Below are 72089 nucleotides of genomic sequence, written 5' to 3'. Positions count from 1 at the left end.
TGTAATTCAGTTCAAGTGTAACGGTTTTTACATTCCCTCTATAAGTGATACCTTATGAGAAGTGTCCTTTTCTGTGTGACTTATTTCACTTAGAGTCGTCGTACCTAAATCCACTCATCATGCTGCTACTAGCCTTATGACATTGATTTCACGGCTGAGTGATATTCCATTGTACATAAGGACCACAACTTCTTTATCCATTTTTCTCTTTCCTGGGATATTGAAGGTAGAATGAAGTGGAGGTCCTTGTCAACAGAGCAGCCCTAAACTTTGGGGTGCTTGTGTCTTGCTGATTTATAATTTTCCCAATTTATAACCCCATGAGTGGAAGTGCCCTATGCTCTCTAAGCTTTGTTTTTTAGATGTTTCAGGACTCACCGTACGCTTCTCCAGAGTGGCTGTTGGCAATTTACATCCCGCCCATCAGTGTAGCAAGGCTCCCATTTCTCCATGACCTGTCCGGCATTTCTGGTTTTGACACTTTTTTCAGCATGGCCCTTTTGACCGATGGGAAGCGAGACATCTTTGTAGCGCTGATTTGCCTTTCCCGGTTGCTTGGTTGGCCAAAAAGGGCGTATGCGTTTTTTCCTGAATATATTCAGGAAAAAACGCATACGCCCTTTTTGGCCAAGGGCATCATTGTCAACGTTTTGCCGCTTTTCATGTGCTTTAAAGGCGATTCGAATCTACCTCCTGAAATCTGTTTCCTGCAATTCTGCCTTGATTTCAAATCCTCTTCTTTGCCTTCCCTCAATATATTTGTGGATGAGAGTTATCATTTATAACTCTGCAGGTTTGTGAATTGCAGTGCCCTGAACCTCCATTTTACAACTCGCTTTTTAGGGAGCTGGCCGCAAAAGCGCAGGATGGCTTCAGGCCCTGTTCTGGTTCCGGGGGGCAGGCTGAGCCTGTGGTTAATTCTTCTTCCTGATGGGAAAATAGAGTGACCTGTGCCTGTCCCAACACCAAGAGCTAGTCTTTCATTGGTTCCACGTCTTCCCGTTCATCCTCAGTACAAATTGCAACCTGTACGGAACAGGAGGTTAAAGGTGCTGATGCTCCAAGGAGGGAGATTGCTAGTAAAGTGGCTGGAATGGCGAACCCGGGCACAAGCAGATGAGAAATGAGGTGCGTTTTAGAAACCTTTCCCCATCACACGGTGTACCATCTTCTGGGTATCTCATGCATGTTTTCGATGTAGGAAGATGCCCTTGAACCTGGAGATTTGGGACCCATGCGATGGGTACCACGCAGTATTATTTAAAGGGTCTGCGTTTGCTCACCCAACCTCACCAAACCTCTCAGCCGCAACAGTGTCCACCCTTAGGTCTCATCCAGCTGTGGGTCTAGATATGGTCAATCCAGGTTGCATCACAGCCCCTGAACGCATTGTGTAAGAATTTCGATCTCTTTCACTGTCTTTGTTTCATGGGTTTTTCAAAGTAATTTATTTTTATAATGGGCTTTAGCTGCTTTTCACTGCTGTGTTTATGCCGCTTTTTACCCACTTGACACACTAACAGAGAGATATCAATACATAGGTTTTAAGATTATTACTAGTCAGATATATTCTTGTGCGGTGAATAGGGCGTGTTGAGTCCAGTTCTCTGAGCAAGGAGTAGGTCTTGTCTATTACATATTGGGTTTATGGAACGGTATCTGAGCTAATTTGAAACCCTTGTTTTATGTATCACCCCACCTCACCTTTCCCGTTAAGCAGCCATAGTGTGTTTTCTGCATGTGTGACTCTGTTCTGTTTTCTGATTCAGTTCAAGTGTAACGGTTTTTACATTCCCTGTATAAGTGATACCTTATGAGAAGTGTCCTTTTCTGTGTGACTTATTTCACTTAGAATCGTCGTACCTATATCCACTCATCATGCTGCTACTAGCCTTATGACATTGATTTCACGGCTGAGTGATATTCCATTGTACATAAGGACCACAACTTCTTTATCCATTTTTCTCTTTCCTGGGATATTGAAGGTGGAATGAAGTGGAGGTCCTTGTCAACAGAGCAGCCCTAAACTTTGGGGTGCTTGTGTCTTGCTGATTTTTAATTTTCCCAATTTATAACCCCATGAGTGGAAGTGCCCTATGCTCTCTAAGCTGTGTTTTTTAGATGTTTCAGGACTCACCGTACGCTTCTCCAGAGTGGCTGTTGGCAATTTACATCCCGCCCATCAGTGTAGCAAGGCTCCCATTTCTCCATGGCCTGTCCTGCATTTCTGGTTTTGACACTTTTTTCAGCATGGCCCTTTTAACCGATGGGAAGCGAGACATCTTTGTAGCGCTGATTTGCCTTTCCAGGTTGCTTGGTTGGCCAAAAAGGGCGTATGCGTTTTTTCCTGAATATATTCAGGAAAAAACGCATACGCCCTTTTTGGCCAAGGGCATCATTGTCAACGTTTTGCCGCTTTTCATGTGCTTTAAAGGCGATTCGAATCTACCTCCTGAAATCTGTTTCCTGCAATTCTGCCTTGATTTCAAATCCTCTTCTTTGCCTTCCCTCAATATATTTGTGGACGAGAGTTATCATTTATAACTCTGCACGTTTGTGAATTGCAGTGCCCTGAACCTCCATTTTACAACTCGCGTTTTTGGGAGATGGCCGCAAAAGCGCAGGATGGCTTCAGGCCCTGTTCTTGTTCCGGGGGGCAGGCTGAGCCTGTGGTTAATTCTTCTTCCTGATGGGAAAATAGAGTGACCTGTGCCTGTCCCAACACCAAGAGCTAGTCTCTCATTGGTTCCACGTCTTCCCGTTCATCCTCAGGACAAATATAAACCTGTACGGAAAAGGAGGTTAAACGTGATGATGCTCCAAGGAGGGAGATTGCTAGTAAAGTGGCTGGAATGGCGAACCCGAGCACAAGGAGATGAGAAATGAGGTGCGTTTTAGAAACCTTTCCCCATCACACGGTGTACCATCTTCTGGGTTTCTCATGCATGTTTTCGATGTAGGAAGATGCCCTTGAACCTGGAGATTTGGGACCCATGCGATGGGTACCACGCAGTATTACTTTAAAGGGTCTGCGTTTGCTCACCCAACCTCACCAAACCTCTCAGCCCCAAGAGTGTCCACCCTTATGTCTCATCCAGCTGTGGGTCTAGATATGGTCAATCCAGGTTGCATCACAGCCCCTGAAAGAATTGTGTAAGAATTTCGCTCTCTTTCACTGTCTTTGTTTCATGGGTTTTTCAAAGTAATTTATTTTTATAATGGGGTTTAGCTGCTTTTCACTGCTGTGTTTAGGCCGCTTTACACCCACTTGACACACTAACAGAGAGATATCAATACATAGGTTTTAAGATTATTACTAGTCAGATATATTCTTGTGCGGTGAATAGGGCGTGTTGAGTCCAGTTCTCTGAGCAAGGAGTAGGTCTTGTCTATTACATATTGGGTTTATGGAACGGTATCTGAGCTAATTTGAAACCCTTGTTTTATGTATCACCCCACCTCACCTTTCCCGTTAAGCAGCCATAGTGTGTTTTCTGCATGTGTGACTCTGTTCTGTTTTGTAATTCAGTTCAAGTGTAACGGTTTTTACATTCCCTCTATAAGTGATACCTTATGAGAAGTGTCCTTTTCTGTGTGACTTATTTCACTTAGATTCGTCGTACCTAAATCCACTCATCATGCTGCTACTAGCCTTATGACATTGATTTCACGGCTGAGTGATATTCCATTGTACATAAGGACCACAACTTCTTTATCCATTTTTCTCTTTCCTGGGATATTGAAGGTGGAATGAAGTGGAGGTCCTTGTCAACAGAGCAGCCCTAAACTTTGGGGTGCTTGTGTCTTGCTGATTTTTAATTTTCCCAATTTATAACCCCATGAGTGGAAGTGCCCTATGCTCTCTAAGCTGTGTTTTTTAGATGTTTCAGGACTCACCGTACGCTTCTCCAGAGTGGCTGTTGGCAATTTACATCCCGCCCATCAGTGTAGCAAGGCTCCCATTTCTCCATGGCCTGTCCTGCATTTCTGGTTTTGACACTTTTTTCAGCATGGCACTTTTAACCGATTTGAAGCGAGACATCTTTGTAGCGCTGATTTGCCTTTCCAGGTTGCTTGGTTGGCCAAAAAGGGCGTATGCGTTTTTTCCTGAATATATTCAGGAAAAAACGCATACGCCCTTTTTGGCCAAGGGCCTCATTGTCAACGTTTTGCCGCTTTTCATGTGCTTTAAAGGCGATTCGAATCTACCTCCTGAAATCTGTTTCCTGCAATTCTGCCTTGATTTCAAATCCTCTTCTTTGCCTTCCCTCAATATATTTGTGGACGAGAGTTATCATTTATAACTCTGCACGTTTGTGAATTGCAGTGCCCTGAACCTCCATTTTACAACTCGCGTTTTTGGGAGATGGCCGCAAAAGCGCAGGATGGCTTCAGGCCCTGTTCTTGTTCCGGGGGGCAGGCTGAGCCTGTGGTTAATTCTTCTTCCTGATGGGAAAATAGAGTGACCTGTGCCTGTCCCAACACCAAGAGCTAGTCTCTCATTGGTTCCACGTCTTCCCGTTCATCCTCAGGACAAATATAAACCTGTACGGAAAAGGAGGTTAAACGTGATGATGCTCCAAGGAGGGAGATTGCTAGTAAAGTGGCTGGAATGGCGAACCCGAGCACAAGGAGATGAGAAATGAGGTGCGTTTTAGAAACCTTTCCCCATCACACGGTGTACCATCTTCTGGGTTTCTCATGCATGTTTTCGATGTAGGAAGATGCCCTTGAACCTGGAGATTTGGGACCCATGCGATGGGTACCACGCAGTATTACTTTAAAGGGTCTGCGTTTGCTCACCCAACCTCACCAAACCTCTCAGCCCCAAGAGTGTCCACCCTTATGTCTCATCCAGCTGTGGGTCTAGATATGGTCAATGCAGGTTGCATCACAGCCCCTGAACGAATTGTGTAAGAATTTCGCTCTCTTTCACTGTCTTTGTTTCATGGGTTTTTCAAAATAATTTATTTTTATAATGGGGTTTAGCTGCTTTTCACTGCTGTGTTTAGGCCGCTTTACACCCACTTGACACACTAACAGAGAGATATCAATACATAGGTTTTAAGATTATTACTAGTCAGATATATTCTTGTGCGGTGAATAGGGCGTGTTGAGTCCAGTTCTCTGAGCAAGGAGTAGGTCTTGTCTATTACATATTGGTTTTATGGAACGGTATCTGAGCTAATTTGAAACCCTTGTTTTATGTATCACCCCACCTCACCTTTCCCTTTAAGCAGCCATAGTGTGTTTTCTGCATGTGTGACTCTGTTCTGTTTTGTAATTCAGTTCAAGTGTAACGGTTTTTACATTCCCTCTATAAGTGATACCTTATGAGAAGTGTCCTTTTCTGTGTGACTTATTTCACTTAGAATCGTCGTACCTAAATCCACTCATCATGCTGCTACTAGCCTTATGACATTGATTTCATGGCTGAGTGATATTCCATTGTACATATGGACCACAACATCTTTATCCATTTTTCTCTTTCCTGGGATATTGAAGGTGGAATGAAGTGGAGGTCCTTGTCAACAGAGCAGCCCTAAACTTTGGGGTGCTTGTGTCTTGCTGATTTTTAATTTTCCCAATTTATAACCCCATGAGTGGAAGTGCCATATGCTCTCTAAGCTTTGTTTTTTAGATGTTTCAGGACTCACCGTACGCTTCTCCAGAGTGGCTGTTGGCAATTTACATCCCGCCCATCAGTGTAGCAAGGCTCCCATTTCTCCATGGCCTGTCCTGCATTTCTGGTTTTGACACTTTTTTCAGGATGGCCTTTTTAACCGATGGGAAGCGAGACATCTTTGTAGCGCTGATTTGCCTTTCCAGGTTGCTTGGTTGGCCAAAAAGTGCGTATGCGTTTTTTCCTGAATATATTCAGGAAAAAACGCATACGCCCTTTTTGGCCAAGGGCATCATTGTCAACGTTTTGCCGCTTTTCATGTGCTTTAAAGGCGATTCGAATCTACCTCCTGAAATCTGTTTCCTGCAATTCTGCCTTGATTTCAAATCCTCTTCTTTGCCTTCCCTCAATATATTTGTGGACGAGAGTTATCATTTATAAGTCTGCAGGTTTGTGAATTGCAGTGCCCTGAACCTCCATTTTACAACTCGCTTTTTAGGTACCTGGCCGCAATAGCGCAGGATGGCTTCAGGCCCTGTTCTGGTTCCGGGGGGCAGGCTGAGCCTGTGGTTAATTCTTCTTCCTGATGGGAAAATAGAGTGCCCTGTGCCTGTCCCAACACCAAGAGCTAGTCTCTCATTGGTTCCACGTCTTCCCGTTCATCCTCAGGACAAATTGCAACCTGTACGGAACAGGAGGTTAAAGGTGCTGATGCTCCAAGTAGGGAGATTGCTAGTAAAGCGGCTGGAATGGCGAACCCGGGCACAAGGAGATGAGAAATGAGGTGCGTTTTAGAAACCTTTCCCCATCACACGGTGTACCATCTTCTGGGTATCTCATGCATGTTTTCGATGTAGGAAGATGCCCTTGAACCTGGAGATTTGGGACCCATGCGGTGGGTACCACGCAGTATTACTTTAAAGGGTCTGCGTTTGCTCACCCAACCTCACCAAACCTCTCAGCCGCAACAGTGTCCACCCTTATGTCTCATCCAGCTGTGGGTCTAGATATGGTCAATCCAGGTTGCATCACAGCCCCTGAACGCATTGTGTAAGAATTTCTCTCTCTTTCACTGTCTTTGTTTCATGGGTTTTTCAAAGTAATTTATTTTTATAATGGGGTTTAGCTGCTTTTCACTGCTGTGTTTATGCCGCTTTTTACCCACTTGACACACTAACAAAGAGATATCGATACACAGGTTTTAAGATTATTACTAGTCAGATATATTCTTGTGCGGTGAATAGGGCGTGTTGAGTCCAGTTCTCTGAGCAAGGAGTAGGTCTTGTCTATTACATATTGGGTTTATGGAACGGTATCTGAGCTAATTTGAAACCTTTGTTTTATGTATCACCCCACCTCACCTTTCCCGTTAAGCAGCCATAGTGTGTTTTCTGCATGTGTGACTCTGTTCTGTTTTGTAATTCAGTTCAAGTGTAACGGTTTTTACATTCCCTCTATAAGTGATACCTTATGAGAAGTGTCCTTTTCTGTGTGACTTATTTCACTTAGAGTCGTCGTACCTAAATCCACTCATCATGCTGCTACTAGCCTTATGACATTGATTTCATGGCTGAGTGATATTCCATTGTACTTAAGGACCACAACTTCTTTATCCATTTTTCTCTTTCCTGGGATATTGAAGGTGGAATGAAGTGGAGGTCCTTGTCAACAGAGCAGTCCTAAACTTTGGGGTGCTTGTGTCTTGCTGATTTTTCATTTTCCCAATTTATACCCCCATGAGTGGAAGTGCCCTATGCTCTCTAAGCTGTGTTTTTTAGATGTTTCAGGACACACCGTACTCTTCTCCAGAGTGGCTGTTGGCAATTTACATCCCGCCCATCAGTGTACCAAGGCTCCCATTTCTCCATGGCCTGTCCTGCATTTCTGGTTTTGACACTTTTTTCAGCATGGCCCTTTTGACCGATGGGAAGCGAGACATCTTTGTAGCGCTGATTTGCCTTTCCAGGTTGCTTGGTTGGCCAAAAAGGGCGTATGCGTTTTTTCCTGAATATATTCAGGAAAAAACGCATACGCCCTTTTTGGCCAAGGGCATCATTGTCAACGTTTTGCCGCTTTTCATGTGCTTTAAAGGCGATTCGAATCTACCTCCTGAAATCTGTTTCCTGCAATTCTGCCTTGATTTCAAATCCTCTTCTTTGCCTTCCCTCAATATATTTGTGGATGAGAGTTATCATTTATAACTCTGCAGGTTTGTGAATTGCAGTGCCCTGAACCTCCATTTTACAACTCGCTTTTTAGGGAGCTGGCCGCAAAAGCGCAGGATGGCTTCAGGCCCTGTTCTGGTTCCGGGGGGCAGGCTGAGCCTGTGGTTAATTCTTCTTCCTGATGGGAAAATAGAGTGACCTGTGCCTGTCCCAACACCAAGAGCTAGTCTTTCATTGGTTCCACGTCTTCCCGTTCATCCTCAGGACAAATTGCAACCTGTACGGAACAGGAGGTTAAAGGTGCTGATGCTCCAAGGAGGGAGATTGCTAGTAAAGTGGCTGGAATGGCGAACCCGGGCACAAGCAGATGAGAAATGAGGTGCGTTTTAGAAACCTTTCCCCATCACACGGTGTACCATCTTCTGGGTATCTCATGCATGTTTTCGATGTAGGAAGATGCCCTTGAACCTGGAGATTTGGGACCCATGCGATGGGTACCACGCAGTATTACTTTAAAGGGTCTGCGTTTGCTCACCCAACCTCACCAAACCTCTCAGCCGCAACAGTGTCCACCCTTATGTCTCATCCAGCTGTGGGTCTAGATATGGTCAATCCAGGTTGCATCACAGCCCCTGAACGCATTGTGTAAGAATTTCTCTCTCTTTCACTGTCTTTGTTTCATGGGTTTTTCAAAGTAATTTATTTTTATAATGGGGTTTAGCTGCTTTTCACTGCTGTGTTTATGCCGCTTTTTACCCACTTGACACACTAACAGAGAGATATCAATACATAGGTTTTAAGATTATTACTAGTCAGATATATTCTTGTGCGGTGAATAGGGCGTGTTGAGTCCAGTTCTCTGAGCAAGGAGTAGGTCTTGTCTATTACATATTGGGTTTATGGAACGGTATCTGAGCTAATTTGAAACCCTTGTTTTATGTATCACCCCACCTCACCTTTCCCGTTAAGCAGCCATAGTGTGTTTTCTGCATGTGTGACTCTGTTCTGTTTTGTAATTCAGTTCAAGTGTAACGGTTTTTACATTCCCTCTATAAGTGATACCTTATGAGAAGTGTCCCTTTCTGTGTGTCTTATTTCACTTAGAGTCGTCGTACCTAAATCCACTCATCATGCTGCTACTAGCCTTATGACATTGATTTCACGGCTGAGTGATATTCCATTGTACATAAGGACCACAACTTCTTTATCCATTTTTCTCTTTCCTGGGATATTGAAGGTGGAATGAAGTGGAGGTCCTTGTCAACAGAGCAGTCCTAAACTTTGGGGTGCTTGTGTTTTGCTGATTTTTAATTTTCCCAATTTATACCCCCATTAGTGGAAGTGCCCTATGCTCTCTAAGCTTTGTTTTTTAGTTGTTTCAGGACTCACCGTACGCTTCTCCAGAGTGGCTGTTGGCAATTTACATCCCGCCCATCAGTGTAGCAAGGCTCCCATTTCTCCATGGCCTGTCCTGCATTTCTGGTTTTGACACTTTTTTCAGCATGGCCTTTTTAACCGATGGGAAGCGAGACATCTTTGTAGCGCTGATTTGCCTTTCCAGGTTGCTTGGTTGGCCAAAAAGGGCGTATGCGTTTTTTCCTGAATATATTCAGGAAAAAACGCATACGCCCTTTTTGGCCAAGGGCATCATTGTCAACATTTTGCCGCTTTTCATGTGCTTTAAGGGCGATTCGAATCTACCTCCTGAAATCTGTTTCCTGCAATTCTGCCTTGATTTCAAATCCTCTTCTTTGCCTTCCCTCAATATATTTGTGGACGAGAGTTATCATTTATAACTCTGCAGGTTTGTGAATTGCAGTGCCCTGAACCTCCATTTTACAACTCGCGTTTTTGGGAGATGGCCGCAAAAGCGCAGGATGGCTTCAGGCCCTCTTCTGGTTCCGGGGGGCAGGCTGAGCCTGTGGTTAATTCTTCTTCCTGATGGGAAAATAGAGTGACCTGTGCCTGTCCCAACACCAAGAGCTAGTCTCTCATTGGTTCCACGTCTTCCCGTTCATCCTCAGGACAAATTGCAACCTGTACGGAACAGGAGGTTAAAGGTGCTGATGCTCCAAGGAGGGAGATTGCTAGTAAAGTGGCTGGAATGGCGAACCCGGGCACAAGCAGATGAGAAATGAGGTGCGTTTTAGAAACCTTTCCCCATCACACGGTGTACCATCTTCTGGGTTTCTCATGCATGGTTTCGATGTAGGAAGATGCCCTTGAACCTGGAGATTTGGGACCCATGCGATGGGTACCACGCAGTATTACTTTAAAGGGTTTGCGTTTGCTCACCCAACCTCACCAAACCTCTCAGCCCCAAGAGTGTCCACCCTTATGTCTCATCCAGCTGTGGGTCTAGATATGGTCAATCCAGGTTGCATCACAGCCCCTGAACGCATTGTGTAAGAATTTCGCTCTCTTTCACTGTTTTGTTTCATGGGTTTTTCAAAGTAATTTATTTTTATAATGGGGTTTAGCTGCTTTTCACTGCTGTGTTTATGCCGCTTTACACCCACTTGACACACTAACAGAGAGATATCAATACATAGGTTTTAAGATTATTACTAGTCAGATATATTCTTGTGCGGTGAATAGGGCGTGTTGAGTCCAGTTCTCTGAGCAAGGAGTAGGTCTTGTCTATTACATATTGGGTTTATGGAACGGTATCTGAGCTAATTTGAAACCCTTGTTTTATGTATCACCCCACCTCACCTTTCCCATTAAGCAGCCATAGTGTGTTTTCTGCATGTGTGACTCTGTTCTGTTTTGTAATTCAGTTCAAGTGTAACGGTTTTTACATTCCCTCTATAAGTGATACCTTATGAGAAGTGTCCTTTTCTGTGTGACTTATTTCACTTAGAATCGTCGTACCTAAATCCACTCATCATGCTGCTACTAGCCTTATGACATTGATTTCATGGCTGAGTGATATTCCATTGTACATAAGGACCACAACTTCTTTATCCATTTTTCTTTTTCCTGGGATATTGAAGGTGGAATGAAGTGGAGGTCCTTGTCAACAGAGCAGTCCTAAACTTTGGGGTGCTTGTGTCTTGCTGATTTTTAATTTTCCCAATTTATACCCCCATGAGTGGAAGTGCCCTATGCTCTCTAAGCTGTGTTTTTTAGATGTTTCAGGACACACCGTACTCTTCTCCAGAGTGGCTGTTGGCAATTTACATCCCGCCCATCAGTGTACCAAGGCTCCCATTTCTCCATGGCCTGTCCTGCATTTCTGGTTTTGACACTTTTTTCAGCATGGCCCTTTTAACCGATGGGAAGCGAGACTTCTTTGTAGCGCTGATTTGCCTTTCCAGGTTGCTTGGTTGGCCAAAAAGGGCGTATGCGTTTTTTCCTGAATATATTCAGGAAAAAACGCATACGCCCTTTTTGGCCAAGGGCATCATTGTCAACGTTTTGCCGCTTTTCATGTGCTTTAAAGGCGATTCGAATCTACCTCCTGAAATCTGTTTCCTGCAATTCTGCCTTGATTTCAAATCCTCTTCTTTGCCTTCCCTCAATATATTTGTGGACGAGAGTTATCATTTATAACTCTGCAGTTTTGTGAATTGCAGTGCCCTGAACCTCCATTTTACAACTCGCGTTTTTGGGAGATGGCCGCAAAAGTGCAGGATGGCTTCAGGCCCTGTTCTGGTTCCGGGGGGCAGGCTGAGCCTGTGGTTAATTCTTCTTCCTGATGGGAAAATAGAGTGACCTGTGCCTGTCCCAACACCAAGAGCTAGTCTCTCATTGGTTCCACGTCTTCCCGTTCATCCTCAGGACAAATTGCAACCTGTACGGAACAGGAGGTTAAAGGTGATGATGCTCCAAGGAGGGAGATTGCTAGTAAAGTGGCTGGAATGGCGAACCCGAGCACAAGGAGATGAGAAATGAGGTGCGTTTTAGAAACCTTTCCCCATCACACGGTGTACCATCTTCTGGGTTTCTCATGCATGGTTTCGATGTAGGAAGATGCCCTTGAACCTGGAGATTTGGGACCCATGCGATGGGTACCACGCAGTATTACTTTAAAGGGTTTGCGTTTGCTCACCCAACCTCACCAAACCTCTCAGCCCCAAGAGTGTCCACCCTTATGTCTCATCCAGCTGTGGGTCTAGATATGGTCAATCCAGGTTGCATCACAGCCCCTGAACGCATTGTGTAAGAATTTCGCTCTCTTTCACTGTTTTGTTTCATGGGTTTTTCAAAGTAATTTATTTTTATAATGGGCTTTAGCTGCTTTTCACTGCTGTGTTTATGCCGCTTTTTACCCACTTGACACACTAACAGAGAGATATCAATACATAGGTTTTAAGATTATTACTAGTCAGATATATTCTTGTGCGGTGAATAGGGCGTGTTGAGTCCAGTTCTCTGAGCAAGGAGTAGGTCTTGTCTATTACATATTGGGTTTATGGAACGGTATCTGAGCTAATTTGAAACCCTTGTTTTATGTATCACCCCACCTCACCTTTCCCATTAAGCAGCCATAGTGTGTTTTCTGCATGTGTGACTCTGTTCTGTTTTGTAATTCAGTTCAAGTGTAACGGTTTTTACATTCCCTCTATAAGTGATACCTTATGAGAAGTGTCCTTTTCTGTGTGACTTATTTCACTTAGAATCGTCGTACCTAAATCCACTCATCATGCTGCTACTAGCCTTATGACATTGATTTCATGGCTGAGTGATATTCCCTTGTACATAAGGACCACAACTTCTTTATCCATTTTTCTTTTTCCTGGGATATTGAAGGTGGAATGAAGTGGAGGTCCTTGTCAACAGAGCAGTCCTAAACTTTGGGGTGCTTGTGTCTTGCTGATTTTTAATTTTCCCAATTTATACCCCCATGAGTGGAAGTGCCCTATGCTCTCTAAGCTGTGTTTTTTAGATGTTTCAGGACACACCGTACTCTTCTCCAGAGTGGCTGTTGGCAATTTACATCCCGCCCATCAGTGTACCAAGGCTCCCATTTCTCCATGGCCTGTCCTGCATTTCTGGTTTTGACACTTTTTTCAGCATGGCCCTTTTAACCGATGGGAAGCGAGACTTCTTTGTAGCGCTGATTTGCCTTTCCAGGTTGCTTGGTTGGCCAAAAAGGGCGTATGCGTTTTTTCCTGAATATATTCAGGAAAAAACGCATACGCCCTTTTTGGCCAAGGGCATCATTGTCAACGTTTTGCCGCTTTTCATGTGCTTTAAAGGCGATTCGAATCTACCTCCTGAAATCTGTTTCCTGCAATTCTACCTTGATTTCAAATCCTCTTCTTTGCCTTCCCTCAATATATTTGTGGACGAGAGTTATCATTTATAACTCTGCAGTTTTGTGAATTGCAGTGCCCTGAACCTCCATTTTACAACTCGCGTTTTTGGGAGATGGCCGCAAAAGCGCAGGATGGCTTCAGGCCCTGTTCTGGTTCCGGGGGGCAGGCTGAGCCTGTGGTTAATTCTTCTTCCTGATGGGAAAATAGAGTGACCTGTGCCTGTCCCAACACCAAGAGCTAGTCTCTCATTGGTTCCACGTCTTCCCGTTCATCCTCAGGACAAATTGCAACCTGTACGGAACAGGAGGTTAAAGGTGCTGATGCTCCAAGTAGGGAGATTGCTAGTAAAGCGGCTGGAATGGCGAACCCGGGCACAAGGAGATGAGAAATGAGGTGCGTTTTAGAAACCTTTCCCCATCACACGGTGTACCATCTTCTGGGTATCTCATGCATGTTTTCGATGTAGGAAGATGCCCTTGAACCTGGAGATTTGGGACCCATGCGGTGGGTACCACGCAGTATTACTTTAAAGGGTCTGCGTTTGCTCACCCAACCTCACCAAACCTCTCAGCCGCAACAGTGTCCACCCTTATGTCTCATCCAGCTGTGGGTCTAGATATGGTCAATCCAGGTTGCATCACAGCCCCTGAACGCATTGTGTAAGAATTTCTCTCTCTTTCACTGTCTTTGTTTCATGGGTTTTTCAAAGTAATTTATTTTTATAATGGGGTTTAGCTGCTTTTCACTGCTGTGTTTATGCCGCTTTTTACCCACTTGACACACTAACAAAGAGATATCGATACACAGGTTTTAAGATTATTACTAGTCAGATATATTCTTGTGCGGTGAATAGGGCGTGTTGAGTCCAGTTCTCTGAGCAAGGAGTAGGTCTTGTCTATTACATATTGGGTTTATGGAACGGTATCTGAGCTAATTTGAAACCTTTGTTTTATGTATCACCCCACCTCACCTTTCCCGTTAAGCAGCCATAGTGTGTTTTCTGCATGTGTGACTCTGTTCTGTTTTGTAATTCAGTTCAAGTGTAACGGTTTTTACATTCCCTCTATAAGTGATACCTTATGAGAAGTGTCCTTTTCTGTGTGACTTATTTCACTTAGAGTCGTCGTACCTAAATCCACTCATCATGCTGCTACTAGCCTTATGACATTGATTTCACGGCTGAGTGATATTCCATTGTACATAAGGACCACAACTTCTTTATCCATTTTTCTCTTTCCTGGGATATTGAAGGTGGAATGAAGTGGAGGTCCTTGTCAACAGAGCAGTCCTAAACTTTGGGGTGCTTGTGTTTTGCTGATTTTTAATTTTCCCAATTTATACCCCCATTAGTGGAAGTGCCCTATGCTCTCTAAGCTTTGTTTTTTAGTTGTTTCAGGACTCACCGTACGCTTCTCCAGAGTGGCTGTTGGCAATTTACATCCCGCCCATCAGTGTAGCAAGGCTCCCATTTCTCCATGGCCTGTCCTGCATTTCTGGTTTTGACACTTTTTTCAGCATGGCCTTTTTAACCGATGGGAAGCGAGACATCTTTGTAGCGCTGATTTGCCTTTCCAGGTTGCTTGGTTGGCCAAAAAGGGCGTATGCGTTTTTTCCTGAATATATTCAGGAAAAAACGCATACGCCCTTTTTGGCCAAGGGCATCATTGTCAACATTTTGCCGCTTTTCATGTGCTTTAAGGGCGATTCGAATCTACCTCCTGAAATCTGTTTCCTGCAATTCTGCCTTGATTTCAAATCCTCTTCTTTGCCTTCCCTCAATATATTTGTGGACGAGAGTTATCATTTATAACTCTGCAGGTTTGTGAATTGCAGTGCCCTGAACCTCCATTTTACAACTCGCGTTTTTGGGAGATGGCCGCAAAAGCGCAGGATGGCTTCAGGCCCTGTTCTGGTTCCGGGGGGCAGGCTGAGCCTGTGGTTAATTCTTCTTCCTGATGGGAAAATAGAGTGACCTGTGCCTGTCCCAACACCAAGAGCTAGTCTCTCATTGGTTCCACGTCTTCCCGTTCATCCTCAGGACAAATTGCAACCTGTACGGAACAGGAGGTTAAAGGTGCTGATGCTCCAAGGAGGGAGATTGCTAGTAAAGTGGCTGGAATGGCGAACCCGGGCACAAGCAGATGAGAAATGAGGTGCGTTTTAGAAACCTTTCCCCATCACACGGTGTACCATCTTCTGGGTTTCTCATGCATGGTTTCGATGTAGGAAGATGCCCTTGAACCTGGAGATTTGGGACCCATGCGATGGGTACCACGCAGTATTACTTTAAAGGGTTTGCGTTTGCTCACCCAACCTCACCAAACCTCTCAGCCCCAAGAGTGTCCACCCTTATGTCTCATCCAGCTGTGGGTCTAGATATGGTCAATCCAGGTTGCATCACAGCCCCTGAACGCATTGTGTAAGAATTTCGCTCTCTTTCACTGTTTTGTTTCATGGGTTTTTCAAAGTAATTTATTTTTATAATGGGGTTTAGCTGCTTTTCACTGCTGTGTTTATGCCGCTTTACACCCACTTGACACACTAACAGAGAGATATCAATACATAGGTTTTAAGATTATTACTAGTCAGATATATTCTTGTGCGGTGAATAGGGCGTGTTGAGTCCAGTTCTCTGAGCAAGGAGTAGGTCTTGTCTATTACATATTGGGTTTATGGAACGGTATCTGAGCTAATTTGAAACCCTTGTTTTATGTATCACCCCACCTCACCTTTCCCATTAAGCAGCCATAGTGTGTTTTCTGCATGTGTGACTCTGTTCTGTTTTGTAATTCAGTTCAAGTGTAACGGTTTTTACATTCCCTCTATAAGTGATACCTTATGAGAAGTGTCCTTTTCTGTGTGACTTATTTCACTTAGAATCGTCGTACCTAAATCCACTCATCATGCTGCTACTAGCCTTATGACATTGATTTCATGGCTGAGTGATATTCCATTGTACATAAGGACCACAACTTCTTTATCCATTTTTCTTTTTCCTGGGATATTGAAGGTGGAATGAAGTGGAGGTCCTTGTCAACAGAGCAGTCCTAAACTTTGGGGTGCTTGTGTCTTGCTGATTTTTAATTTTCCCAATTTATACCCCCATGAGTGGAAGTGCCCTATGCTCTCTAAGCTGTGTTTTTTAGATGTTTCAGGACACACCGTACTCTTCTCCAGAGTGGCTGTTGGCAATTTACATCCCGCCCATCAGTGTACCAAGGCTCCCATTTCTCCATGGCCTGTCCTGCATTTCTGGTTTTGACACTTTTTTCAGCATGGCCCTTTTAACCGATGGGAAGCGAGACTTCTTTGTAGCGCTGATTTGCCTTTCCAGGTTGCTTGGTTGGCCAAAAAGGGCGTATGCGTTTTTTCCTGAATATATTCAGGAAAAAACGCATACGCCCTTTTTGGCCAAGGGCATCATTGTCAACGTTTTGCCGCTTTTCATGTGCTTTAAAGGCGATTCGAATCTACCTCCTGAAATCTGTTTCCTGCAATTCTGCCTTGATTTCAAATCCTCTTCTTTGCCTTCCCTCAATATATTTGTGGACGAGAGTTATCATTTATAACTCTGCAGTTTTGTGAATTGCAGTGCCCTGAACCTCCATTTTACAACTCGCGTTTTTGGGAGATGGCCGCAAAAGCGCAGGATGGCTTCAGGCCCTCTTCTGGTTCCGGGGGGCAGGCTGAGCCTGTGGTTAATTCTTCTTCCTGATGGGAAAATAGAGTGACCTGTGCCTGTCCCAACACCAAGAGCTAGTCTCTCATTGGTTCCACGTCTTCCCGTTCATCCTCAGGACAAATTGCAACCTGTACGGAACAGGAGGTTAAAGGTGATGATGCTCCAAGGAGGGAGATTGCTAGTAAAGTGGCTGGAATGGCGAACCCGAGCACAAGGAGATGAGAAATGAGGTGCGTTTTAGAAACCTTTCCCCATCACACGGTGTACCATCTTCTGGGTTTCTCATGCATGGTTTCGATGTAGGAAGATGCCCTTGAACCTGGAGATTTGGGACCCATGCGATGGGTACCACGCAGTATTACTTTAAAGGGTTTGCGTTTGCTCACCCAACCTCACCAAACCTCTCAGCCCCAAGAGTGTCCACCCTTATGTCTCATCCAGCTGTGGGTCTAGATATGGTCAATCCAGGTTGCATCACAGCCCCTGAACGCATTGTGTAAGAATTTCGCTCTCTTTCACTGTTTTGTTTCATGGGTTTTTCAAAGTAATTTATTTTTATAATGGGCTTTAGCTGCTTTTCACTGCTGTGTTTATGCCGCTTTTTACCCACTTGACACACTAACAGAGAGATATCAATACATAGGTTTTAAGATTATTACTAGTCAGATATATTCTTGTGCGGTGAATAGGGCGTGTTGAGTCCAGTTCTCTGAGCAAGGAGTAGGTCTTGTCTATTACATATTGGGTTTATGGAACGGTATCTGAGCTAATTTGAAACCCTTGTTTTATGTATCACCCCACCTCACCTTTCCCATTAAGCAGCCATAGTGTGTTTTCTGCATGTGTGACTCTGTTCTGTTTTGTAATTCAGTTCAAGTGTAACGGTTTTTACATTCCCTCTATAAGTGATACCTTATGAGAAGTGTCCTTTTCTGTGTGACTTATTTCACTTAGAATCGTCGTACCTAAATCCACTCATCATGCTGCTACTAGCCTTATGACATTGATTTCATGGCTGAGTGATATTCCCTTGTACATAAGGACCACAACTTCTTTATCCATTTTTCTTTTTCCTGGGATATTGAAGGTGGAATGAAGTGGAGGTCCTTGTCAACAGAGCAGTCCTAAACTTTGGGGTGCTTGTGTCTTGCTGATTTTTAATTTTCCCAATTTATACCCCCATGAGTGGAAGTGCCCTATGCTCTCTAAGCTGTGTTTTTTAGATGTTTCAGGACACACCGTACTCTTCTCCAGAGTGGCTGTTGGCAATTTACATCCCGCCCATCAGTGTACCAAGGCTCCCATTTCTCCATGGCCTGTCCTGCATTTCTGGTTTTGACACTTTTTTCAGCATGGCCCTTTTAACCGATGGGAAGCGAGACTTCTTTGTAGCGCTGATTTGCCTTTCCAGGTTGCTTGGTTGGCCAAAAAGGGCGTATGCGTTTTTTCCTGAATATATTCAGGAAAAAACGCATACGCCCTTTTTGGCCAAGGGCATCATTGTCAACGTTTTGCCGCTTTTCATGTGCTTTAAAGGCGATTCGAATCTACCTCCTGAAATCTGTTTCCTGCAATTCTACCTTGATTTCAAATCCTCTTCTTTGCCTTCCCTCAATATATTTGTGGACGAGAGTTATCATTTATAAGTCTGCAGTTTTGTGAATTGCAGTGCCCTGAACCTCCATTTTACAACTCGCGTTTTTGGGAGATGGCCGCAAAAGCGCAGGATGGCTTCAGGCCCTGTTCTGGTTCCGGGGGGCAGGCTGAGCCTGTGGTTAATTCTTCTTCCTGATGGGAAAATAGAGTGACCTGTGCCTGTCCCAACACCAAGAGCTAGTCTTTCATTGGTTCCACGTCTTCCCGTTCATCCTCAGTACAAACTGCAACCTGTACGGAACAGGAGGTTAAAGGTGCTGATGCTCCAAGGAGGGAGATTGCTAGTAAAGTGGCTGGAATGGCGAACCCGGGCACAAGCAGATGAGAAATGAGGTGCGTTTTAGAAACCTTTCCCCATCACACGGTGTACCATCTTCTGGGTTTCTCATGCATGGTTTCGATGTAGGAAGATGCCCTTGAACCTGGAGATTTGGGACCCATGCGATGGGTACCACGCAGTATTACTTTAAAGGGTTTGCGTTTGCTCACCCAACCTCACCAAACCTCTCAGCCCCAAGAGTGTCCACCCTTATGTCTCATCCAGCTGTGGGTCTAGATATGGTCAATCCAGGTTGCATCACAACCCCTGAACGCATTGTGTAAGAATTTCGCTCTCTTTCACTGTTTTGTTTCATGGGTTTTTCAAAGTAATTTATTTTTATAATGGGGTTTAGCTGCTTTTCACTGCTGTGTTTATGCCGCTTTACACCCACTTGACACACTAACAGAGAGATATCAATACATAGGTTTTAAGATTATTACTAGTCAGATATATTCTTGTGCGGTGAATAGGGTGTGTTGAGTCCAGTTCTCTGAGCAAGGAGTAGGTCTTGTCTATTACATATTGGGTTTATGGAACAGTATCTGAGCTAATTTGAAACCCTTGTTTTATGTATCACCCCACCTCACCTTTCCCATTAAGCAGCCATAGTGTGTTTTCTGCATGTGTGACTCTGTTCTGTTTTGTAATTCAGTTCAAGTGTAACGGTTTTTACATTCCCTCTATAAGTGATACCTTATGAGAAGTGTCCTTTTCTGTGTGACTTATTTCACTTAGAATCGTCGTACCTAAATCCACTCATCATGCTGCTACTAGCCTTATGACATTGATTTCATGGCTGAGTGATATTCCATTGTACATAAGGACCACAACTTCTTTATCCATTTTTCTTTTTCCTGGGATATTGAAGGTGGAATGAAGTGGAGGTCCTTGTCAACAGAGCAGTCCTAAACTTTGGGGTGCTTGTGTCTTGCTGATTTTTAATTTTCCCAATTTATACCCCCATGAGTGGAAGTGCCCTATGCTCTCTAAGCTGTGTTTTTTAGATGTTTCAGGACACACCGTACTCTTCTCCAGAGTGGCTGTTGGCAATTTACATCCCGCCCATCAGTGTACCAAGGCTCCCATTTCTCCATGGCCTGTCCTGCATTTCTGGTTTTGACACTTTTTTCAGCATGGCCCTTTTAACCGATGGGAAGCGAGACTTCTTTGTAGCGCTGATTTGCCTTTCCAGGTTGCTTGGTTGGCCAAAAAGGGCGTATGCGTTTTTTCCTGAATATATTCAGGAAAAAACGCATACGCCCTTTTTGGCCAAGGGCATCATTGTCAACGTTTTGCCGCTTTTCATGTGCTTTAAAGGCGATTCGAATATACCTCCTGAAATCTGTTTCCTGCAATTCTGCCTTGATTTCAAATCCTCTTCTTTGCCTTCCCTCAATATATTTGAGGACGAGAGTTATCATTTATAACTCTGCAGGTTTGTGAATTGCAGTGCCCTGAACCTCCATTTTACAACTCGCGTTTTTGGGAGATGGCCGCAAAAGCGCAGGATGGCTTCAGGCCCTGTTCTGGTTCCGGGGGGCAGGCTGAGCCTGTGGTTAATTCTTCTTCCTGATGGGAAAATAGAGTGACCTGTGCCTGTCCCAACACCAAGAGCTAGTCTCTCATTGGTTCCACGTCTTCCCGTTCATCCTCAGGACAAATTGCAACCTGTACGGAACAGGAGGTTAAAGGTGATGATGCTCCAAGGAGGGAGATTGCTAGTAAAGTGGTGGTAATGGCGAACCCGGGCACAAGCAGATGAGAAATGAGGTGCGTTTTAGAAACCTTTCCCCATCACACGGTGTACCATCTTCTGGGTTTCTCATGCATGGTTTCGATGTAGGAAGATGCCCTTGAACCTGGAGATTTGGGACCCATGCGATGGGTACCACGCAGTATTACTTTAAAGGGTTTGCGTTTGCTCACCCAACCTCACCAAACCTCTCAGCCCCAAGAGTGTCCACCCTTATGTCTCATCCAGCTGTGGGTCTAGATATGGTCAATCCAGGTTGCATCACAGCCCCTGAACGCATTGTGTAAGAATTTCGCTCTCTTTCACTGTTTTGTTTCATGGGTTTTTCAAAGTAATTTATTTTTATAATGGGGTTTAGCTGCTTTTCACTGCTGTGTTTATGCCGCTTTACACCCACTTGACACACTAACAGAGAGATATCAATACATAGGTTTTAAGATTATTACTAGTCAGATATATTCTTGTGCGGTGAATAGGGCGTGTTGAGTCCAGTTCTCTGAGCAAGGAGTAGGTCTTGTCTATTACATATTGGGTTTATGGAACGGTATCTGAGCTAATTTGAAACCCTTGTTTTATGTATCACCCCACCTCACCTTTCCCATTAAGCAGCGATAGTGTGTTTTCTGCATGTGTGACTCTGTTCTGTTTTGTAATTCAGTTCAAGTGTAACGGTTTTTACATTCCCTCTATAAGTGATACCTTATGAGAAGTGTCCTTTTCTGTGTGACTTATTTCACTTAGAATCGTCGTACCTAAATCCACTCATCATGCTGCTACTAGCCTTATGACATTGATTTCATGGCTGAGTGATATTCCATTGTACATAAGGACCACAACTTCTTTATCCATTTTTCTTTTTCCTGGGATATTGAAGGTGGAATGAAGTGGAGGTCCTTGTCAACAGAGCAGTCCTAAACTTTGGGGTGCTTGTGTCTTGCTGATTTTTAATTTTCCCAATTTATACCCCCATGAGTGGAAGTGCCCTATGCTCTCTAAGCTGTGTTTTTTAGATGTTTCAGGACACACCGTACTCTTCTCCAGAGTGGCTGTTGGCAATTTACATCCCGCCCATCAGTGTACCAAGGCTCCCATTTCTCCATGGCCTGTCCTGCATTTCTGGTTTTGACACTTTTTTCAGCATGGCCCTTTTAACCGATGGGAAGCGAGACTTCTTTGTAGCGCTGATTTGCCTTTCCAGGTTGCTTGGTTGGCCAAAAAGGGCGTATGCGTTTTTTCCTGAATATATTCAGGAAAAAACGCATACGCCCTTTTTGGCCAAGGGCATCATTGTCAACGTTTTGCCGCTTTTCATGTGCTTTAAAGGCGATTCGAATCTACCTCCTGAAATCTGTTTCCTGCAATTCTGCCTTGATTTCAAATCCTCTTCTTTGCCTTCCCTCAATATATTTGTGGACGAGAGTTATCATTTATAACTCTGCAGTTTTGTGAATTGCAGTGCCCTGAACCTCCATTTTACAACTCGCGTTTTTGGGAGATGGCCGCAAAAGCGCAGGATGGCTTCAGGCCCTGTTCTGGTTCCGGGGGGCAGGCTGAGCCTGTGGTTAATTCTTCTTCCTGATGGGAAAATAGAGTGACCTGTGCCTGTCCCAACACCAAGAGCTAGTCTCTCATTGGTTCCACGTCTTCCCGTTCATCCTCAGGACAAATTGCAACCTGTACGGAACAGGAGGTTAAAGGTGATGATGCTCCAAGGAGGGAGATTGCTAGTAAAGTGGCTGGAATGGCGAACCCGAGCACAAGGAGATGAGAAATGAGGTGCGTTTTAGAAACCTTTCCCCATCACACGGTGTACCATCTTCTGGGTTTCTCATGCATGGTTTCGATGTAGGAAGATGCCCTTGAACCTGGAGATTTGGGACCCATGCGATGGGTACCACGCAGTATTACTTTAAAGGGTTTGCGTTTGCTCACCCAACCTCACCAAACCTCTCAGCCCCAAGAGTGTCCACCCTTATGTCTCATCCAGCTGTGGGTCTAGATATGGTCAATCCAGGTTGCATCACAGCCCCTGAACGCATTGTGTAAGAATTTCGCTCTCTTTCACTGTTTTGTTTCATGGGTTTTTCAAAGTAATTTATTTTTATAATGGGCTTTAGCTGCTTTTCACTGCTGTGTTTATGCCGCTTTTTACCCACTTGACACACTAACAGAGAGATATCAATACATAGGTTTTAAGATTATTACTAGTCAGATATATTCTTGTGCGGTGAATAGGGCGTGTTGAGTCCAGTTCTCTGAGCAAGGAGTAGGTCTTGTCTATTACATATTGGGTTTATGGAACGGTATCTGAGCTAATTTGAAACCCTTGTTTTATGTATCACCCCACCTCACCTTTCCCATTAAGCAGCCATAGTGTGTTTTCTGCATGTGTGACTCTGTTCTGTTTTGTAATTCAGTTCAAGTGTAACGGTTTTTACATTCCCTCTATAAGTGATACCTTATGAGAAGTGTCCTTTTCTGTGTGACTTATTTCACTTAGAATCGTCGTACCTAAATCCACTCATCATGCTGCTACTAGCCTTATGACATTGATTTCATGGCTGAGTGATATTCCCTTGTACATAAGGACCACAACTTCTTTATCCATTTTTCTTTTTCCTGGGATATTGAAGGTGGAATGAAGTGGAGGTCCTTGTCAACAGAGCAGTCCTAAACTTTGGGGTGCTTGTGTCTTGCTGATTTTTAATTTTCCCAATTTATACCCCCATGAGTGGAAGTGCCCTATGCTCTCTAAGCTGTGTTTTTTAGATGTTTCAGGACACACCGTACTCTTCTCCAGAGTGGCTGTTGGCAATTTACATCCCGCCCATCAGTGTACCAAGGCTCCCATTTCTCCATGGCCTGTCCTGCATTTCTGGTTTTGACACTTTTTTCAGCATGGCCCTTTTAACCGATGGGAAGCGAGACTTCTTTGTAGCGCTGATTTGCCTTTCCAGGTTGCTTGGTTGGCCAAAAAGGGCGTATGCGTTTTTTCCTGAATATATTCAGGAAAAAACGCATACGCCCTTTTTGGCCAAGGGCATCATTGTCAACGTTTTGCCGCTTTTCATGTGCTTTAAAGGCGATTCGAATCTACCTCCTGAAATCTGTTTCCTGCAATTCTGCCTTGATTTCAAATCCTCTTCTTTGCCTTCCCTCAATATATTTGTGGACGAGAGTTATCATTTATAACTCTGCAGTTTTGTGAATTGCAGTGCCCTGAACCTCCATTTTACAACTCGCGTTTTTGGGAGATGGCCGCAAAAGCGCAGGATGGCTTCAGGCCCTGTTCTGGTTCCGGGGGGCAGGCTGAGCCTGTGGTTAATTCTTCTTCCTGATGGGAAAATAGAGTGACCTGTGCCTGTCCCAACACCAAGAGCTAGTCTTTCATTGGTTCCACGTCTTCCCGTTCATCCTCAGTACAAACTGCAACCTGTACGGAACAGGAGGTTAAAGGTGCTGATGCTCCAAGGAGGGAGATTGCTAGTAAAGTGGCTGGAATGGCGAACCCGGGCACAAGCAGATGAGAAATGAGGTGCGTTTTAGAAACCTTTCCCCATCACACGGTGTACCATCTTCTGGGTTTCTCATGCATGGTTTCGATGTAGGAAGATGCCCTTGAACCTGGAGATTTGGGACCCATGCGATGGGTACCACGCAGTATTACTTAAAAGGGTTTGCGTTTGCTCACCCAACCTCACCAAACCTCTCAGCCCCAAGAGTGTCCACCCTTATGTCTCATCCAGCTGTGGGTCTAGATATGGTCAATCCAGGTTGCATCACAACCCCTGAACGCATTGTGTAAGAATTTCGCTCTCTTTCACTGTTTTGTTTCATGGGTTTTTCAAAGTAATTTATTTTTATAATGGGGTTTAGCTGCTTTTCACTGCTGTGTTTATGCCGCTTTTCACCCACTTGACACACTAACAGAGAGATATCAATACATAGGTTTTAAGATTATTACTAGTCAGATATATTCTTGTGCGGTGAATAGGGCGTGTTGAGTCCAGTTCTCTGAGCAAGGAGTAGGTCTTGTCTATTACATATTGGGTTTATGGAACGGTATCTGAGCTAATTTGAAACCCTTGTTTTATGTATCACCCCACCTCACCTTTCCCATTAAGCAGCCATAGTGTGTTTTCTGCATGTGTGACTCTGTTCTGTTTTGTAATTCAGTTCAAGTGTAACGGTTTTTACATTCCCTCTATAAGTGATACCTTATGAGAAGTGTCCTTTTCTGTGTGACTTATTTCACTTAGAATCGTCGTACCTAAATCCACTCATCATGCTGCTACTAGCCTTATGACATTGATTTCATGGCTGAGTGATATTCCATTGTACATAAGGACCACAACTTCTTTATCCATTTTTCTCTTTCCTGGGATATTGAAGGTGGAATGAAGTGGAGGTCCTTGTCAACAGAGCAGTCCTAAACTTTGGGGTGCTTCTGTCATGCTGATTTTTAATTTTCCCAATTTATACCCCCATGAGTGGAAGTGCCCTATGCTCTCTAAGCTGTGTTTTTTAGATGTTTCAGGACACACCGTACTCTTCTCCAGAGTGGCTGTTGGCAATTTACATCCCGCCCATCAGTGTACCAAGGCTCCCATTTCTCCATGGCCTGTCCTGCATTTCTGGTTTTGACACTTTTTTCAGCATGGCCCTTTTAACCGATGGGAAGCGAGACATCTTTGTAGCGCTGATTTGCCTTTCCAGGTTGCTTGGTTGGCCAAAAAGGGCGTATGCGTTTTTTCCTGAATATATTCAGGAAAAAACGCATACGCCCTTTTTGGCCAAGGGCATCATTGTCAACGTTTTGCCGCTTTTCATGTGCTTTAAAGGCGATTCGAATCTACCTCCTGAAATCTGTTTCCTGCAATTCTGCCTTGATTTCAAATCCTCTTCTTTGCCTTCCCTCAATATATTTGTGGACGAGAGTTATCATTTATAACTCTGCAGGTTTGTGAATTGCAGTGCCCTGAACCTCCATTTTACAACTCGCGTTTTTGGGAGCTGGCCGCAAAAGCGCAGGATGGCTTCAGGCCCTGTTCTGGTTCCGGGGGGCAGGCTGAGCCTGTGGTTAATTCTTCTTCCTGATGGGAAAATAGAGTGACCTGTGCCTGTCCCAACACCAAGAGCTAGTCTCTCATTGGTTCCACGTCTTCCCGTTCATCCTCAGGACAAATTGCAACCTGTACGGAACAGGAGGTTAAAGGTGCTGATGCTCCAAGGAGGGAGCTTGCTAGTAAAGTGGCTGGAATGGCGAACCCGGGCACAAGCAGATGAGAAATGAGGTGCGTTTTAGAAACCTTTCCCCATCACACGGTGTACCATCTTCTGGGTATCTCATGCATGTTTTCGATGTAGGAAGATGCCCTTGAACCTGGAGATTTGGGACCCATGCGATGGGTACCACGCAGTATTACTTTAAAGGGTCTGCGTTTGCTCACCCAACCTCACCAAACCTCTCAGCCGCAACAGTGTCCACCCTTATGTCTCATCCAGCTGTGGGTCTAGATATGGTCAATCCAGGTTGCATCACAGCCCCTGAACGCATTGTGTAAGAATTTCTCTCTCTTTCACTGTCTTTGTTTCATGGGTTTTTCAAAGTAATTTATTTTTATAATGGGGTTTAGCTGCTTTTCACTGCTGTGTTTATGCCGCTTTTTACCCACTTGACACACTAACAGAGAGATATCAATACATAGGTTTTAAGATTATTACTAGTCAGATATATTCTTGTGCGGTGAATAGGGCGTCTTGAGTCCAGTTCTCTGAGCAAGGAGTAGGTCTTGTCTATTACATATTGGGTTTATGGAACGGTATCTGAGCTAATTTGAAACCCTTGTTTTATGTATCACCCCACCTCACCTTTCCCGTTAAGCAGCCATAGTGTGTTTTCTGCATGTGTGACTCTGTTCTGTTTTGTAATTCAGTTCAAGTGTAACGGTTTTTACATTCCCTCTATAAGTGATACCTTATGAGAAGTGTCCTTTTCTGTGTGACTTATTTCACTTAGAGTCGTCGTACCTAAATCCACTCATCATGCTGCTACTAGCCTTATGACATTGATTTCACGGCTGAGTGATATTCCATTGTACATAAGGACCACAACTTCTTTATCCATTTTTCTCTTTCCTGGGATATTGAAGGTGGAATGAAGTGGAGGTCCTTGTCAACAGAGCAGTCCTAAACTTTGGGGTGCTTGTGTCTTGCTGATTTTTAATTTTCCCAATTTATACCCCCATGAGTGGAAGTGCCCTATGCTCTCTAAGCTGTGTTTTTTAGATGTTTCAGGACACACCGTACTCTTCTCCAGAGTGGCTGTTCTCAATTTACATCCCGCCCATCAGTGTACCAAGGCTCCCATTTCTCCATGGCCTGTCCTGCATTTCTGGTTTTGACACTTTTTTCAGCATGGCCCTTTTGACCGATGCGAAGCGAGACTTCTTTGTAGCGCTGATTTGCCTTTCCAGGTTGCTTGGTTGGCCAAAAAGGGCGTATGCGTTTTTTCCTGAATATATTCAGGAAAAAACGCATACGCCCTTTTTGGCCAAGGGCATCATTGTCAACGTTTTGCCGCTTTTCATGTGCTTTAAAGGCGATTCGAATCTACCTCCTGAAATCTGTTTCCTGCAATTCTGCCTTGATTTCAAATCCTCTTCTTTGCCTTCCCTCAATATATTTGTGGATGAGAGTTATCATTTATAACTCTGCAGGTTTGTGAATTGCAGTGCCCTGAACCTCCATTTTACAACTCGCTTTTTAGGGAGCTGGCCGCAAAAGCGCAGGATGGCTTCAGGCCCTGTTCTGGTTCCGGGGGGCAGGCTGAGCCTGTGGTTAATTCTTCTTCCTGATGGGAAAATAGAGTGACCTGTGCCTGTTCCAACACCAAGAGCTAGTCTCTCATTGGTTCCACGTCTTCCCGTTCATCCTCAGTACAAATTGCAACCTGTACGGAACAGGAGGTTAAAGGTGCTGATGCTCCAAGGAGGGAGATTGCTAGTAAAGTGGCTGGAATGGCGAACCCGGGCACAAGCAGATGAGAAATGAGGTGCGTTTTAGAAACCTTTCCCCATCACACGGTGTACCATCTTCTGGGTATCTCATGCATGTTTTCGATGTAGGAAGATGACCTTGAACCTGGAGATTTGGGACCCATGCGATGGGTACCACGCAGTATTACTTTAAAGGGTCTGCGTTTGCTCACCCAACCTCACCAAACCTCTCAGCCGCAACAGTGTCCACCCTTATGTCTCATCCAGCTGTGGGTCTAGATATGGTCAATCCAGGTTGCATCACAGCCCCTGAACGCATTGTGTAAGAATTTCTCTCTCTTTCACTGTCTTTGTTTCATGGGTTTTTCAAAGTAATTTATTTTTATAATGGGGTTTAGCTGCTTTTCACTGCTGTGTTTATGCTGCTTTTTACCCACTTGACACACTAACAGAGAGATATCAATACATAGGTTTTAAGATTATTACTAGTCAGATATATTCTTGTGCGGTGAATAGGGCGTGTTGAGTCCAGTTCTCTGAGCAAGGAGTAGGTCTTGTCTATTACATATTGGGTTTATGGAACGGTATCTGAGCTAATTTGAAACCCTTGTTTTATGTATCACCCCACCTCACCTTTCCCGTTAAGCAGCCATAGTGTGTTTTCTGCATGTGTGACTCTGTTCTGTTTTGTAATTCAGTTCAAGTGTAACGGTTTTTACATTCCCTCTATAAGTGATACCTTATGAGAAGTGTCCTTTTCTGTGTGACTTATTTCACTTAGAGTCGTCGTACCTAAATCCACTCATCATGCTGCTACTAGCCTTATGACATTGATTTCACGGCTGAGTGATATTCCATTGTACATAAGGACCACAACTTCTTTATCCATTTTTCTCTTTCCTGGGATATTGAAGGTGGAATGAAGTGGAGGTCCTTGTCAACAGAGCAGCCCTAAACTTTGGGGTGCTTGTGTCTTGCTGATTTTTAATTTTCCCAATTTATAACCCCATGAGTGGAAGTGCCCTATGCTCTCTAAGCTTTGTTTTTTAGATGTTTCAGGACTCACCGTACGCTTCTCCAGAGTGGCTGTTGGCAATTTACATCCCGCCCATCAGTGTAGCAAGGCTCCCATTTCTCCATGGCCTGTCCTGCATTTCTGGTTTTGACACTTTTTTCAGCATGGCCCTTTTGAACGATGTGAAGTGAGACATCTTTGTAGCGCTGATTTGCCTTTCCAGGTTGCTTGGTTGGCCAAAAAGGGCGTATGTGTTTTTTCCTGAATATATTCAGGAAAAAACGCATACGCCCTTTTTGGCCAAGGGCATCATTGTCAACGTTTTGCCGCTTTTCATGTGCTTTAAAGGCGATTCGAATCTACCTCCTGAAATCTGTTTCCTGCAATTCTGCCTTGATTTCAAATCCTCTTCTTTGCCTTCCCTCAATATATTTGTGGACGAGAGTTATCATTTATAACTCTGCAGGTTTGTGAATTGCAGTGCCCTGAACCTCCATTTTACAACTCGCGTTTTTGGGAGATGGCCGCAAAAGCGCAGGATGGCTTCAGGCCCTGTTCTTGTTCCGGGGGGCAGGCTGAGCCTGTGGTTAATTCTTCTTCCTGATGGGAAAATAGAGTGACCTGTGCCTGTCCCAACACCAAGAGCTAGTCTCTCATTGGTTCCACGTCTTCCCGTTCATCCTCAGGACAAATTGCAACCTGTACGGAAAAGGAGGTTAAACGTGATGATGCTCCAAGGAGGGAGATTGCTAGTAAAGTGGCTGGAATGGCGAACCCGAGCACAAGGAGATGAGAAATGAGGTGCGTTTTAGAAACCTTTCCCCATCACACGGTGTACCATCTTCTGGGTTTCTCATGCATGTTTTCGATGTAGGAAGATGCCCTTGAACCTGGAGATTTGGGACCCATGCGATGGGTACCACGCAGTATTACTTTAAAGGGTCTGCGTTTGCTCACCCAACCTCACCAAACCTCTCAGCCCCAAGAGTGTCCACCCTTATGTCTCATCCAGCTGTGGGTCTAGATATGGTCAATCCAGGTTGCATCACAGCCCCTGAAAGAATTGTGTAAGAATTTCGCTCTCTTTCACTGTCTTTGTTTCATGGGTTTTTCAAAGTAATTTATTTTTATAATGGGGTTTAGCTGCTTTTCACTGCTGTGTTTAGGCCGCTTTACACCCACTTGACACACTAACAGAGAGATATCAATACATAGGTTTTAAGATTATTACTAGTCAGATATATTCTTGTGCGGTGAATAGGGCGTGTTGAGTCCAGTTCTCTGAGCAAGGAGTAGGTCTTGTCTATTACATATTGGGTTTATGGAACGGTATCTGAGCTAATTTGAAACCCTTGTTTTATGTATCACCCCACCTCACCTTTCCCGTTAAGCAGCCATAGTGTGTTTTCTGCATGTGTGACTCTGTTCTGTTTTGTAATTCAGTTCAAGTGTAACGGTTTTTACATTCCCTCTATAAGTGATACCTTATGAGAAGTGTCCTTTTCTGTGTGACTTATTTCACTTAGATTCGTCGTACCTAAATCCACTCATCATGCTGCTACTAGCCTTATGACATTGATTTCACGGCTGAGTGATATTCCATTGTACATAAGGACCACAACTTCTTTATCCATTTTTCTCTTTCCTGGGATATTGAAGGTGGAATGAAGTGGAGGTCCTTGTCAACAGAGCAGCCCTAAACTTTGGGGTGCTTGTGTCTTGCTGATTTTTAATTTTCCCAATTTATAACCCCATGAGTGGAAGTGCCCTATGCTCTCTAAGCTGTGTTTTTTAGATGTTTCAGGACTCACCGTACGCTTCTCCAGAGTGGCTGTTGGCAATTTACATCCCGCCCATCAGTGTAGCAAGGCTCCCATTTCTCCATGACCTGTCCGGCATTTCTGGTTTTGACACTTTTTTCAGCATGGCCCTTTTGACCGATGGGAAGCGAGACATCTTTGTAGCGCTGATTTGCCTTTCCCGGTTGCTTGGTTGGCCAAAAAGGGCGTATGCGTTTTTTCCTGAATATATTCAGGAAAAAACGCATACGCCCTTTTTGGCCAAGGGCATCATTGTCAACGTTTTGCCGCTTTTCATGTGCTTTAAAGGCGATTCGAATCTACCTCCTGAAATCTGTTTCCTGCAATTCTGCCTTGATTTCAAATCCTCTTCTTTGCCTTCCCTCAATATATTTGTGGATGAGAGTTATCATTTATAACTCTGCAGGTTTGTGAATTGCAGTGCCCTGAACCTCCATTTTACAACTCGCTTTTTAGGGAGCTGGCCGCAAAAGCGCAGGATGGCTTCAGGCCCTGTTCTGGTTCCGGGGGGCAGGCTGAGCCTGTGGTTAATTCTTCTTCCTGATGGGAAAATAGAGTGACCTGTGCCTGTCCCAACACCAAGAGCTAGTCTTTCATTGGTTCCACGTCTTCCCGTTCATCCTCAGTACAAATTGCAACCTGTACGGAACAGGAGGTTAAAGGTGCTGATGCTCCAAGGAGGGAGATTGCTAGTAAAGTGGCTGGAATGGCGAACCCGGGCACAAGCAGATGAGAAATGAGGTGCGTTTTAGAAACCTTTCCCCATCACACGGTGTACCATCTTCTGGGTATCTCATGCATGTTTTCGATGTAGGAAGATGCCCTTGAACCTGGAGATTTGGGACCCATGCGATGGGTACCACGCAGTATTATTTAAAGGGTCTGCGTTTGCTCACCCAACCTCACCAAACCTCTCAGCCGCAACAGTGTCCACCCTTAGGTCTCATCCAGCTGTGGGTCTAGATATGGTCAATCCAGGTTGCATCACAGCCCCTGAACGCATTGTGTAAGAATTTCGCTCTCTTTCACTGTCTTTGTTTCATGGGTTTTTCAAAGTAATTTATTTTTATAATGGGCTTTAGCTGCTTTTCACTGCTGTGTTTATGCCGCTTTTTACCCACTTGACACACTAACAGAGAGATATCAATACATAGGTTTTAAGATTATTACTAGTCAGATATATTCTTGTGCGGTGAATAGGGCGTGTTGAGTCCAGTTCTCTGAGCAAGGAGTAGGTCTTGTCTATTACATATTGGGTTTATGGAACGGTATCTGAGCTAATTTGAAACCCTTGTTTTATGTATCACCCCACCTCACCTTTCCCGTTAAGCAGCCATAGTGTGTTTTCTGCATGTGTGACTCTGTTCTGTTTTCTGATTCAGTTCAAGTGTAACGGTTTTTACATTCCCTGTATAAGTGATACCTTATGAGAAGTGTCCTTTTCTGTGTGACTTATTTCACTTAGAATCGTCGTACCTATATCCACTCATCATGCTGCTACTAGCCTTATGACATTGATTTCACGGCTGAGTGATATTCCATTGTACATAAGGACCACAACTTCTTTATCCATTTTTCTCTTTCCTGGGATATTGAAGGTGGAATGAAGTGGAGGTCCTTGTCAACAGAGCAGCCCTAAACTTTGGGGTGCTTGTGTCTTGCTGATTTTTAATTTTCCCAATTTATAACCCCATGAGTGGAAGTGCCCTATGCTCTCTAAGCTGTGTTTTTTAGATGTTTCAGGACTCACCGTACGCTTCTCCAGAGTGGCTGTTGGCAATTTACATCCCGCCCATCAGTGTAGCAAGGCTCCCATTTCTCCATGGCCTGTCCTGCATTTCTGGTTTTGACACTTTTTTCAGCATGGCCCTTTTAACCGATGGGAAGCGAGACATCTTTGTAGCGCTGATTTGCCTTTCCAGGTTGCTTGGTTGGCCAAAAAGGGCGTATGCGTTTTTTCCTGAATATATTCAGGAAAAAACGCATACGCCCTTTTTGGCCAAGGGCATCATTGTCAACGTTTTGCCGCTTTTCATGTGCTTTAAAGGCGATTCGAATCTACCTCCTGAAATCTGTTTCCTGCAATTCTGCCTTGATTTCAAATCCTCTTCTTTGCCTTCCCTCAATATATTTGTGGACGAGAGTTATCATTTATAACTCTGCAGGTTTGTGAATTGCAGTGCCCTGAACCTCCATTTTACAACTCGCGTTTTTGGGAGATGGCCGCAAAAGCGCAGGATGGCTTCAGGCCCTGTTCTGGTTCCGGGGGGCAGGCTGAGCCTGTGGTTAATTCTTCTTCCTGATGGGAAAATAGAGTGACCTGTGCCTGTCCCAACACCAAGAGCTAGTCTTTCATTGGTTCCACGTCTTCCCGTTCATCCTCAGTACAAATTGCAACCTGTACGGAACAGGAGATTAAAGGTGCTGATGCTCCAAGGAGGGAGATTGCTAGTAAAGTGGCTGGAATGGCGAACCCGGGCACAAGCAGATGAGAAATGAGGTGCGTTTTAGAAACCTTTCCCCATCACACGGTGTACCATCTTCTGGGTATCTCATGCATGTTTTCGATGTAGGAAGATGACCTTGAACCTGGAGATTTGGGACCCATGCGATGGGTACCACGCAGTATTACTTTAAAGGGTCTGCGTTTGCTCACCCAACCTCACCAAACCTCTCAGCCGCAACAGTGTCCACCCTTATGTCTCATCCAGCTGTGGGTCTAGATATGGTCAATCCAGGTTGCATCACAGCCCCTGAACGCATTGTGTAAGAATTTCTCTCTCTTTCACTGTCTTTGTTTCATGGGTTTTTCAAAGTAATTTATTTTTATAATGGGGTTTAGCTGCTTTTCACTGCTGTGTTTATGCTGCTTTTTACCCACTTGACACACTAACAGAGAGATATCAATACATAGGTTTTAAGATTATTACTAGTCAGATATATTCTTGTGCGGTGAATAGGGCGTGTTGAGTCCAGTTCTCTGAGCAAGGAGTAGGTCTTGTCTATTACATATTGGGTTTATGGAACGGTATCTGAGCTAATTTGAAACCCTTGTTTTATGTATCACCCCACCTCACCTTTCCCGTTAAGCAGCCATAGTGTGTTTTCTGCATGTGTGACTCTGTTCTGTTTTGTAATTCAGTTCAAGTGTAACGGTTTTTACATTCCCTCTATAAGTGATACCTTATGAGAAGTGTCCTTTTCTGTGTGACTTATTTCACTTAGAGTCGTCGTACCTAAATCCACTCATCATGCTGCTACTAGCCTTATGACATTGATTTCACGGCTGAGTGATATTCCATTGTACATAAGGACCACAACTTCTTTATCCATTTTTCTCTTTCCTGGGATATTGAAGGTGGAATGAAGTGGAGGTCCTTGTCAACAGAGCAGCCCTAAACTTTGGGGTGCTTGTGTCTTGCTGATTTTTAATTTTCCCAATTTATAACCCCATGAGTGGAAGTGCCCTATGCTCTCTAAGCTGTGTTTTTTAGATGTTTCAGGACTCACCGTACGCTTCTCCAGAGTGGCTGTTGGCAATTTACATCCCGCCCATCAGTGTAGCAAGGCTCCCATTTCTCCATGGCCTGTCCTGCATTTCTGGTTTTGACACTTTTTTCAGCATGTCCCTTTTAACCGATGGGAAGCGAGACATCTTTGTAGCGCTGATTTGCCTTTCCAGGTTGCTTGGTTGGCCAAAAAGGGCGTATGCGTTTTTTCCTGAATATATTCAGGAAAAAACGCATACGCCCTTTTTGGCCAAGGGCATCATTGTCAACGTTTTGCCGCTTTTCATGTGCTTTAAAGGCGATTCGAATCTACCTCCTGAAATCTGTTTCCTGCAATTCTGCCTTGATTTCAAATCCTCTTCTTTGCCTTCCCTCAATATATTTGTGGACGAGAGTTATCATTTATAACTCTGCAGGTTTGTGAATTGCAGTGCCCTGAACCTCCATTTTACAACTCGCGTTTTTGGGAGATGGCCGCAAAAGCGCAGGATGGCTTCAGGCCCTGTTCTTGTTCCGGGGGGCAGGCTGAGCCTGTGGTTAATTCTTCTTCCTGATGGGAAAATAGAGTGACCTGTGCCTGTCCCAACACCAAGAGCTAGTCTCTCATTGGTTCCACGTCTTCCCGTTCATCCTCAGGACAAATATAAACCTGTACGGAAAAGGAGGTTAAACGTGATGATGCTCCAAGGAGGGAGATTGCTAGTAAAGTGGCTGGAATGGCGAACCCGAGCACAAGGAGATGAGAAATGAGGTGCGTTTTAGAAACCTTTCCCCATCACACGGTGTACCATCTTCTGGGTTTCTCATGCATGTTTTCGATGTAGGAAGATGCCCTTGAACCTGGAGATTTGGGACCCATGCGATGGGTACCACGCAGTATTACTTTAAAGGGTCTGCGTTTGCTCACCCAACCTCACCAAACCTCTCAGCCCCAAGAGTGTCCACCCTTATGTCTCATCCAGCTGTGGGTCTAGATATGGTCAATCCAGGTTGCATCACAGCCCCTGAAAGAATTGTGTAAGAATTTCGCTCTCTTTCACTGTCTTTGTTTCATGGGTTTTTCAAAGTAATTTATTTTTATAATGGGGTTTAGCTGCTTTTCACTGCTGTGTTTAGGCCGCTTTACACCCACTTGACACACTAACAGAGAGATATCAATACATAGGTTTTAAGATTATTACTAGTCAGATATATTCTTGTGCGGTGAATAGGGCGTGTTGAGTCCAGTTCTCTGAGCAAGGAGTAGGTCTTGTCTATTACATATTGGGTTTATGGAACGGTATCTGAGCTAATTTGAAACCCTTGTTTTATGTATCACCCCACCTCACCTTTCCCGTTAAGCAGCCATAGTGTGTTTTCTGCATGTGTGACTCTGTTCTGTTTTGTAATTCAGTTCAAGTGTAACGGTTTTTACATTCCCTCTATAAGTGATACCTTATGAGAAGTGTCCTTTTCTGTGTGACTTATTTCACTTAGATTCGTCGTACCTAAATCCACTCATCATGCTGCTACTAGCCTTATGACATTGATTTCACGGCTGAGTGATATTCCATTGTACATAAGGACCACAACTTCTTTATCCATTTTTCTCTTTCCTGGGATATTGAAGGTGGAATGAAGTGGAGGTCCTTGTCAACAGAGCAGCCCTAAACTTTGGGGTGCTTGTGTCTTGCTGATTTTTAATTTTCCCAATTTATAACCCCATGAGTGGAAGTGCCCTATGCTCTCTAAGCTGTGTTTTTTAGATGTTTCAGGACTCACCGTACGCTTCTCCAGAGTGGCTGTTGGCAATTTACATCCCGCCCATCAGTGTAGCAAGGCTCCCATTTCTCCATGGCCTGTCCTGCATTTCTGGTTTTGACACTTTTTTCAGCATGGCCCTTTTGACCGATGGGAAGCGAGACATCTTTGTAGCGCTGATTTGCCTTTCCAGGTTGCTTGGTTGGCCAAAAAGTGCGTATGCGTTTTTTCCTGAATATATTCAGGAAAAAACGCATACGCCCTTTTTGGCCAAGGGCATCATTGTCAACGTTTTGCCGCTTTTCATGTGCTTTAAAGGCGATTCGAATCTACCTCCTGAAATCTGTTTCCTGCAATTCTGCCTTGATTTCAAATCCTCTTCTTTGCCTTCCCTCAATATATTTGTGGATGAGAGTTATCATTTATAACTCTGCAGGTTTGTGAATTGCAGTGCCCTGAACCTCCATTTTACAACTCGCTTTTTAGGGAGCTGGCCGCAAAAGCGCAGGATGGCTTCAGGCCCTGTTCTGGTTCCGGGAGGCAGGCTGAGCCTGTGGTTAATTCTTCTTCCTGATGGGAAAATAGAGTGACCTGTGCCTGTCCCAACACCAAGAGCTAGTCTTTCATTGGTTCCACGTCTTCCCGTTCATCCTCAGTACAAATTGCAACCTGTACGGAACAGGAGATTAAAGGTGCTGATGCTCCAAGGAGGGAGATTGCTAGTAAAGTGGCTGGAATGGCGAACCCGGGCACAAGCAGATGAGAAATGAGGTGCGTTTTAGAAACCTTTCCCCATCACACGGTGTACCATCTTCTGGGTATCTCATGCATGTTTTCGATGTAGGAAGATGACCTTGAACCTGGAGATTTGGGACCCATGCGATGGGTACCACGCAGTATTACTTTAAAGGGTCTGCGTTTGCTCACCCAACCTCACCAAACCTCTCAGCCGCAACAGTGTCCACCCTTATGTCTCATCCAGCTGTGGGTCTAGATATGGTCAATCCAGGTTGCATCACAGCCCCTGAACGCATTGTGTAAGAATTTCTCTCTCTTTCACTGTCTTTGTTTCATGGGTTTTTCAAAGTAATTTATTTTTATAATGGGGTTTAGCTGCTTTTCACTGCTGTGTTTATGCTGCTTTTTACCCACTTGACACACTAACAGAGAGATATCAATACATAGGTTTTAAGATTATTACTAGTCAGATATATTCTTGTGCGGTGAATAGGGCGTGTTGAGTCCAGTTCTCTGAGCAAGGAGTAGGTCTTGTCTATTACATATTGGGTTTATGGAACGGTATCTGAGCTAATTTGAAACCCTTGTTTTATGTATCACCCCACCTCACCTTTCCCGTTAAGCAGCCATAGTGTGTTTTCTGCATGTGTGACTCTGTTCTGTTTTGTAATTCAGTTCAAGTGTAACGGTTTTTACATTCCCTCTATAAGTGATACCTTATGAGAAGTGTCCTTTTCTGTGTGACTTATTTCACTTAGAGTCGTCGTACCTAAATCCACTCATCATGCTGCTACTAGCCTTATGACATTGATTTCACGGCTGAGTGATATTCCATTGTACATAAGGACCACAACTTCTTTATCCATTTTTCTCTTTCCTGGGATATTGAAGGTGGAATGAAGTGGAGGTCCTTGTCAACAGAGCAGCCCTAAACTTTGGGGTGCTTGTGTCTTGCTGATTTTTAATTTTCCCAATTTATAACCCCATGAGTGGAAGTGCCCTATGCTCTCTAAGCTTTGTTTTTTAGATGTTTCAGGACTCACCGTACGCTTCTCCAGAGTGGCTGTTGGCAATTTACATCCCGCCCATCAGTGTAGCAAGGCTCCCATTTCTCCATGGCCTGTCCTGCATTTCTGGTTTTGACACTTTTTTCAGCATGGCCCTTTTGAACGATGTGAAGTGAGACATCTTTGTAGCGCTGATTTGCCTTTCCAGGTTGCTTGGTTGGCCAAAAAGGGCGTATGCGTTTTTTCCTGAATATATTCAGGAAAAAACGCATACGCCCTTTTTGGCCAAGGGCATCATTGTCAACGTTTTGCCGCTTTTCATGTGCTTTAAAGGCGATTCGAATCTACCTCCTGAAATCTGTTTCCTGCAATTCTGCCTTGATTTCAAATCCTCTTCTTTGCCTTCCCTCAATATATTTGTGGACGAGAGTTATCATTTATAACTCTGCAGGTTTGTGAATTGCAGTGCCCTGAACCTCCATTTTACAACTCGCGTTTTTGGGAGATGGCCGCAAAAGCGCAGGATGGCTTCAGGCCCTGTTCTGGTTCCGGGGGGCAGGCTGAGCCTGTGGTTAATTCTTCTTCCTGATGGGAAAATAGAGTGACCTGTGCCTGTCCCAACACCAAGAGCTAGTCTTTCATTGGTTCCACGTCTTCCCGTTCATCCTCAGTACAAATTGCAACCTGTACGGAACAGGAGGTTAAAGGTGCTGATGCTCCAAGGAGGGAGATTGCTAGTAAAGTGGCTGGAATGGCGAACCCGGGCACAAGCAGATGAGAAATGAGGTGCGTTTTAGAAACCTTTCCCCATCACACGGTGTACCATCTTCTGGGTATCTCATGCATGTTTTCGATGTAGGAAGATGCCCTTGAACCTGGAGATTTGGGACCCATGCGATGGGTACCACGCAGTATTATTTAAAGGGTCTGCGTTTGCTCACCCAACCTCACCAAACCTCTCAGCCGCAACAGTGTCCACCCTTAGGTCTCATCCAGCTGTGGGTCTAGATATGGTCAATCCAGGTTGCATCACAGCCCCTGAACGCATTGTGTAAGAATTTCGCTCTCTTTCACTGTCTTTGTTTCATGGGTTTTTCAAAGTAATTTATTTTTATAATGGGCTTTAGCTGCTTTTCACTGCTGTGTTTATGCCGCTTTTTACCCACTTGACACACTAACAGAGAGATATCAATACATAGGTTTTAAGATTATTACTAGTCAGATATATTCTTGTGCGGTGAATAGGGCGTGTTGAGTCCAGTTCTCTGAGCAAGGAGTAGGTCTTGTCTATTACATATTGGGTTTATGGAACGGTATCTGAGCTAATTTGAAACCCTTGTTTTATGTATCACCCCACCTCACCTTTCCCGTTAAGCAGCCATAGTGTGTTTTCTGCATGTGTGACTCTGTTCTGTTTTCTGATTCAGTTCAAGTGTAACGGTTTTTACATTCCCTGTATAAGTGATACCTTATGAGAAGTGTCCTTTTCTGTGTGACTTATTTCACTTAGAATCGTCGTACCTATATCCACTCATCATGCTGCTACTAGCCTTATGACATTGATTTCACGGCTGAGTGATATTCCATTGTACATAAGGACCACAACTTCTTTATCCATTTTTCTCTTTCCTGGGATATTGAAGGTGGAATGAAGTGGAGGTCCTTGTCAACAGAGCAGCCCTAAACTTTGGGGTGCTTGTGTCTTGCTGATTTTTAATTTTCCCAATTTATAACCCCATGAGTGGAAGTGCCCTATGCTCTCTAAGCTGTGTTTTTTAGATGTTTCAGGACTCACCGTACGCTTCTCCAGAGTGGCTGTTGGCAATTTACATCCCGCCCATCAGTGTAGCAAGGCTCCCATTTCTCCATGGCCTGTCCTGCATTTCTGGTTTTGACACTTTTTTCAGCATGGCCCTTTTAACCGATGGGAAGCGAGACATCTTTGTAGCGCTGATTTGCCTTTCCAGGTTGCTTGGTTGGCCAAAAAGGGCGTATGCGTTTTTTCCTGAATATATTCAGGAAAAAACGCATACGCCCTTTTTGGCCAAGGGCATCATTGTCAACGTTTTGCCGCTTTTCATGTGCTTTAAAGGCGATTCGAATCTACCTCCTGAAATCTGTTTCCTGCAATTCTGCCTTGATTTCAAATCCTCTTCTTTGCCTTCCCTCAATATATTTGTGGACGAGAGTTATCATTTATAACTCTGCAGGTTTGTGAATTGCAGTGCCCTGAACCTCCATTTTACAACTCGCGTTTTTGGGAGATGGCCGCAAAAGCGCAGGATGGCTTCAGGCCCTGTTCTGGTTCCGGGGGGCAGGCTGAGCCTGTGGTTAATTCTTCTTCCTGATGGGAAAATAGAGTGACCTGTGCCTGTCCCAACACCAAGAGCTAGTCTTTCATTGGTTCCACGTCTTCCCGTTCATCCTCAGTACAAATTGCAACCTGTACGGAACAGGAGATTAAAGGTGCTGATGCTCCAAGGAGGGAGATTGCTAGTAAAGTGGCTGGAATGGTGAACCCGGGCACAAGCAGATGAGAAATGAGGTGCGTTTTAGAAACCTTTCCCCATCACACGGTGTACCATCTTCTGGGTATCTCATGCATGTTTTCGATGTAGGAAGATGACCTTGAACCTGGAGATTTGGGACCCATGCGATGGGTACCACGCAGTATTACTTTAAAGGGTCTGCGTTTGCTCACCCAACCTCACCAAACCTCTCAGCCGCAACAGTGTCCACCCTTATGTCTCATCCAGCTGTGGGTCTAGATATGGTCAATCCAGGTTGCATCACAGCCCCTGAACGCATTGTGTAAGAATTTCTCTCTCTTTCACTGTCTTTGTTTCATGGGTTTTTCAAAGTAATTTATTTTTATAATGGGGTTTAGCTGCTTTTCACTGCTGTGTTTATGCTGCTTTTTACCCACTTGACACACTAACAGAGAGATATCAATACATAGGTTTTAAGATTATTACTAGTCAGATATATTCTTGTGCGGTGAATAGGGCGTGTTGAGTCCAGTTCTCTGAGCAAGGAGTAGGTCTTGTCTATTACATATTGGGTTTATGGAACGGTATCTGAGCTAATTTGAAACCCTTGTTTTATGTATCACCCCACCTCACCTTTCCCGTTAAGCAGCCATAGTGTGTTTTCTGCATGTGTGACTCTGTTCTGTTTTGTAATTCAGTTCAAGTGTAACGGTTTTTACATTCCCTCTATAAGTGATACCTTATGAGAAGTGTCCTTTTCTGTGTGACTTATTTCACTTAGAGTCGTCGTACCTAAATCCACTCATCATGCTGCTACTAGCCTTATGACATTGATTTCACGGCTGAGTGATATTCCATTGTACATAAGGACCACAACTTCTTTATCCATTTTTCTCTTTCCTGGGATATTGAAGGTGGAATGAAGTGGAGGTCCTTGTCAACAGAGCAGCCCTAAACTTTGGGGTGCTTGTGTCTTGCTGATTTTTAATTTTCCCAATTTATAACCCCATGAGTGGAAGTGCCCTATGCTCTCTAAGCTGTGTTTTTTAGATGTTTCAGGACTCACCGTACGCTTCTCCAGAGTGGCTGTTGGCAATTTACATCCCGCCCATCAGTGTAGCAAGGCTCCCATTTCTCCATGGCCTGTCCTGCATTTCTGGTTTTGACACTTTTTTCAGCATGGCCCTTTTAACCGATGGGAAGCGAGACATCTTTGTAGCGCTGATTTGCCTTTCCAGGTTGCTTGGTTGGCCAAAAAGGGCGTATGCGTTTTTTCCTGAATATATTCAGGAAAAAACGCATACGCCCTTTTTGGCCAAGGGCATCATTGTCAACGTTTTGCCGCTTTTCATGTGCTTTAAAGGCGATTCGAATCTACCTCCTGAAATCTGTTTCCTGCAATTCTGCCTTGATTTCAAATCCTCTTCTTTGCCTTCCCTCAATATATTTGTGGACGAGAGTTATCATTTATAACTCTGCAGGTTTGTGAATTGCAGTGCCCTGAACCTCCATTTTACAACTCGCGTTTTTGGGAGATGGCCGCAAAAGCGCAGGATGGCTTCAGGCCCTGTTCTTGTTCCGGGGGGCAGGCTGAGCCTGTGGTTAATTCTTCTTCCTGATGGGAAAATAGAGTGACCTGTGCCTGTCCCAACACCAAGAGCTAGTCTCTCATTGGTTCCACGTCTTCCCGTTCATCCTCAGGACAAATTGCAACCTGTACGGAAAAGGAGGTTAAACGTGATGATGCTCCAAGGAGGGAGATTGCTAGTAAAGTGGCTGGAATGGCGAACCCGAGCACAAGGAGATGAGAAATGAGGTGCGTTTTAGAAACCTTTCCCCATCACACGGTGTACCACCTTCTGGGTTTCTCATGCATGTTTTCGATGTAGGAAGATGCCCTTGAACCTGGAGATTTGGGACCCATGCGATGGGTACCACGCAGTATTACTTTAAAGGGTCTGCGTTTGCTCACCCAACCTCACCAAACCTCTCAGCCCCAAGAGTGTCCACCCTTATGTCTCATCCAGCTGTGGGTCTAGATATGGTCAATCCAGGTTGCATCACAGCCCCTGAAAGAATTGTGTAAGAATTTCGCTCTCTTTCACTGTCTTTGTTTCATGGGTTTTTCAAAGTAATTTATTTTTATAATGGGGTTTAGCTGCTTTTCACTGCTGTGTTTAGGCCGCTTTACACCCACTTGACACACTAACAGAGAGATATCAATACATAGGTTTTAAGATTATTACTAGTCAGATATATTCTTGTGCGGTGAATAGGGCGTGTTGAGTCCAGTTCTCTGAGCAAGGAGTAGGTCTTGTCTATTACATATTGGGTTTATGGAACGGTATCTGAGCTAATTTGAAACCCTTGTTTTATGTATCACCCCACCTCACCTTTCCCGTTAAGCAGCCATAGTGTGTTTTCTGCATGTGTGACTCTGTTCTGTTTTGTAATTCAGTTCAAGTGTAACGGTTTTTACATTCCCTCTATAAGTGATACCTTATGAGAAGTGTCCTTTTCTGTGTGACTTATTTCACTTAGATTCGTCGTACCTAAATCCACTCATCATGCTGCTACTAGCCTTATGACATTGATTTCACGGCTGAGTGATATTCCATTGTACATAAGGACCACAACTTCTTTATCCATTTTTCTCTTTCCTGGGATATTGAAGGTGGAATGAAGTGGAGGTCCTTGTCAACAGAGCAGCCCTAAACTTTGGGGTGCTTGTGTCTTGCTGATTTTTAATTTTCCCAATTTATAACCCCATGAGTGGAAGTGCCCTATGCTCTCTAAGCTGTGTTTTTTAGATGTTTCAGGACTCACCGTACGCTTCTCCAGAGTGGCTGTTGGCAATTTACATCCCGCCCATCAGTGTAGCAAGGCTCCCATTTCTCCATGGCCTGTCCTGCATTTCTGGTTTTGACACTTTTTTCAGCATGGCCCTTTTGACCGATGGGAAGCGAGACATCTTTGTAGCGCTGATTTGCCTTTCCAGGTTGCTTGGTTGGCCAAAAAGTGCGTATGCGTTTTTTCCTGAATATATTCAGGAAAAAACGCATACGCCCTTTTTGGCCAAGGGCATCATTGTCAACGTTTTGCCGCTTTTCATGTGCTTTAAAGGCGATTCGAATCTACCTCCTGAAATCTGTTTCCTGCAATTCTGCCTTGATTTCAAATCCTCTTCTTTGCCTTCCCTCAATATATTTGTGGATGAGAGTTATCATTTATAACTCTGCAGGTTTGTGAATTGCAGTGCCCTGAACCTCCATTTTACAACTCGCTTTTTAGGGAGCTGGCCGCAAAAGCGCAGGATGGCTTCAGGCCCTGTTCTGGTTCCGGGAGGCAGGCTGAGCCTGTGGTTAATTCTTCTTCCTGATGGGAAAATAGAGTGACCTGTGCCTGTCCCAACACCAAGAGCTAGTCTTTCATTGGTTCCACGTCTTCCCGTTCATCCTCAGTACAAATTGCAACCTGTACGGAACAGGAGATTAAAGGTGCTGATGCTCCAAGGAGGGAGATTGCTAGTAAAGTGGCTGGAATGGCGAACCCGGGCACAAGCAGATGAGAAATGAGGTGCGTTTTAGAAACCTTTCCCCATCACACGGTGTACCATCTTCTGGGTATCTCATGCATGTTTTCGATGTAGGAAGATGACCTTGAACCTGGAGATTTGGGACCCATGCGATGGGTACCACGCAGTATTACTTTAAAGGGTCTGCGTTTGCTCACCCAACCTCACCAAACCTCTCAGCCGCAACAGTGTCCACCCTTATGTCTCATCCAGCTGTGGGTCTAGATATGGTCAATCCAGGTTGCATCACAGCCCCTGAACGCATTGTGTAAGAATTTCTCTCTCTTTCACTGTCTTTGTTTCATGGGTTTTTCAAAGTAATTTATTTTTATAATGGGGTTTAGCTGCTTTTCACTGCTGTGTTTATGCTGCTTTTTACCCACTTGACACACTAACAGAGAGATATCAATACATAGGTTTTAAGATTATTACTAGTCAGATATATTCTTGTGCGGTGAATAGGGCGTGTTGAGTCCAGTTCTCTGAGCAAGGAGTAGGTCTTGTCTATTACATATTGGGTTTATGGAACGGTATCTGAGCTAATTTGAAACCCTTGTTTTATGTATCACCCCACCTCACCTTTCCCGTTAAGCAGCCATAGTGTGTTTTCTGCATGTGTGACTCTGTTCTGTTTTGTAATTCAGTTCAAGTGTAACGGTTTTTACATTCCCTCTATAAGTGATACCTTATGAGAAGTGTCCTTTTCTGTGTGACTTATTTCACTTAGAGTCGTCGTACCTAAATCCACTCATCATGCTGCTACTAGCCTTATGACATTGATTTCACGGCTGAGTGATATTCCATTGTACATAAGGACCACAACTTCTTTATCCATTTTTCTCTTTCCTGGGATATTGAAGGTGGAATGAAGTGGAGGTCCTTGTCAACAGAGCAGCCCTAAACTTTGGGGTGCTTGTGTCTTGCTGATTTTTAATTTTCCCAATTTATAACCCCATGAGTGGAAGTGCCCTATGCTCTCTAAGCTTTGTTTTTTAGATGTTTCAGGACTCACCGTACGCTTCTCCAGAGTGGCTGTTGGCAATTTACATCCCGCCCATCAGTGTAGCAAGGCTCCCATTTCTCCATGGCCTGTCCTGCATTTCTGGTTTTGACACTTTTTTCAGCATGGCCCTTTTGAACGATGTGAAGTGAGACATCTTTGTAGCGCTGATTTGCCTTTCCAGGTTGCTTGGTTGGCCAAAAAGGGCGTATGCGTTTTTTCCTGAATATATTCAGGAAAAAACGCATACGCCCTTTTTGGCCAAGGGCATCATTGTCAACGTTTTGCCGCTTTTCATGTGCTTTAAAGGCGATTCGAATCTACCTCCTGAAATCTGTTTCCTGCAATTCTGCCTTGATTTCAAATCCTCTTCTTTGCCTTCCCTCAATATATTTGTGGACGAGAGTTATCATTTATAACTCTGCAGGTTTGTGAATTGCAGTGCCCTGAACCTCCATTTTACAACTCGCGTTTTTGGGAGATGGCCGCAAAAGCGCAGGATGGCTTCAGGCCCTGTTCTTGTTCCGGGGGGCAGGCTGAGCCTGTGGTTAATTCTTCTTCCTGATGGGAAAATAGAGTGACCTGTGCCTGTCCCAACACCAAGAGCTAGTCTCTCATTGGTTCCACGTCTTCCCGTTCATCCTCAGGACAAATTGCAACCTGTACGGAAAAGGAGGTTAAACGTGATGATGCTCCAAGGAGGGAGATTGCTAGTAAAGTGGCTGGAATGGCGAACCCGGGCACAAGCAGATGAGAAATGAGGTGCGTTTTAGAAACCTTTCCCCATCACACGGTGTACCATCTTCTGGGTTTCTCATGCATGTTTTCGATGTAGGAAGATGCCCTTGAACCTGGAGATTTGGGACCCATGCGATGGGTACCACGCAGTATTACTTTAAAGGGTCTGCGTTTGCTCACCCAACCTCACCAAACCTCTCAGCCCCAAGAGTGTCCACCCTTATGTCTCATCCAGCTGTGGTTCTAGATATGGTCAATCCAGGTTGCATCACAGCCCCTGAACGAAATGTGTAAGAATTTCCCTCTCTTTCACTGTCTTTGTTTCATGGGTTTTTCAAAGTAATTTATTTTTATAATGGGGTTTAGCTGCTTTTCACTGCTGTGTTTATGCCGCTTTACACCCACTTGACACACTAACAGAGAGATATCAATACATAGGTTTTAAGATTATTACTAGTCAGATATATTCTTGTGCGGTGAATAGGGCGTGTTGAGTCCAGTTCTCTGAGCAAGGAGTAGGTCTTGTCTATTACATATTGGGTTTATGGAACGGTATCTGAGCTAATTTGAAACCCTTGTTTTATGTATCACCCCACCTCACCTTTCCCGTTAAGCAGCCATAGTGTGTTTTCTGCATGTGTGACTCTGTTCTGTTTTGTAATTCAGTTCAAGTGTAACGGTTTTTACATTCCCTCTATAAGTGATACCTTATGAGAAGTGTCCTTTTCTGTGTGACTTATTTCACTTAGATTCGTCGTACCTAAATCCACTCATCATGCTGCTACTAGCCTTATGACATTGATTTCACGGCTGAGTGATATTCCATTGTACATAAGGACCACAACTTCTTTATCCATTTTTCTCTTTCCTGGGATATTGAAGGTAGAATGAAGTGGAGGTCCTTGTCAACAGAGCAGCCCTAAACTTTGGGGTGCTTGTGTCTTGCTGATTTATAATTTTCCCAATTTATAACCCCATGAGTGGAAGTGCCCTATGCTCTCTAAGCTTTGTTTTTTAGATGTTTCAGGACTCACCGTACGCTTCTCCAGAGTGGCTGTTGGCAATTTACATCCCGCCCATCAGTGTAGCAAGGCTCCCATTTCTCCATGACCTGTCCGGCATTTCTGGTTTTGACACTTTTTTCAGCATGGCCCTTTTGACCGATGGGAAGCGAGACATCTTTGTAGCGCTGATTTGCCTTTCCCGGTTGCTTGGTTGGCCAAAAAGGGCGTATGCGTTTTTTCCTGAATATATTCAGGAAAAAACGCATACGCCCTTTTTGGCCAAGGGCATCATTGTCAACGTTTTGCCGCTTTTCATGTGCTTTAAAGGCGATTCGAATCTACCTCCTGAAATCTGTTTCCTGCAATTCTGCCTTGATTTCAAATCCTCTTCTTTGCCTTCCCTCAATATATTTGTGGATGAGAGTTATCATTTATAACTCTGCAGGTTTGTGAATTGCAGTGCCCTGAACCTCCATTTTACAACTCGCTTTTTAGGGAGCTGGCCGCAAAAGCGCAGGATGGCTTCAGGCCCTGTTCTGGTTCCGGGGGGCAGGCTGAGCCTGTGGTTAATTCTTCTTCCTGATGGGAAAATAGAGTGACCTGTGCCTGTCCCAACACCAAGAGCTAGTCTTTCATTGGTTCCACGTCTTCCCGTTCATCCTCAGTACAAATTGCAACCTGTACGGAACAGGAGGTTAAAGGTGCTGATGCTCCAAGGAGGGAGATTGCTAGTAAAGTGGCTGGAATGGCGAACCCGGGCACAAGCAGATGAGAAATGAGGTGCGTTTTAGAAACCTTTCCCCATCACACGGTGTACCATCTTCTGGGTATCTCATGCATGTTTTCGATGTAGGAAGATGCCCTTGAACCTGGAGATTTGGGACCCATGCGATGGGTACCACGCAGTATTATTTAAAGGGTCTGCGTTTGCTCACCCAACCTCACCAAACCTCTCAGCCGCAACAGTGTCCACCCTTAGGTCTCATCCAGCTGTGGGTCTAGATATGGTCAATCCAGGTTGCATCACAGCCCCTGAACGCATTGTGTAAGAATTTCGATCTCTTTCACTGTCTTTGTTTCATGGGTTTTTCAAAGTAATTTATTTTTATAATGGGCTTTAGCTGCTTTTCACTGCTGTGTTTATGCCGCTTTTTACCCACTTGACACACTAACAGAGAGATATCAATACATAGGTTTTAAGATTATTACTAGTCAGATATATTCTTGTGCGGTGAATAGGGCGTGTTGAGTCCAGTTCTCTGAGCAAGGAGTAGGTCTTGTCTATTACATATTGGGTTTATGGAACGGTATCTGAGCTAATTTGAAACCCTTGTTTTATGTATCACCCCACCTCACCTTTCCCGTTAAGCAGCCATAGTGTGTTTTCTGCATGTGTGACTCTGTTCTGTTTTGTAATTCAGTTCAAGTGTAACGGTTTTTACATTCCCTGTATAAGTGATACCTTATGAGAAGTGTCCTTTTCTGTGTGACTTATTTCACTTAGAATCGTCGTACCTATATCCACTCATCATGCTGCTACTAGCCTTATGACATTGATTTCACGGCTGAGTGATATTCCATTGTACATAAGGACCACAACTTCTTTATCCATTTTTCTCTTTCCTGGGATATTGAAGGTGGAATGAAGTGGAGGTCCTTGTCAACAGAGCAGCCCTAAACTTTAGGGTGCTTGTGTCTTGCTGATTTATAATTTTCCCAATTTATAACCCCATGAGTGGAAGTGCCCTATGCTCTCTAAGCTGTGTTTTTTAGATGTTTCAGGACTCACCGTACGCTTCTCCAGAGTGGCTGTTGGCAATTTACATCCCGCCCATCAGTGTAGCAAGGCTCCCATTTCTCCATGGCCTGTCCTGCATTTCTGGTTTTGACACTTTTTTCAGCATGGCCCTTTTAACCGATGGGAAGCGAGACATCTTTGTAGCGCTGATTTGCCTTTCCAGGTTGCTTGGTTGGCCAAAAAGGGCGTATGCGTTTTTTCCTGAATATATTCAGGAAAAAACGCATACGCCCTTTTTGGCCAAGGGCATCATTGTCAACGTTTTGCCGCTTTTCATGTGCTTTAAAGGCGATTCGAATCTACCTCCTGAAATCTGTTTCCTGCAATTCTGCCTTGATTTCAAATCCTCTTCTTTGCCTTCCCTCAATATATTTGTGGACGAGAGTTATCATTTATAACTCTGCAGGTTTGTGAATTGCAGTGCCCTGAACCTCCATTTTACAACTCGCGTTTTTGGGAGATGGCCGCAAAAGCGCAGGATGGCTTCAGGCCCTGTTCTTGTTCCGGGGGGCAGGCTGAGCCTGTGGTTAATTCTTCTTCCTGATGGGAAAATAGAGTGACCTGTGCCTGTCCCAACACCAAGAGCTAGTCTCTCATTGGTTCCACGTCTTCCCGTTCATCCTCAGGACAAATATAAACCTGTACGGAAAAGGAGGTTAAACGTGATGATGCTCCAAGGAGGGAGATTGCTAGTAAAGTGGCTGGAATGGCGAACCCGAGCACAAGGAGATGAGAAATGAGGTGCGTTTTAGAAACCTTTCCCCATCACACGGTGTACCATCTTCTGGGTTTCTCATGCATGTTTTCGATGTAGGAAGATGCCCTTGAACCTGGAGATTTGGGACCCATGCGATGGGTACCACGCAGTATTACTTTAAAGGGTCTGCGTTTGCTCACCCAACCTCACCAAACCTCTCAGCCCCAAGAGTGTCCACCCTTATGTCTCATCCAGCTGTGGGTCTAGATATGGTCAATCCAGGTTGCATCACAGCCCCTGAAAGAATTGTGTAAGAATTTCGCTCTCTTTCACTGTCTTTGTTTCATGGGTTTTTCAAAGTAATTTATTTTTATAATGGGGTTTAGCTGCTTTTCACTGCTGTGTTTAGGCCGCTTTACACCCACTTGACACACTAACAGAGAGATATCAATACATAGGTTTTAAGATTATTACTAGTCAGATATATTCTTGTGCGGTGAATAGGGCGTGTTGAGTCCAGTTCTCTGAGCAAGGAGTAGGTCTTGTCTATTACATATTGGGTTTATGGAACGGTATCTGAGCTAATTTGAAACCCTTGTTTTATGTATCACCCCACCTCACCTTTCCCGTTAAGCAGCCATAGTGTGTTTTCTGCATGTGTGACTCTGTTCTGTTTTGTAATTCAGTTCAAGTGTAACGGTTTTTACATTCCCTCTATAAGTGATACCTTATGAGAAGTGTCCTTTTCTGTGTGACTTATTTCACTTAGATTCGTCGTACCTAAATCCACTCATCATGCTGCTACTAGCCTTATGACATTGATTTCACGGCTGAGTGATATTGCATTGTACATAAGGACCACAACTTCTTTATCCATTTTTCTCTTTCCTGGGATATTGAAGGTGGAATGAAGTGGAGGTCCTTGTCAACAGAGCAGCCCTAAACTTTGGGGTGCTTGTGTCTTGCTGATTTTTAATTTTCCCAATTTATAACCCCATGAGTGGAAGTGCCCTATGCTCTCTAAGCTGTGTTTTTTAGATGTTTCAGGACTCACCGTACGCTTCTCCAGAGTGGCTGTTGGCAATTTACATCCCGCCCATCAGTGTAGCAAGGCTCCCATTTCTCCATGGCCTGTCCTGCATTTCTGGTTTTGACACTTTTTTCAGCATGGCACTTTTAACCGATTTGAAGCGAGACATCTTTGTAGCGCTGATTTGCCTTTCCAGGTTGCTTGGTTGGCCAAAAAGGGCGTATGCGTTTTTTCCTGAATATATTCAGGAAAAAACGCATACGCCCTTTTTGGCCAAGGGCCTCATTGTCAACGTTTTGCCGCTTTTCATGTGCTTTAAAGGCGATTCGAATCTACCTCCTGAAATCTGTTTCCTGCAATTCTGCCTTGATTTCAAATCCTCTTCTTTGCCTTCCCTCAATATATTTGTGGACGAGAGTTATCATTTATAACTCTGCACGTTTGTGAATTGCAGTGCCCTGAACCTCCATTTTACAACTCGCGTTTTTGGGAGATGGCCGCAAAAGCGCAGGATGGCTTCAGGCCCTCTTCTGGTTCCGGGGGGCAGGCTGAGCCTGTGGTTAATTCTTCTTCCTGATGGGAAAATAGAGTGACCTGTGCCTGTCCCAACACCAAGAGCTAGTCTCTCATTGGTTCCACGTCTTCCCGTTCATCCTCAGGACAAATATAAACCTGTACGGAAAAGGAGGTTAAACGTGATGATGCTCCAAGGAGGGAGATTGCTAGTAAAGTGGCTGGAATGGCGAACCCGAGCACAAGGAGATGAGAAATGAGGTGCGTTTTAGAAACCTTTCCCCATCACACGGTGTACCATCTTCTGGGTTTCTCATGCATGTTTTCGATGTAGGAAGATGCCCTTGAACCTGGAGATTTGGGACCCATGCGATGGGTACCACGCAGTATTACTTTAAAGGGTCTGCGTTTGCTCACCCAACCTCACCAAACCTCTCAGCCCCAAGAGTGTCCACCCTTATGTCTCATCCAGCTGTGGGTCTAGATATGGTCAATGCAGGTTGCATCACAGCCCCTGAACGAATTGTGTAAGAATTTCGCTCTCTTTCACTGTCTTTGTTTCATGGGTTTTTCAAAATAATTTATTTTTATAATGGGGTTTAGCTGCTTTTCACTGCTGTGTTTAGGCCGCTTTACACCCACTTGACACACTAACAGAGAGATATCAATACATAGGTTTTAAGATTATTACTAGTCAGATATATTCTTGTGCGGTGAATAGGGCGTGTTGAGTCCAGTTCTCTGAGCAAGGAGTAGGTCTTGTCTATTACATATTGGTTTTATGGAACGGTATCTGAGCTAATTTGAAACCCTTGTTTTATGTATCACCCCACCTCACCTTTCCCTTTAAGCAGCCATAGTGTGTTTTCTGCATGTGTGACTCTGTTCTGTTTTGTAATTCAGTTCAAGTGTAACGGTTTTTACATTCCCTCTATAAGTGATACCTTATGAGAAGTGTCCTTTTCTGTGTGACTTATTTCACTTAGAATCGTCGTACCTAAATCCACTCATCATGCTGCTACTAGCCTTATGACATTGATTTCATGGCTGAGTGATATTCCATTGTACATATGGACCACAACATCTTTATCCATTTTTCTCTTTCCTGGGATATTGAAGGTGGAATGAAGTGGAGGTCCTTGTCAACAGAGCAGCCCTAAACTTTGGGGTGCTTGTGTCTTGCTGATTTTTAATTTTCCCAATTTATAACCCCATGAGTGGAAGTGCCGTATGCTCTCTAAGCTTTGTTTTTTAGATGTTTCAGGACTCACCGTACGCTTCTCCAGAGTGGCTGTTGGCAATTTACATCCCGCCCATCAGTGTAGCAAGGCTCCCATTTCTCCATGGCCTGTCCTGCATTTCTGGTTTTGACACTTTTTTCAGCATGGCCTTTTTAACCGATGGGAAGCGAGACATCTTTGTAGCGCTGATTTGCCTTTCCAGGTTGCTTGGTTGGCCAAAAAGTGCGTATGCGTTTTTTCCTGAATATATTCAGGAAAAAACGCATACGCCCTTTTTGGCCAAGGGCATCATTGTCAACGTTTTGCCGCTTTTCATGTGCTTTAAAGGCGATTCGAATCTACCTCCTGAAATCTGTTTCCTGCAATTCTGCCTTGATTTCAAATCCTCTTCTTTGCCTTCCCTCAATATATTTGTGGACGAGAGTTATCATTTATAAGTCTGCAGGTTTGTGAATTGCAGTGCCCTGAACCTCCATTTTACAACTCGCTTTTTAGGTACCTGGCCGCAATAGCGCAGGATGGCTTCAGGCCCTGTTCTGGTTCCGGGGGGCAGGCTGAGCCTGTGGTTAATTCTTCTTCCTGATGGGAAAATAGAGTGACCTGTGCCTGTCCCAACACCAAGAGCTAGTCTCTCATTGGTTCCACGTCTTCCCGTTCATCCTCAGGACAAATTGCAACCTGTACGGAACAGGAGGTTAAAGGTGCTGATGCTCCAAGTAGGGAGATTGCTAGTAAAGCGGCTGGAATGGCGAACCCGGGCACAAGGAGATGAGAAATGAGGTGCGTTTTAGAAACCTTTCCCCATCACACGGTGTACCATCTTCTGGGTATCTCATGCATGTTTTCGATGTAGGAAGATGCCCTTGAACCTGGAGATTTGGGACCCATGCGGTGGGTACCACGCAGTATTACTTTAAAGGGTCTGCGTTTGCTCACCCAACCTCACCAAACCTCTCAGCCGCAACAGTGTCCACCCTTATGTCTCATCCAGCTGTGGGTCTAGATATGGTCAATCCAGGTTGCATCACAGCCCCTGAACGCATTGTGTAAGAATTTCTCTCTCTTTCACTGTCTTTGTTTCATGGGTTTTTCAAAGTAATTTATTTTTATAATGGGGTTTAGCTGCTTTTCACTGCTGTGTTTAGGCCGCTTTACACCCACTTGACACACTAACAGAGAGATATCAATACATAGGTTTTAAGATTATTACTAGTCAGATATATTCTTGTGCGGTGAATAGGGCATGTTGAGTCCAGTTCTCTGAGCAAGGAGTAGGTCTTGTCTATTACATATTGGGTTTATGGAACGGTATCTGAGCTAATTTGAAACCCTTGTTTTATGTATCACCCCACCTCACCTTTCCCGTTAAGCAGCCATAGTGTGTTTTCTGCATGTGTGACTCTGTTCTGTTTTCTGATTCAGTTCAAGTGTAACGGTTTTTACATTCCCTCTATAAGTGATACCTTATGAGAAGTGTCCTTTTCTGTGTGACTTATTTCACTTAGAATCGTCGTACCTATATCCACTCATCATGCTGCTACTAGCCTTATGACATTGATTTCACGGCTGAGTGATATTCCATTGTACATAAGGACCACAACTTCTTTATCCATTTTTCTCTTTCCTGGGATATTGAAGGTGGAATGAAGTGGAGGTCCTTGTCAACAGAGCAGCCCTAAACTTTGGGGTGCTTGTGTCTTGCTGATTTATAATTTTCCCAATTTATAACCCCATGAGTGGAAGTGCCCTATGCTCTCTAAGCTGTGTTTTTTAGATGTTTCAGGACTCACCGTACGCTTCTCCAGAGTGGCTGTTGGCAATTTACATCCCGCCCATCAGTGTAGCAAGGCTCCCATTTCTCCATGGCCTGTCCTGCATTTCTGGTTTTGACACTTTTTTCAGCATGGCCCTTTTAACCGATGGGAAGCGAGACATCTTTGTAGCGCTGATTTGCCTTTCCAGGTTGCTTGGTTGGCCAAAAAGGGCGTATGCGTTTTTTCCTGAATATATTCAGGAAAAAACGCATACGCCCTTTTTGGCCAAGGGCATCATTGTCAACGTTTTGCCGCTTTTCATGTGCTTTAAAGGCGATTCGAATCTACCTCCTGAAATCTGTTTCCTGCAATTCTGCCTTGATTTCAAATCCTCTTCTTTGCCTTCCCTCAATATATTTGTGGATGAGAGTTATCATTTATAACTCTGCAGGTTTGTGAATTGCAGTGCCCTGAACCTCCATTTTACAACTCGCGTTTTTGGGAGATGGCCGCAAAAGCGCAGGATGGCTTCAGGCCCTGTTCTTGTTCCGGGGGGCAGGCTGAGCCTGTGGTTAATTCTTCTTCCTGATGGGAAAATAGAGTGACCTGTGCCTGTCCCAACACCAAGAGCTAGTCTCTCATTGGTTCCACGTCTTCCCGTTCATCCTCAGGACAAATATAAACCTGTACGGAAAAGGAGGTTAAACGTGATGATGCTCCAAGGAGGGAGATTGCTAGTAAAGTGGCTGGAATGGCGAACCCGAGCACAAGGAGATGAGAAATGAGGTGCGTTTTAGAAACCTTTCCCCATCACACGGTGTACCATCTTCTGGGTTTCTCATGCATGTTTTCGATGTAGGAAGATGCCCTTGAACCTGGAGATTTGGGACCCATGCGATGGGTACCACGCAGTATTACTTTAAAGGGTCTGCGTTTGCTCACCCAACCTCACCAAACCTCTCAGCCCCAAGAGTGTCCACCCTTATGTCTCATCCAGCTGTGGGTCTAGATATGGTCAATCCAGGTTGCATCACAGCCCCTGAAAGAATTGTGTAAGAATTTCGCTCTCTTTCACTGTCTTTGTTTCATGGGTTTTTCAAAGTAATTTATTTTTATAATGGGGTTTAGCTGCTTTTCACTGCTGTGTTTAGGCCGCTTTACACCCACTTGACACACTAACAGAGAGATATCAATACATAGGTTTTAAGATTATTACTAGTCAGATATATTCTTGTGCGGTGAATAGGGCGTGTTGAGTCCAGTTCTCTGAGCAAGGAGTAGGTCTTGTCTATTACATATTGGGTTTATGGAACGGTATCTGAGCTAATTTGAAACCCTTGTTTTATGTATCACCCCACCTCACCTTTCCCGTTAAGCAGCCATAGTGTGTTTTCTGCATGTGTGACTCTGTTCTGTTTTGTAATTCAGTTCAAGTGTAACGGTTTTTACATTCCCTCTATAAGTGATACCTTATGAGAAGTGTCCTTTTCTGTGTGACTTATTTCACTTAGATTCGTCGTACCTAAATCCACTCATCATGCTGCTACTAGCCTTATGACATTGATTTCACGGCTGAGTGATATTGCATTGTACATAAGGACCACAACTTCTTTATCCATTTTTCTCTTTCCTGGGATATTGAAGGTGGAATGAAGTGGAGGTCCTTGTCAACAGAGCAGCCCTAAACTTTGGGGTGCTTGTGTCTTGCTGATTTTTAATTTTCCCAATTTATAACCCCATGAGTGGAAGTGCCCTATGCTCTCTAAGCTGTGTTTTTTAGATGTTTCAGGACTCACCGTACGCTTCTCCAGAGTGGCTGTTGGCAATTTACATCCCGCCCATCAGTGTAGCAAGGCTCCCATTTCTCCATGGCCTGTCCTGCATTTCTGGTTTTGACACTTTTTTCAGCATGGCCCTTTTAACCGATGGGAAGCGAGACATCTTTGTAGCGCTGATTTGCCTTTCCAGGTTGCTTGGTTGGCCAAAAAGGGCGTATGCGTTTTTTCCTGAATATATTCAGGAAAAAACGCATACGCCCTTTTTGGCCAAGGTCCTCATTGTCAACGTTTTGCCGCTTTTCATGTGCTTTAAAGGCGATTCGAATCTACCTCCTGAAATCTGTTTCCTGCAATTCTGCCTTGATTTCAAATCCTCTTCTTTGCCTTCCCTCAATATATTTGTGGACGAGAGTTATCATTTATAACTCTGCACGTTTGTGAATTGCAGTGCCCTGAACCTCCATTTTACAACTCGCGTTTTTGGGAGATGGCCGCAAAAGCGCAGGATGGCTTCAGGCCCTGTTCTTGTTCCGGGGGGCAGGCTGAGCCTGTGGTTAATTCTTCTTCCTGATGGGAAAATAGAGTGACCTGTGCCTGTCCCAACACCAAGAGCTAGTCTCTCATTGGTTCCACGTCTTCCCGTTCATCCTCAGGACAAATATAAACCTGTACGGAAAAGGAGGTTAAACGTGATGATGCTCCAAGGAGGGAGATTGCTAGTAAAGTGGCTGGAATGGCGAACCCGAGCACAAGGAGATGAGAAATGAGGTGCGTTTTAGAAACCTTTCCCCATCACACGGTGTACCATCTTCTGGGTTTCTCATGCATGTTTTCGATGTAGGAAGATGCCCTTGAACCTGGAGATTTGGGACCCATGCGATGGGTACCACGCAGTATTACTTTAAAGGGTCTGCGTTTGCTCACCCAACCTCACCAAACCTCTCAGCCCCAAGAGTGTCCACCCTTATGTCTCATCCAGCTGTGGGTCTAGATATGGTCAATGCAGGTTGCATCACAGCCCCTGAACGAATTGTGTAAGAATTTCGCTCTCTTTCACTGTCTTTGTTTCATGGGTTTTTCAAAATAATTTATTTTTATAATGGGGTTTAGCTGCTTTTCACTGCTGTGTTTAGGCCGCTTTACACCCACTTGACACACTAACAGAGAGATATCAATACATAGGTTTTAAGATTATTACTAGTCAGATATATTCTTGTGCGGTGAATAGGGCGTGTTGAGTCCAGTTCTCTGAGCAAGGAGTAGGTCTTGTCTATTACATATTGGTTTTATGGAACGGTATCTGAGCTAATTTGAAACCCTTGTTTTATGTATCACCCCACCTCACCTTTCCCTTTAAGCAGCCATAGTGTGTTTTCTGCATGTGTGACTCTGTTCTGTTTTGTAATTCAGTTCAAGTGTAACGGTTTTTACATTCCCTCTATAAGTGATACCTTATGAGAAGTGTCCTTTTCTGTGTGACTTATTTCACTTAGAATCGTCGTACCTAAATCCACTCATCATGCTGCTACTAGCCTTATGACATTGATTTCATGGCTGAGTGATATTCCATTGTACATATGGACCACAACATCTTTATCCATTTTTCTCTTTCCTGGGATATTGAAGGTGGAATGAAGTGGAGGTCCTTGTCAACAGAGCAGCCCTAAACTTTGGGGTGCTTGTGTCTTGCTGATTTTTAATTTTCCCAATTTATAACCCCATGAGTGGAAGTGCCCTATGCTCTCTAAGCTTTGTTTTTTAGATGTTTCAGGACTCACCGTACGCTTCTCCAGAGTGGCTGTTGGCAATTTACATCCCGCCCATCAGTGTAGCAAGGCTCCCATTTCTCCATGGCCTGTCCTGCATTTCTGGTTTTGACACTTTTTTCAGCATGGCCTTTTTAACCGATGGGAAGCGAGACATCTTTGTAGCGCTGATTTGCCTTTCCAGGTTGCTTGGTTGGCCAAAAAGTGCGTATGCGTTTTTTCCTGAATATATTCAGGAAAAAACGCATACGCCCTTTTTGGCCAAGGGCATCATTGTCAACGTTTTGCCGCTTTTCATGTGCTTTAAAGGCGATTCGAATCTACCTCCTGAAATCTGTTTCCTGCAATTCTGCCTTGATTTCAAATCCTCTTCTTTGCCTTCCCTCAATATATTTGTGGACGAGAGTTATCATTTATAACTCTGCAGGTTTGTGAATTGCAGTGCCCTGAACCTCCATTTTACAACTCGATTTTTAGGGAGCTGGCCGCAATAGCGCAGGATGGCTTCAGGCCCTGTTCTGGTTCCGGGGGGCAGGCTGAGCCTGTGGTTAATTCTTCTTCCTGATGGGAAAATAGAGTGACCTGTGCCTGTCCCAACACCAAGAGCTAGTCTCTCATTGGTTCCACGTCTTCCCGTTCATCCTCAGGACAAATTGCAACCTGTACGGAACAGGAGGTTAAAGGTGCTGATGCTCCAAGTAGGGAGATTGCTAGTAAAGCGGCTGGAATGGCGAACCCGGGCACAAGGAGATGAGAAATGAGGTGCGTTTTAGAAACCTTTCCCCATCACACGGTGTACCATCTTCTGGGTATCTCATGCATGTTTTCGATGTAGGAAGATGCCCTTGAACCTGGAGATTTGGGACCCATGCGGTGGGTACCACGCAGTATTACTTTAAAGGGTCTGCGTTTGCTCACCCAACCTCACCAAACCTCTCAGCCGCAACAGTGTCCACCCTTATGTCTCATCCAGCTGTGGGTCTAGATATGGTCAATCCAGGTTCCATCACAGCCCCTGAACGCATTGTGTAAGAATTTCTCTCTCTTTCACTGTCTTTGTTTCATGGGTTTTTCAAAGTAATTTATTTTTATAATGGGGTTTAGCTGCTTTTCACTGCTGTGTTTAGGCCGCTTTACACCCACTTGACACACTAACAGAGAGATATCAATACATAGGTTTTAAGATTATTACTAGTCAGATATATTCTTGTGCGGTGAATAGGGCGTGTTGAGTCCAGTTCTCTGAGCAAGGAGTAGGTCTTGTCTATTACATATTGGGTTTATGGAACGGTATCTGAGCTAATTTGAAACCCTTGTTTTATGTATCACCCCACCTCACCTTTCCCGTTAAGCAGCCATAGTGTGTTTTCTGCATGTGTGACTCTGTTCTGTTTTGTAATTCAGTTCAAGTGTAACGGTTTTTACATTCCCTCTATAAGTGATACCTTATGAGAAGTGTCCTTTTCTGTGTGACTTATTTCACTTAGATTCGTCGTACCTAAATCCACTCATCATGCTGCTACTAGCCTTATGACATTGATTTCACGGCTGAGTGATATTCCATTGTACATAAGGACCACAACTTCTTTATCCATTTTTCTCTTTCCTGGGATATTGAAGGTGGAATGAAGTGGAGGTCCTTGTCAACAGAGCAGCCCTAAACTTTGGGGTGCTTGTGTCTTGCTGATTTTTAATTTTCCCAATTTATAACCCCATGAGTGGAAGTGCCCTATGCTCTCTAAGCTGTGTTTTTTAGATGTTTCAGGACTCACCGTACGCTTCTCCAGAGTGGCTGTTGGCAATTTACATCCCGCCCATCAGTGTAGCAAGGCTCCCATTTCTCCATGGCCTGTCCTGCATTTCTGGTTTTGACACTTTTTTCAGCATGGCCCTTTTGACCGATGGGAAGCGAGACATCTTTGTAGCGCTGATTTGCCTTTCCAGGTTGCTTGGTTGGCCAAAAAGGGCGTATGCGTTTTTTCCTGAATATATTCAGGAAAAAACGCATACGCCCTTTTTGGCCAAGGGCATCATTGTCAACGTTTTGCCGCTTTTCATGTGCTTTAAAGGCGATTCGAATCTACCTCCTGAAATCTGTTTCCTGCAATTCTGCCTTGATTTCAAATCCTCTTCTTTGCCTTCCCTCAATATATTTGTGGATGAGAGTTATCATTTATAACTCTGCAGGTTTGTGAATTGCAGTGCCCTGAACCTCCATTTTACAACTCGCTTTTTAGGGAGCTGGCCGCAAAAGCGCAGGATGGCTTCAGGCCCTGTTCTGGTTCCGGGGGGCAGGCTGAGCCTGTGGTTAATTCTTCTTCCTGATGGGAAAATAGAGTGACCTGTGCCTGTCCCAACACCAAGAGCTAGTCTTTCATTGGTTCCACGTCTTCCCGTTTATCCTCAGGACAAATTGCAACCTATACGGAACAGGAGATTAAAGGTGCTGATGCTCCAAGGAGGGAGATTGCTAGTAAAGTGGCTGGAATGGCGAACCCGGGCACAAGCAGATGAGAAATGAGGTGCGTTTTAGAAACCTTTCCCCATCACACGGTGTACCATCTTCTGGGTATCTCATGCATGTTTTCGATGTAGGAAGATGACCTTGAACCTGGAGATTTGGGACCCATGCGATGGGTACCACGCAGTATTACTTTAAAGGGTCTGCGTTTGCTCACCCAACCTCACCAAACCTCTCAGCCCCAAGAGTGTCCACCCTTATGTCTCATCCAGCTGTGGTTCTAGATATGGTCAATCCAGGTTGCATCACAGCCCCTGAACGAATTGTGTAAGAATTTCCCTCTCTTTCACTGTCTTTGTTTCATGGGTTTTTCAAAGTAACTTATTTTTATAATGGGGTTTAGCTGCTTTTCACTGCTGTGTTTATGCCGCTTTACACCCACTTGACACACTAACAGAGAGATATCAATACATAGGTTTTAAGATTATTACTAGTCAGATATATTCTTGTGCGGTGAATAGGGCGTGTTGAGTCCAGTTCTCTGAGCAAGGAGTAGGTCTTGTCTATTACATATTGGGTTTATGGAACGGTATCTGAGCTAATTTGAAACCCTTGTTTTATGTATCACCCCACCTCACCTTTCCCGTTAAGCAGCCATAGTGTGTTTTCTGCATGTGTGACTCTGTTCTGTTTTGTAATTCAGTTCAAGTGTAACGGTTTTTACATTCCCTCTATAAGTGATACCTTATGAGAAGTGTCCTTTTCTGTGTGACTTATTTCACTTAGAGTCGTCGTACCTAAATCCACTCATCATGCTGCTACTAGCCTTATGACATTGATTTCACGGCTGAGTGATATTCCATTGTACATAAGGACCACAACTTCTTTATCCATTTTTCTCTTTCCTGGGATATTGAAGGTAGAATGAAGTGGAGGTCCTTGTCAACAGAGCAGCCCTAAACTTTGGGGTGCTTGTGTCTTGCTGATTTATAATTTTCCCAATTTATAACCCCATGAGTGGAAGTGCCCTATGCTCTCTAAGCTTTGTTTTTTAGATGTTTCAGGACTCACCGTACGCTTCTCCAGAGTGGCTGTTGGCAATTTACATCCCGCCCATCAGTGTAGCAAGGCTCCCATTTCTCCATGACCTGTCCGGCATTTCTGGTTTTGACACTTTTTTCAGCATGGCCCTTTTGACCGATGGGAAGCGAGACATCTTTGTAGCGCTGATTTGCCTTTCCCGGTTGCTTGGTTGGCCAAAAAGGGCGTATGCGTTTTTTCCTGAATATATTCAGGAAAAAACGCATACGCCCTTTTTGGCCAAGGGCATCATTGTCAACGTTTTGCCGCTTTTCATGTGCTTTAAAGGCGATTCGAATCTACCTCCTGAAATCTGTTTCCTGCAATTCTGCCTTGATTTCAAATCCTCTTCTTTGCCTTCCCTCAATATATTTGTGGACGAGAGTTATCATTTATAACTCTGCACGTTTGTGAATTGCAGTGCCCTGAACCTCCATTTTACAACTCGCGTTTTTGGGAGATGGCCGCAAAAGCGCAGGATGGCTTCAGGCCCTGTTCTTGTTCCGGGGGGCAGGCTGAGCCTGTGGTTAATTCTTCTTCCTGATGGGAAAATAGAGTGACCTGTGCCTGTCCCAACACCAAGAGCTAGTCTCTCATTGGTTCCACGTCTTCCCGTTCATCCTCAGGACAAATATAAACCTGTACGGAAAAGGAGGTTAAACGTGATGATGCTCCAAGGAGGGAGATTGCTAGTAAAGTGGCTGGAATGGCGAACCCGAGCACAAGGAGATGAGAAATGAGGTGCGTTTTAGAAACCTTTCCCCATCACACGGTGTACCATCTTCTGGGTTTCTCATGCATGTTTTCGATGTAGGAAGATGCCCTTGAACCTGGAGATTTGGGACCCATGCGATGGGTACCACGCAGTATTACTTTAAAGGGTCTGCGTTTGCTCACCCAACCTCACCAAACCTCTCAGCCCCAAGAGTGTCCACCCTTATGTCTCATCCAGCTGTGGGTCTAGATATGGTCAATCCAGGTTGCATCACAGCCCCTGAAAGAATTGTGTAAGAATTTCGCTCTCTTTCACTGTCTTTGTTTCATGGGTTTTTCAAAGTAATTTATTTTTATAATGGGGTTTAGCTGCTTTTCACTGCTGTGTTTAGGCCGCTTTACACCCACTTGACACACTAACAGAGAGATATCAATACATAGGTTTTAAGATTATTACTAGTCAGATATATTCTTGTGCGGTGAATAGGGCGTGTTGAGTCCAGTTCTCTGAGCAAGGAGTAGGTCTTGTCTATTACATATTGGGTTTATGGAACGGTATCTGAGCTAATTTGAAACCCTTGTTTTATGTATCACCCCACCTCACCTTTCCCGTTAAGCAGCCATAGTGTGTTTTCTGCATGTGTGACTCTGTTCTGTTTTGTAATTCAGTTCAAGTGTAACGGTTTTTACATTCCCTCTATAAGTGATACCTTATGAGAAGTGTCCTTTTCTGTGTGACTTATTTCACTTAGATTCGTCGTACCTAAATCCACTCATCATGCTGCTACTAGCCTTATGACATTGATTTCACGGCTGAGTGATATTGCATTGTACATAAGGACCACAACTTCTTTATCCATTTTTCTCTTTCCTGGGATATTGAAGGTGGAATGAAGTGGAGGTCCTTGTCAACAGAGCAGCCCTAAACTTTGGGGTGCTTGTGTCTTGCTGATTTTTAATTTTCCCAATTTATAACCCCATGAGTGGAAGTGCCCTATGCTCTCTAAGCTGTGTTTTTTAGATGTTTCAGGACTCACCGTACGCTTCTCCAGAGTGGCTGTTGGCAATTTACATCCTGCCCATCAGTGTAGCAAGGCTCCCATTTCTCCATGGCCTGTCCTGCATTTCTGGTTTTGACACTTTTTTCAGCATGGCACTTTTAACCGATTTGAAGCGAGACATCTTTGTAGCGCTGATTTGCCTTTCCAGGTTGCTTGGTTGGCCAAAAAGGGCGTATGCGTTTTTTCCTGAATATATTCAGGAAAAAACGCATACGCCCTTTTTGGCCAAGGGCCTCATTGTCAACGTTTTGCCGCTTTTCATGTGCTTTAAAGGCGATTCGAATCTACCTCCTGAAATCTGTTTCCTGCAATTCTGCCTTGATTTCAAATCCTCTTCTTTGCCTTCCCTCAATATATTTGTGGACGAGAGTTATCATTTATAACTCTGCACGTTTGTGAATTGCAGTGCCCTGAACCTCCATTTTACAACTCGCGTTTTTGGGAGATGGCCGCAAAAGCGCAGGATGGCTTCAGGCCCTGTTCTTGTTCCGGGGGGCAGGCTGAGCCTGTGGTTAATTCTTCTTCCTGATGGGAAAATAGAGTGACCTGTGCCTGTCCCAACACCAAGAGCTAGTCTCTCATTGGTTCCACGTCTTCCCGTTCATCCTCAGGACAAATATAAACCTGTACGGAAAAGGAGGTTAAACGTGATGATGCTCCAAGGAGGGAGATTGCTAGTAAAGTGGCTGGAATGGCGAACCCGAGCACAAGGAGATGAGAAATGAGGTGCGTTTTAGAAACCTTTCCCCATCACACGGTGTACCATCTTCTGGGTTTCTCATGCATGTTTTCGATGTAGGAAGATGCCCTTGAACCTGGAGATTTGGGACCCATGCGATGGGTACCACGCAGTATTACTTTAAAGGGTCTGCGTTTGCTCACCCAACCTCACCAAACCTCTCAGCCCCAAGAGTGTCCACCCTTATGTCTCATCCAGCTGTGGGTCTAGATATGGTCAATGCAGGTTGCATCACAGCCCCTGAACGAATTGTGTAAGAATTTCGCTCTCTTTCACTGTCTTTGTTTCATGGGTTTTTCAAAATAATTTATTTTTATAATGGGGTTTAGCTGCTTTTCACTGCTGTGTTTAGGCCGCTTTACACCCACTTGACACACTAACAGAGAGATATCAATACATAGGTTTTAAGATTATTACTAGTCAGATATATTCTTGTGCGGTGAATAGGGCGTGTTGAGTCCAGTTCTCTGAGCAAGGAGTAGGTCTTGTCTATTACATATTGGTTTTATGGAACGGTATCTGAGCTAATTTGAAACCCTTGTTTTATGTATCACCCCACCTCACCTTTCCCTTTAAGCAGCCATAGTGTGTTTTCTGCATGTGTGACTCTGTTCTGTTTTGTAATTCAGTTCAAGTGTAACGGTTTTTACATTCCCTCTATAAGTGATACCTTATGAGAAGTGTCCTTTTCTGTGTGACTTATTTCACTTAGAATCGTCGTACCTAAATCCACTCATCATGCTGCTACTAGCCTTATGACATTGATTTCATGGCTGAGTGATATTCCATTGTACATATGGACCACAACATCTTTATCCATTTTTCTCTTTCCTGGGATATTGAAGGTGGAATGAAGTGGAGGTCCTTGTCAACAGAGCAGCCCTAAACTTTGGGGTGCTTGTGTCTTGCTGATTTTTAATTTTCCCAATTTATAACCCCATGAGTGGAAGTGCCGTATGCTCTCTAAGCTTTGTTTTTTAGATGTTTCAGGACTCACCGTACGCTTCTCCAGAGTGGCTGTTGGCAATTTACATCCCGCCCATCAGTGTAGCAAGGCTCCCATTTCTCCATGGCCTGTCCTGCATTTCTGGTTTTGACACTTTTTTCAGCATGGCCTTTTTAACCGATGGGAAGCGAGACATCTTTGTAGCGCTGATTTGCCTTTCCAGGTTGCTTGGTTGGCCAAAAAGTGCGTATGCGTTTTTTCCTGAATATATTCAGGAAAAAACGCATACGCCCTTTTTGGCCAAGGGCATCATTGTCAACGTTTTGCCGCTTTTCATGTGCTTTAAAGGCGATTCGAATCTACCTCCTGAAATCTGTTTCCTGCAATTCTGCCTTGATTTCAAATCCTCTTCTTTGCCTTCCCTCAATATATTTGTGGACGAGAGTTATCATTTATAAGTCTGCAGGTTTGTGAATTGCAGTGCCCTGAACCTCCATTTTACAACTCGCTTTTTAGGTACCTGGCCGCAATAGCGCAGGATGGCTTCAGGCCCTGTTCTGGTTCCGGGGGGCAGGCTGAGCCTGTGGTTAATTCTTCTTCCTGATGGGAAAATAGAGTGACCTGTGCCTGTCCCAACACCAAGAGCTAGTCTCTCATTGGTTCCACGTCTTCCCGTTCATCCTCAGGACAAATTGCAACCTGTACGGAACAGGAGGTTAAAGGTGCTGATGCTCCAAGTAGGGAGATTGCTAGTAAAGCGGCTGGAATGGCGAACCCGGGCACAAGGAGATGAGAAATGAGGTGCGTTTTAGAAACCTTTCCCCATCACACGGTGTACCATCTTCTGGGTATCTCATGCATGTTTTCGATGTAGGAAGATGCCCTTGAACCTGGAGATTTGGGACCCATGCGGTGGGTACCACGCAGTATTACTTTAAAGGGTCTGCGTTTGCTCACCCAACCTCACCAAACCTCTCAGCCGCAACAGTGTCCACCCTTATGTCTCATCCAGCTGTGGGTCTAGATATGGTCAATCCAGGTTCCATCACAGCCCCTGAACGCATTGTGTAAGAATTTCTCTCTCTTTCACTGTCTTTGTTTCATGGGTTTTTCAAAGTAATTTATTTTTATAATGGGGTTTAGCTGCTTTTCACTGCTGTGTTTAGGCCGCTTTACACCCACTTGACACACTAACAGAGAGATATCAATACATAGGTTTTAAGATTATTACTAGTCAGATATATTCTTGTGCGGTGAATAGGGCGTGTTGAGTCCAGTTCTCTGAGCAAGGAGTAGGTCTTGTCTATTACATATTGGGTTTATGGAACGGTATCTGAGCTAATTTGAAACCCTTGTTTTATGTATCACCCCACCTCACCTTTCCCGTTAAGCAGCCATAGTGTGTTTTCTGCATGTGTGACTCTGTTCTGTTTTGTAATTCAGTTCAAGTGTAACGGTTTTTACATTCCCTCTATAAGTGATACCTTATGAGAAGTGTCCTTTTCTGTGTGACTTATTTCACTTAGATTCGTCGTACCTAAATCCACTCATCATGCTGCTACTAGCCTTATGACATTGATTTCACGGCTGAGTGATATTCCATTGTACATAAGGACCACAACTTCTTTATCCATTTTTCTCTTTCCTGGGATATTGAAGGTGGAATGAAGTGGAGGTCCTTGTCAACAGAGCAGCCCTAAACTTTGGGGTGCTTGTGTCTTGCTGATTTTTAATTTTCCCAATTTATAACCCCATGAGTGGAAGTGCCCTATGCTCTCTAAGCTGTGTTTTTTAGATGTTTCAGGACTCACCGTACGCTTCTCCAGAGTGGCTGTTGGCAATTTACATCCCGCCCATCAGTGTAGCAAGGCTCCCATTTCTCCATGGCCTGTCCTGCATTTCTGGTTTTGACACTTTTTTCAGCATGGCCCTTTTGACCGATGGGAAGCGAGACATCTTTGTAGCGCTGATTTGCCTTTCCAGGTTGCTTGGTTGGCCAAAAAGGGCGTATGCGTTTTTTCCTGAATATATTCAGGAAAAAACGCATACGCCCTTTTTGGCCAAGGGCATCATTGTCAACGTTTTGCCGCTTTTCATGTGCTTTAAAGGCGATTCGAATCTACCTCCTGAAATCTGTTTCCTGCAATTCTGCCTTGATTTCAAATCCTCTTCTTTGCCTTCCCTCAATATATTTGTGGATGAGAGTTATCATTTATAACTCTGCAGGTTTGTGAATTGCAGTGCCCTGAACCTCCATTTTACAACTCGCTTTTTAGGGAGCTGGCCGCAAAAGCGCAGGATGGCTTCAGGCCCTGTTCTGGTTCCGGGGGGCAGGCTGAGCCTGTGGTTAATTCTTCTTCCTGATGGGAAAATAGAGTGACCTGTGCCTGTCCCAACACCAAGAGCTAGTCTTTCATTGGTTCCACGTCTTCCCGTTTATCCTCAGGACAAATTGCAACCTATACGGAACAGGAGATTAAAGGTGCTGATGCTCCAAGGAGGGAGATTGCTAGTAAAGTGGCTGGAATGGCGAACCCGGGCACAAGCAGATGAGAAATGAGGTGCGTTTTAGAAACCTTTCCCCATCACACGGTGTACCATCTTCTGGGTATCTCATGCATGTTTTCGATGTAGGAAGATGACCTTGAACCTGGAGATTTGGGACCCATGCGATGGGTACCACGCAGTATTACTTTAAAGGGTCTGCGTTTGCTCACCCAACCTCACCAAACCTCTCAGCCCCAAGAGTGTCCACCCTTATGTCTCATCCAGCTGTGGTTCTAGATATGGTCAATCCAGGTTGCATCACAGCCCCTGAACGAATTGTGTAAGAATTTCCCTCTCTTTCACTGTCTTTGTTTCATGGGTTTTTCAAAGTAATTTATTTTTATAATGGGGTTTAGCTGCTTTTCACTGCTGTGTTTATGCCGCTTTACACCCACTTGACACACTAACAGAGAGATATCAATACATAGGTTTTAAGATTATTACTAGTCAGATATATTCTTGTGCGGTGAATAGGGCGTGTTGAGTCCAGTTCTCTGAGCAAGGAGTAGGTCTTGTCTATTACATATTGGGTTTATGGAACGGTATCTGAGCTAATTTGAAACCCTTGTTTTATGTATCACCCCACCTCACCTTTCCCGTTAAGCAGCCATAGTGTGTTTTCTGCATGTGTGACTCTGTTCTGTTTTGTAATTCAGTTCAAGTGTAACGGTTTTTACATTCCCTCTATAAGTGATACCTTATGAGAAGTGTCCTTTTCTGTGTGACTTATTTCACTTAGAGTCGTCGTACCTAAATCCACTCATCATGCTGCTACTAGCCTTATGACATTGATTTCACGGCTGAGTGATATTGCATTGTACATAAGGACCACAACTTCTTTATCCATTTTTCTCTTTCCTGGGATATTGAAGGTGGAATGAAGTGGAGGTCCTTGTCAACAGAGCAGCCCTAAACTTTGGGGTGCTTGTGTCTTGCTGATTTTTAATTTTCCCAATTTATAACCCCATGAGTGGAAGTGCCCTATGCTCTCTAAGCTGTGTTTTTTAGATGTTTCAGGACTCACCGTACGCTTCTCCAGAGTGGCTGTTGGCAATTTACATCCCGCCCATCAGTGTAGCAAGGCTCCCATTTCTCCATGGCCTGTCCTGCATTTCTGGTTTTGACACTTTTTTCAGCATGGCACTTTTAACCGATTTGAAGCGAGACATCTTTGTAGCGCTGATTTGCCTTTCCAGGTTGCTTGGTTGGCCAAAAAGGGCGTATGCGTTTTTTCCTGAATATATTCAGGAAAAAACGCATACGCCCTTTTTGGCCAAGGGCCTCATTGTCAACGTTTTGCCGCTTTTCATGTGCTTTAAAGGCGATTCGAATCTACCTCCTGAAATCTGTTTCCTGCAATTCTGCCTTGATTTCAAATCCTCTTCTTTGCCTTCCCTCAATATATTTGTGGACGAGAGTTATCATTTATAACTCTGCACGTTTGTGAATTGCAGTGCCCTGAACCTCCATTTTACAACTCGCGTTTTTGGGAGATGGCCGCAAAAGCGCAGGATGGCTTCAGGCCCTGTTCTTGTTCCGGGGGGCAGGCTGAGCCTGTGGTTAATTCTTCTTCCTGATGGGAAAATAGAGTGACCTGTGCCTGTCCCAACACCAAGAGCTAGTCTCTCATTGGTTCCACGTCTTCCCGTTCATCCTCAGGACAAATATAAACCTGTACGGAAAAGGAGGTTAAACGTGATGATGCTCCAAGGAGGGAGATTGCTAGTAAAGTGGCTGGAATGGCGAACCCGAGCACAAGGAGATGAGAAATGAGGTGCGTTTTAGAAACCTTTCCCCATCACACGGTGTACCATCTTCTGGGTTTCTCATGCATGTTTTCGATGTAGGAAGATGCCCTTGAACCTGGAGATTTGGGACCCATGCGATGGGTACCACGCAGTATTACTTTAAAGGGTCTGCGTTTGCTCACCCAACCTCACCAAACCTCTCAGCCCCAAGAGTGTCCACCCTTATGTCTCATCCAGCTGTGGGTCTAGATATGGTCAATGCAGGTTGCATCACAGCCCCTGAACGAATTGTGTAAGAATTTCGCTCTCTTTCACTGTCTTTGTTTCATGGGTTTTTCAAAATAATTTATTTTTATAATGGGGTTTAGCTGCTTTTCACTGCTGTGTTTAGGCCGCTTTACACCCACTTGACACACTAACAGAGAGATATCAATACATAGGTTTTAAGATTATTACTAGTCAGATATATTCTTGTGCGGTGAATAGGGCGTGTTGAGTCCAGTTCTCTGAGCAAGGAGTAGGTCTTGTCTATTACATATTGGTTTTATGGAACGGTATCTGAGCTAATTTGAAACCCTTGTTTTATGTATCACCCCACCTCACCTTTCCCTTTAAGCAGCCATAGTGTGTTTTCTGCATGTGTGACTCTGTTCTGTTTTGTAATTCAGTTCAAGTGTAACGGTTTTTACATTCCCTCTATAAGTGATACCTTATGAGAAGTGTCCTTTTCTGTGTGACTTATTTCACTTAGAATCGTCGTACCTAAATCCACTCATCATGCTGCTACTAGCCTTATGACATTGATTTCATGGCTGAGTGATATTCCATTGTACATATGGACCACAACATCTTTATCCATTTTTCTCTTTCCTGGGATATTGAAGGTGGAATGAAGTGGAGGTCCTTGTCAACAGAGCAGCCCTAAACTTTGGGGTGCTTGTGTCTTGCTGATTTTTAATTTTCCCAATTTATAACCCCATGAGTGGAAGTGCCGTATGCTCTCTAAGCTTTGTTTTTTAGATGTTTCAGGACTCACCGTACGCTTCTCCAGAGTGGCTGTTGGCAATTTACATCCCGCCCATCAGTGTAGCAAGGCTCCCATTTCTCCATGGCCTGTCCTGCATTTCTGGTTTTGACACTTTTTTCAGCATGGCCTTTTTAACCGATGGGAAGCGAGACATCTTTGTAGCGCTGATTTGCCTTTCCAGGTTGCTTGGTTGGCCAAAAAGGGCGTATGCGTTTTTTCCTGAATATATTCAGGAAAAAACGCATACGCCCTTTTTGGCCAAGGGCATCATTGTCAACGTTTTGCCGCTTTTCATGTGCTTTAAAGGCGATTCGAATCTACCTCCTGAAATCTGTTTCCTGCAATTCTGCCTTGATTTCAAATCCTCTTCTTTGCCTTCCCTCAATATATTTGTGGACGAGAGTTATCATTTATAAGTCTGCAGGTTTGTGAATTGCAGTGCCCTGAACCTCCATTTTACAACTCGCTTTTTAGGTACCTGGCCGCAATAGCGCAGGATGGCTTCAGGCCCTGTTCTGGTTCCGGGGGGCAGGCTGAGCCTGTGGTTAATTCTTCTTCCTGATGGGAAAATAGAGTGACCTGTGCCTGTCCCAACACCAAGAGCTAGTCTCTCATTGGTTCCACGTCTTCCCGTTCATCCTCAGGACAAATTGCAACCTGTACGGAACAGGAGGTTAAAGGTGCTGATGCTCCAAGTAGGGAGATTGCTAGTAAAGCGGCTGGAATGGCGAACCCGGGCACAAGGAGATGAGAAATGAGGTGCGTTTTAGAAACCTTTCCCCATCACACGGTGTACCATCTTCTGGGTATCTCATGCATGTTTTCGATGTAGGAAGATGCCCTTGAACCTGGAGATTTGGGACCCATGCGGTGGGTACCACGCAGTATTACTTTAAAGGGTCTGCGTTTGCTCACCCAACCTCACCAAACCTCTCAGCCGCAACAGTGTCCACCCTTATGTCTCATCCAGCTGTGGGTCTAGATATGGTCAATCCAGGTTCCATCACAGCCCCTGAACGCATTGTGTAAGAATTTCTCTCTCTTTCACTGTCTTTGTTTCATGGGTTTTTCAAAGTAATTTATTTTTATAATGGGGTTTAGCTGCTTTTCACTGCTGTGTTTAGGCCGCTTTACACCCACTTGACACACTAACAGAGAGATATCAATACATAGGTTTTAAGATTATTACTAGTCAGATATATTCTTGTGCGGTGAATAGGGCGTGTTGAGTCCAGTTCTCTGAGCAAGGAGTAGGTCTTGTCTATTACATATTGGGTTTATGGAACGGTATCTGAGCTAATTTGAAACCCTTGTTTTATGTATCACCCCACCTCACCTTTCCCGTTAAGCAGCCATAGTGTGTTTTCTGCATGTGTGACTCTGTTCTGTTTTGTAATTCAGTTCAAGTGTAACGGTTTTTACATTCCCTCTATAAGTGATACCTTATGAGAAGTGTCCTTTTCTGTGTGACTTATTTCACTTAGATTCGTCGTACCTAAATCCACTCATCATGCTGCTACTAGCCTTATGACATTGATTTCACGGCTGAGTGATATTCCATTGTACATAAGGACCACAACTTCTTTATCCATTTTTCTCTTTCCTGGGATATTGAAGGTGGAATGAAGTGGAGGTCCTTGTCAACAGAGCAGCCCTAAACTTTGGGGTGCTTGTGTCTTGCTGATTTTTCATTTTCCCAATTTATAACCCCATGAGTGGAAGTGCCCTATGCTCTCTAAGCTGTGTTTTTTAGATGTTTCAGGACTCACCGTACGCTTCTCCAGAGTGGCTGTTGGCAATTTACATCCCGCCCATCAGTGTAGCAAGGCTCCCATTTCTCCATGGCCTGTCCTGCATTTCTGGTTTTGACACTTTTTTCAGCATGGCCCTTTTGACCGATGGGAAGCGAGACATCTTTGTAGCGCTGATTTGCCTTTCCAGGTTGCTTGGTTGGCCAAAAAGGGCGTATGCGTTTTTTCCTGAATATATTCAGGAAAAAACGCATACGCCCTTTTTGGCCAAGGGCATCATTGTCAACGTTTTGCCGCTTTTCATGTGCTTTAAAGGCGATTCGAATCTACCTCCTGAAATCTGTTTCCTGCAATTCTGCCTTGATTTCAAATCCTCTTCTTTGCCTTCCCTCAATATATTTGTGGATGAGAGTTATCATTTATAACTCTGCAGGTTTGTGAATTGCAGTGCCCTGAACCTCCATTTTACAACTCGCTTTTTAGGGAGCTGGCCGCAAAAGCGCAGGATGGCTTCAGGCCCTGTTCTGGTTCCGGGGGGCAGGCTGAGCCTGTGGTTAATTCTTCTTCCTGATGGGAAAATAGAGTGACCTGTGCCTGTCCCAACACCAAGAGCTAGTCTTTCATTGGTTCCACGTCTTCCCGTTTATCCTCAGGACAAATTGCAACCTATACGGAACAGGAGATTAAAGGTGCTGATGCTCCAAGGAGGGAGATTGCTAGTAAAGTGGCTGGAATGGCGAACCCGGGCACAAGCAGATGAGAAATGAGGTGCGTTTTAGAAACCTTTCCCCATCACACGGTGTACCATCTTCTGGGTATCTCATGCATGTTTTCGATGTAGGAAGATGACCTTGAACCTGGAGATTTGGGACCCATGCGATGGGTACCACGCAGTATTACTTTAAAGGGTCTGCGTTTGCTCACCCAACCTCACCAAACCTCTCAGCCCCAAGAGTGTCCACCCTTATGTCTCATCCAGCTGTGGTTCTAGATATGGTCAATCCAGGTTGCATCACAGCCCCTGAACGAATTGTGTAAGAATTTCCCTCTCTTTCACTGTCTTTGTTTCATGGGTTTTTCAAAGTAATTTATTTTTATAATGGGGTTTAGCTGCTTTTCACTGCTGTGTTTATGCCGCTTTACACCCACTTGACACACTAACAGAGAGATATCAATACATAGGTTTTAAGATTATTACTAGTCAGATATATTCTTGTGCGGTGAATAGGGCGTGTTGAGTCCAGTTCTCTGAGCAAGGAGTAGGTCTTGTCTATTACATATTGGGTTTATGGAACGGTATCTGAGCTAATTTGAAACCCTTGTTTTATGTATCACCCCACC

Source organism: Balaenoptera borealis, assembly GCF_965194805.1.
Source record: "Balaenoptera borealis genome assembly, contig: HAP1_SCAFFOLD_297, whole genome shotgun sequence".
NCBI classification, from domain to species: domain Eukaryota; kingdom Metazoa; phylum Chordata; class Mammalia; order Artiodactyla; family Balaenopteridae; genus Balaenoptera; species Balaenoptera borealis.
The sequence above is the reverse complement of the archived record's forward strand: the minus strand, read 5'-3'. Positions refer to the sequence as shown.